Source organism: Triticum dicoccoides, chromosome 7A (assembly GCF_002162155.2).
Source record: "Triticum dicoccoides isolate Atlit2015 ecotype Zavitan chromosome 7A, WEW_v2.0, whole genome shotgun sequence".
Lineage (NCBI taxonomy): Eukaryota > Viridiplantae > Streptophyta > Magnoliopsida > Poales > Poaceae > Triticum > Triticum dicoccoides.
In genome coordinates this window covers 675,173,359-675,245,447 of record NC_041392.1, presented here as the reverse complement: position 1 = coordinate 675,245,447, position 72,089 = coordinate 675,173,359, and the positions used below count along the sequence as shown (strand labels likewise).

Here is a 72,089-nt window from a genome sequence, read left to right as displayed (position 1 = left end):
GAGGCAAATGGCAAATAATGTAATGAGGGAGATAAGGGTATGTGATGGGTACTTGGTATGTTGACTTTTGCGTAGACCTCCCCGACAACGGCACCAGAAATCCTTCTTGCTACCTCTTGAGCACTGCATTGGTTTTCCCCGAAGAGGAAGGGATGATGTAGCAAAGTAGCGTAAGTATTTCCCTCAGTTTTTGAGAACCAAGGTATCAATCCAGTAGGAGGCTATGCGCGAGTCCCTCATACCTACACAAAACAAATAAATCCTCGCAACCAACGCAAATAGGGGTTGTCAATCCCTATAAGGCCACTTACGAGAGTGAGATCTGATAGATATGATAAGAAAATATTTTTGGTATTTTTATGATAAAGATGCAAAGTAAAATAAAGGCAAAGTAAAAGCAAAAGGAAATAACTAAGTAGTAAGAGATTAATATGATAAAGATAGACCCGGGGGCCATAGGTTTCACTAGTGGCTTCTCTCGAGAGCATAAGTATTCTACGGTGGGTGAAAAAATTACTGTTGAGCAATTGACAGAATTGAGCATAGTTATGAGAATATCTAGGTATGATCATGTATATAGGCATCACGTCCGAGACAAGTAGACCGACTCTAGCCTGTATATACTACTATTACTCCACTCATCGACTGCTATCCAGCATGCATCTCGAGTATTAAGTTGAAAACAGAGTAACGCCTTAAGCAAGATGACATGATGTAGAGGGATAGACTCATGCAATATGAAGAAAACCCCATCTTGTTATCCTCGATGGCAACAATACAATACGTGCCTTGCTGCCCCTACTGTCACTGGGAAAGGACACCGCAAGATTGAACCCAAAGCTAAGCACTTCTCCCATTGCAAGAAAGATCAATCTAGTAGGCCAAACCAAACTGATAATTCGAAGAGACTTGCAAAGTTAACCAATCATACATAAAAGAATCCAGAGAAGATCCAAATATTGTTCATAGATAAACTTGATCATAAACCCACAATTCATCGGTCTCAACAAACACACCGCAAAAAGAAGATTACATCGAATAGATCTCCACAAGAGAGGGGGAGAACATTGTATTGAGATCCAAAAAGAGAGAAGAAGCCATCTAGCTACTAACTATGGACCCGTAGGTCTGAGGTAAACTACCCACACTTCATCGGAGGGGCCATGGTGTTGATGTAGAAGCCCTCCGTGATCGATGCCCCCTCCGGCGGAGCTCCGGAACAGGCCCCAAGATGGGATCTCGTGGATACAGAAAGTTGCGGTGGTGGAATTAGGTTTTTGGCTCTGTATCTGATCGTTTGGGGGTATGTAGGTATATATAGGTGGAAGGAGTACATCGGTGGAGCAACAGGGGGCCCATGAGGGTGGAGGGCGCGCCTGGGTGGGGTAGGCGCGCCCCCCTACCTCGTGGCCTCCTGTTTCTTTTCTTGACGTAGGGTCCAAGTCTCCCGGTTCTTGTTCGTTGAGAAAATCACGTTCCCGAAGGTTTCATTCCGTTTGGACTCCGTTTGATATTCCTTTTCTTTGAAACCCTAAAACAGGCAAAAAACATCATTTCTGGGCTGGGCCTCCGGTTAATAGGTTAGTCCCAAAAATAATATAAAAGTGGATAATAAAGCCCAATAATGTCCAAAACAGTAGATAATATAGCATGGAGCAATCAAAAATTATAGATACGTTGGAGACGTATCAGTCTCCGCTTCCCCACGCTGCCTCGGCAACTGCATGACTTGACAAGTCCCTGCGACATGCAAGGGAAACCAGCATTACATGCGATCGTGGGAGGTGCCGGTTGGCCTTCTTCCACTATAAATGGAGAGGGGGGCGGAGCCCCCGTCGCCCATCTCTTCCTCACTTGCTTGCTTCTTCCTGCTTGCTCCACTACTTGCTCCAATGGCGCCTATCAGAAGGTTCTCCGCCAACAAGAAGGGGAAAGCCCCCCGGGATGTCCCGGAGCGACTCCCGCCGAAGAAGAGGATGATCCATCACCGTGACGAAGCGGCGATGCAAGTGATGACGAGGCCTTGGTGCGAGCGGCCTCCACCGGGGTACCCGCTACCCCTATACGCCTAAGCCGAGGGCTCGGGAGGACAAAGTGACGAGCAGCGCCGCCCACGCTGCAACCGGGGTCGCCGCGCCATGGCGACGCGTGCCATCCATGCTGCGGGCTCCTCGCGCGAGTTGGTGCTGTGGGCGCTGATGCCTCCGAGCTCCTGGATCCGCTTCCCGCGGTTCTTCCCCGACGTGATGCCGCCGAGGGGGCCTCTCGAGCTCTGGTGTAGCATGCCGACTGCAGTGCTCCGGCGACCGGAGCACAGATCGAAGCGGTCCCCACCGGCAAGATCTTCATGACCCGTGGCTGGGGGGAGATCGCTTGAGTCTGTCGTGCGAGGGGCGCCCTCGCGGTCTACTTCGAGTACGACGGCGCCTCCATGCTCTTCTTCAAGGTCTTCGACGCCGAGGGCCGTCGCCTGGAGTGCTGCTCCGGAGAAGAGCGCGAGGCTAATGCGCGATCCGCTCACGACCACTCCAGCAGCAGCAGCCCTTGGGAGTACAACAGTTCTCCTGAGCTCTACGAGACTCCAGAGACGAGCGACGACAGCTATGTCCCCCCGAGCTCTCGCCCTGCTCGGAGCAGGGCTGCGGTGTCCGGCCGCCGCCGCCGCTGATCTGGGTGGGGTTGGCGCCGGCCTCCCGTGGCCCACTGTTGATGATGGCGTCTGCCACGGAAGGATGTAGGTAGGATCCCCCTTAGCATCAGCTTTTGTTTCCTACGAAGAATCATGAATCACCCCGTGGGGGCATGTAAGGATCTGCAATGCCTTTGTACTTATCTTCCTTGTTATGAAGATTTGATGAATGCGTGTCTCGTTAAGGCTCGGTCCCCCCTTTCTTTCCTCGCGATAGCTTGTTGCTTTACGCTGACGGGTCCCGGTCCCAAGGCGGCTACAGTCGTCGCTAGAATGCCAGGTTGCGATGCCGTGGTCAAGGCCAGGAGGTGCACGGCCCGAGGTCCAGTAAGAGCCCCTAAGGCGTGATGCTCAGGAGGTCCCCCTTAGCGCCCAAGCGGCCATGGTAAGGAAAGAAAGGAAGATAACTTGGCCGCAACGGGGTTGCGGCATGGTGTGAGCGACTACTAGGCCCAAATATTTAACCGATCCGAGGGCGAGACTTATCTTGCTGACTTCGCGGTGATTCCTGATGTTGCGCTAGGGCTGCGCGCCAACTTATGCGACATAGCTAGGCCAGTCCATACGAGTTTTCCTTCTCCTGAGCTCTTCTTAGTGCTCTACGTCCTCAGGTCCCGGCCCTGGAGCGAGCTCAGCCGCCACTGGTATGCCAGGTCGAGATGCTGTGGTTAAGGCCAGGGGGTGAGGGCTAGAGAGCCAGTAAGAGCTCCTGAGTCACGATGCTCAGGAGCCCCCCCTTTTAATGCGCAAGCGAATCGCACGAGAGAAAAGGAGACTCGCAGTGCCGCCTGGTATCCTTCGCGCGGGGTCCCTGTGGTCAGGCACAAGAAGAAACATGGTTTGCCGTTACTGCCGCCTGCCTGCCGCTGGTTGGTCCAGATGAAGTGAAGGCATCGAGGGCCTGGTGAGGTGACGTGCACGGCGCATGCCGCGAGCCGGAGCTCGACCACTCAGATTTGTCGGTCGTGGTAGGGACGGACCCATGCACCAGCGACGTGCCTGTGTAGAGGCCCGAGGGAGGCGATGATCGAGCAGGTGATAGAAGTTGGTAGGTTAAGTATGAAGAGCAGATTGACTTGGATAAATGCAGGAAGATACATGCCACTGGGTCTGGCCCGAGCAGCGTGGGGATGATGCAGCCCGAGGGGCGCCCCCAACAAGGTAAGCTAAAGACATAGCAAAAGGGATACATGCCATAGGGACAGACCCATGTGGCCTGGGAATAATGCAGCCCGAGGGGTGCTCCCAGCTTAAATGAACTTGGAAGATGTCACCTGGTCCTGTAGATGAAGTAGAGTTGGTGCAGCTGAAGCCACGTTGTCGTGGTTTTGTCACGATATATGTCCTAGAGAAAGGACTTAGTCGTGGAGCCATCGCGACGGGTTAGCTTGAAGGGGTTAAAGCGGACACAGGGACGCAAGAGAGTTTATACTAGTTCGGCCCCTTCGATGAAGGTAAAGCCTACGTCTAGTTGTGATGGAATTGATGGGGTTTCGAGGACTAGGGAGCAAACAAGCTTTGCCTATGTCTCGAGTTGTTGTCTGTTGTCCTTGAACCGCCGCCGGGTCGTCCCCTTATATACACGGGTGACGCCCGTCGGTTCACAGAGTCCCAATAACGGCTCATAGATGTGTCCGGTTTGGTCTCTACTTATTCCTAACTTATAATACAAGTTAAATACCAACGCCGGTTTATGGCTACAGGCCTTGAATCGACTATGGGCCTTGAGCCCTCATCTGCCTTCTTGGGCTTTAACATACTTAACTACTAACGAAGTTAACCCGGCCCAGATAGGCCGGTTTACGCCCAGTAGTGATATCCCCAACATTAGGCCCCAGATTGATTCGAACATGTTCATGTCAATCCTTTAGAAAAAATCTTCATCTTCAATATCTTCTTGTAGTTTGTTGAACCGCCGTGATGTCATCTTCTCTGGTCGTTGTAAACCGGCGTGACGTCACCTGTTATAAAGGACCTTAATAGGTCTGCGACAATTAAGGCGACATCTTCGTTTCCAAACCCACGGTCCCTTAATTTTCGCGCCTGACTCCTGTCCCTTGCCTTATAAATAGGACCGAAGGGTCATTTCTTTTTCCCCTCCGTGCCCTTGTGCTTCGTCTTCCTCGCGTCGCCCAGCTTCGGAGCTCCGCCGCCACCGTCAACCTCTGCATCAACCTTGGCTGCTGCATCAACCTGGGCGCACCAGAGCACCGCGGCAACCTTCTGCGTCTTTCTCATCTCCAGTAAGTCTTCTGTTCTTTTCAACACAGATCTGCTCTAGGGTTTCATGTTCTTCTAGTGTTCATCGCCTGTTTCGTGTTCATACGATAACTCCTAGATGCATTTGTCAATCCTTACTCTGTGTAGCGGTAGTTTTTAGCATCCGCCTTCAGTTTCATGCCTCAAGACCATAGATCTATATGTATCTCTGCCCATTGATTTAGTACTGTTCTTTTTTGAACCTTGAATATTTTCCTTATTTCTGAACTTGCTTCAGATCCGTTGCTGTAGAGAAGTCTTATGAAATCTTTTCTGTAAACTTACTCATCTGCTTCAATGTTTAGACCAGGCGGTTTAACTTTGTAGAAAAAATTTCCAAACTGGTATATACCATTAGTCCCCTTGTTGAACCGCCAAATGTTGTTGCTTCATAAAACTCCGGTTTAGATAGATCTGTCTCCGGTTTAACATTGCACATACCAATGTACCTTAATCAATGCATTTTTGAACCGGGATCATCTACCTTGTAGATTTCATCATGGCCAAGCAAGTATATGAGTGCAACTGGGTTCCTTCTCGCGTCACAGAGGCTCAACAGGACGATTTAGTCCTGATCGGCGCCTTAGGCAGCAAAGATACCATCCATTGGAGAGCTCCTGGCAAAGAATGCCCTCCCACACCTCAAGAAGGAGAGGTCGTTGTTTTCATAGATCACTTAGCCCGGGGCTTTAAGCCGCCCGGTTCTAAATTTTACCGGGACGTTTTAGCCGATTTTCAACTCCACCCACAAGACACTGGTCCCAACTCTGTTACAAACATGTGTCACTTCCAAGTGCTCTGTGAGGCGTTCTTTCAAGAGGAGCCCACAGTGGAGTTGTTTAGAGACTGTTTCCATCTAAACCGCCGTACTGAGTTTTCTGATGGTTCCAATACAGAATTGGGCGGTGTGGCGATTCAGAAAAGGAAAGAGGTCACATACCCTCATGCCAAGCTGCATAGCCACCCCAAAGAGTGGAATCAAACATGGTTCTATTGCAAAGACAGCTCCCCTGCTGGTGAAAATCCTTTTCCTGGCTTTCGTCCGGAGCATCTTAGAAATACACACCCCTTTCCGCAAAGGTTGACTGCCAAAGAGAGAAGCAAATACGCTCCTCAACTGTCCAAGCTCAGAGCCTTTATGGCCAACGGTTTAACAGGGGTTGATCTCGCTCGCTGTTGGATATCATGGAGCATACTACCCCTTAGTCAGCGCTCCGGTTTGATGTGCGAGTATACTGGCAGTGTTGATGACCCACTGCGACATGCTAACATCCAGCTCACCGACGAAGAAATCACCGAGGCTGTGAACAAGATGCTGAATGAACCAGAACACATCTGTGCTAAAACCGGCCCGCTTCCCTTCTGTGCCGCCAACAAACCGCCAGCTGTAAGAGTTTGATTTATTTATTTTTGCTGAATCTGTTATTGATATATCTGGTCATTGTTTAATATCAGTGTCTGTGTAACCAGGGCAATGATCCGTTTTGGAGCAAGAAACTGCCGCAGGAGAAACCAGAAAAACCAGACAAATCGGAACGAGCAACCCGGCAAAAGACTAAAGCTGTGAAGAAGACTGCCCACAGGAAAAGAACCACTGCATCCGCTAATCCGGCCCCTGATGATGATGTGGATAATCCGGACCTTGAGGTAGGGCTTGACTCACTTGGCTTATTTTTCATGCGTCTTATTGATGATGATATTTGTCAGGATGATGCCAAAGCCAGCCATGCTGATGCTGCAGAGGTAATTATTCTCTCTTCCAATTCAGAACCTTTGCCTTCATTAAAAATCTGTCAGGCAAACCGGAAAGTTAAATTTTCTCATCCTCTTGCTTATTTGGATCCCAAATTTCTTATGAAGACCCAATAGCACGAAGCTCGTCGCACAACCCGGCACAGCGGCCAGGTAGTTACCTCCGCTGGTTTACCGAACAGTCCAGTTCGGAAACGCCGTTCAGAGGTCTCTAATTTGCTTGTCAGTGCTTGTCCTAAAGCGGGCTGTTTTCGTCAACCTCTTAATCCATCTGACTCCGATTATCAGGTTACTTCCCACTCATCCTCTGGCGAGTCATCGGCTACTCAGCTGCCACCACTCAAAACGGTGCTTGAGTAAGCTATACTTATCATAATATTTGCAGTACATCACCTTGGAACATATGATGTATTTGATTTTGTTATTCCTTTCAGGGCCAAGCCTAGGCCAAGCAAGAAGGCTCGCCTGGACAAAGCGGCCAAAGAGGATGTCGTCCTTGAACCGGGCAAAACACCAGATCTTGAAGCGGCTATTCCTGAGGATATACCCAATGATCCACCGCAGCAAGACGACGATCTTATTGCTGAAGAGAGACCTATTGATACCTCAAGTCCTGTCAATCAGCCCACCAGCTCCATCCGGATTGAGAAATCCACCGGTCCAACAAAGCCTACTGACAAGCCAACAGCCCCAGTGCAAACAGGCGATGCCAAGGATGATGAGGTTGTCATTACTGGCATTGGCCATACAGAGCCAAGCAATCATGTCGCTTTGTCCAAACATACTGCCAAGGAAGAATTTGCTGCCTTTGGCAAAGGCAAGTGGAATGCTAATCTGGCGACTTACGCTGCTTTGAACACTCAAGATATCCATTCCGGCTACCTGAACCGGCTGTATACCAGTCGTGACTATGAAGCCGGTCTGGTTAACATGATGAAAGATAAATATGAGGTAACTTCCATATGCTCTTTCCTGCTTGTATATTTCCATTCTTGTTGACGCTCCTAGCCCCCGAGGGCCGGTTTGTAATCTTCTTTCAAACTGGGACTTACTAATATAAATCTTAATGCTTAGAAATTCGCTGATGTAGTCCCCAAGGGCCGGTTCAACTTAGCGTAGTTAAACCGGGACTTTAAGTAAATGAGATCGCCACATCAGAATATATACGAGCAAATAGCCATTAGCCCCCAAGTGCCAAGTTGAATACTTGTATTGATCTTGGGACTTTGTAAGCAATTGAAAGATGAAGATTGAATATGCATTAGCCCCCAAGTGCCAAGTGCATAACTTGTTATGTGGTTGGTACTTCAATCCTTGTACCGTTTTGCTGAATCATATAACTGTCTGCATGCAGGCTGAGCTGAAGACGGAAGAAAGCCAAGTCGCCAATCTCCAAGAAAATCTGAAATCCCAACAAGCTGAAACCTCCAAAGCAAAAGAGGAACTAACCAGCGCTTTAAGCGCCATGGAACAACTTAAGGAGAGCTTCAAGAAGAAGCGGGCGGATTGGGCCACTGAAAAATCCGCTTTAATCAAACGAGCAGAAGATGCCGAGGCTGTACTAAAACCGGTGGCGGATGAATTGACCAGCATAAAGCGGCACGTGCATGCCATGACCACTACTATCTTTGGTAAGCCGGTTTGACTTCTGAATTGATTGTGCCGTCTTACAAAGCTACCGGTTTGTTAACCCTTGGTGATATTTCAGGGACACGCATTGGTCACTTGGAGTCAGATGTGCGGAAGAAATTGAAAGCCGCCTACACGTTGATCGAACAACTGTACACTGGTGCACAACGGATCATCTGTACTGCATCCCACAACAAGCCGGCGCCCACTTTGATTCAGGACACTCTGATGAAACTGTCGGTGCTTCCTACCCGGGTTGAAGAGCTGAAGAAATCTGCTGCTCGAACCGGTGCGATCAATGCCTTAATCCGGGCAAAAGCTTGGGTGCCGGATTTTGACCCTATTGAAGCGTCTCAGGGCTATCCTAGCTTGAAGGAAGACGGGTCAGAGTTTAGTGAAGCGGATATGCGAGCAATAAATCGGGAGGTGCGTCCGTTAGCTTGTCAATTGGCTGAAGAAGCAGACTTGTCTCATTATCAAGCCCGATATGACAATCAAAACAAGCGAGTAGCTGCACCAATTCATGAAGCGGAAAATCTTATCCCTCCAATCCGTAAGCATACTTACACTCCCGATATTGACCCGTCGTTGCTGATCCATGATGAAGCTGTCTTTCAAGCATTAATGGGAATCGACTGGACAACTGTTGATTTCCAGCCGCTGGGTAGAGAAACTGAAGCTGAAGCGGCGCGGGATGACCCACAACCATCAGGCCGGGCTGGTGACCAAGCTTGAACCGGAAGCCGGTTTAAAACTGCTTCTCCCTTGTGAAAAACAATGATCTTATTGTGGGCACCGTGTTGCCTTGTAATAGGCTAGCTGATACTTTTGATGCTGATATGCCTTCGTGCATAATTACTGCAACTTGCTCTTCCTTTGGGTGATGAACTTTCCAAAATACTTTCTGCAATAAAAATCTTAAAGTGCCACCGCGGTTGTACCGTCAGGCGGAATATGATGTCTGCATACATGAAATCAAAACATCCGAAATTTTTAAGTATATGACCAAATTTTGAGATACATAATACCTGCCATCGTTGGACGTGAAGTTGGCTTGGCCAATCTTGAAGCGGAGGTTTATAAACCCACACTGTTGGAGGAGATAGCAGCTCCTGTATATATATGATGCCGGTTTACCATGTAAACCGTGCCGGGTTATAATAAACACCGTGTTACTCCGTAATAGGATGTTAACAAAAAATCAAACTGAGCAAATAGTCTCCGAATTAAAATGGACCGTGTTCCATCAATTGACAGTTTGAACCGGCTTAAAACTTTGTCAGTTTAAAAAATGCAATAAAAAGAAAGAAATATCTTTCAAAGAAAAGTGTGAAGCAAAGGCAATGACAAAACCGTTTGCAAAAAGAGGCTTATTTGAGCTGATCAGATGGCATTACCATGGTCGAACACGACCAAGCTCCCGATAGGTGTAGCTATGGTTCAAGTCAGCCAGGTCCCCAAATGAAACCGTGGCATTTATGTCGATCAAGTGGCATGGCAATGGTTCGGGTTCGACCAAGCCCCCAAGTGATTCTGTGGCCTTAGGCCGATCAAGAGGCATGACTGGTTCAGACGTGACCAAATCCCCAAGTGATCTAGTGGCTCTCGCCTATCAAGAGGTATTGCATTGGTTCGGACACGACCAAGCCCCCAAGTGATATAACATGATGCTTTTGAAAAGCTAACTCAAGGGGTAAACCGGAGGCCGCTTTAGAACAACTCCGTGTAACCACACATGATGTAAAAGAACAGATACCCCGCTTTAGCTGAGGTTCCGGTTTATTATATTTAATCATAATATATACATCGTCGTAATATGTACATAAGTAGAGCCAATGGCTCAGGTATAGTAAGGCCGAAGATGAGCTATGTTCCACGGCATGTTGGTCTCCTCCTCTGATGTACGTGAGTCTTTATGCTCTCGAATATCGATCAGATAGTATGACCCGTTGTGCAGATTCTTGCTGACCACGAAAGGCCCCTCCCAAGGTGGGGATAGCTTATGCATATCAGTCTGATCTTGGATGAGCCGAAGCACCAAATCTCCTTCCTGAAAGGTTCTGGTTCTGACTCGGCGACTGTGATAACAACGAAGATCCTGTTGGTAAATCGCCGATCGGGCGGCTGCTATGTCACGCTCTTCATCCAACCGGTCCAAAGCATCTTGTCGTGTTGTCTCGTTGTCCGCTTCAACATAAGCCGTCACACGAGGTGAATCATGACGGATATCACTGGGGAGAACCGCCTCCGCTCCGTAAACCATGAAGAACGGTGTGTATCCTGTTGATCTGTTGGGTGTGGTATTGATGCTCCATAACACAGATGGTAATTCTTCTACCCAACAACCCGGCGTTCTCTGCAAAGGAACCATGAGCCGGGGCTTGATGCCTCTCAAGATCTCTTGATTAGCCCTTTCTGCTTGACCATTGGACTGTGGGTGTGCCACTGATGAAACGTCAAGCCGAATATGCCCCCGTTCGCCGAACTCCTTCATGGCACCCTTGGACAAATTGGTACCATTATTTGTGATGATACTGTGTGGAAAGCCGAACCGGAAAATCACTTTTTTGATGAACTGAACCGCCGTGGCTGCGTCACACTTGCTAACAGGTTCTGCCTCCACCCACTTTGTAAACTTGTCAACCGCCACCAAGAGGTGAGTCTTCTTATCTTTGGACCTTTTGAAAGGCCCAACCATATCCAGCCCCCAAGTCGCAAACGGCCAAGTAATTGGAATCATTCTCAATTCTTGGGCCGGCACATGAGCACGTCTTGAAAACTTTTGGCAACCGTCACATCGTCTGACTAGATCCTCCGCATCAGCATGGGCAGTTAACCAATAGAAGCCATGGCGAAAGGCTTTAGCTACCAAAGATTTTGAACTGGCGTGGTGACCACAATCTCCTTCGTGGATCTCACGCAAAATTTCACAGCCTTCTTCAGGAGACACACAACATTGAAACGCCCCTGATACACTGCAATGATGCAACTCGCCATTGACAATAGTCATGGACTTGGACCGCCGGATTATCTGTCGGGCCAGAGTCTCATCCTCTGGTAACTCGCCCCGGTTCATGTACGCCAGATAAGGAAGCGTCCAATCCGGAACGACATGAAGAGCTGCCACCAATTGAGCCTCCGGATCAGGAATAGCCAAATCTGCTTCACCAGGGAGCTTGACCGACGGGTTGTGCAGCACATCCAAAAAAACATTGGGCGGAACCGGTTTGCGCCGAGAGCCCAGCCGGCTTAGAGCGTCTACCGCTTCATTCTTCCGCCGGTTCACGTGGTCCACCTGATAGCCTTTAAATTGACCTGCAACAATATCCACCTCACGATGATATGCTGCCATGAGTGGGTCCTTGGAGTCCCAAGTGCCAGACACTTGTTGAGCCATGAGGTCCGAGTCACCGAAGCACTTAACTCGACTTAGATTCATCTCCTTAGCCATCCGGAGACCATGGAGCAAGGCTTCATACTCAGCTGCATTGTTAGTACAAGGGAACATTAAGTGGAGAACGTAACAAAACTTATCACCTCGTGGGGAAGTTAATACGACTCCAGCCCCCGAGCCTTCCAATTGCCTGGATCCATCAAAATGGATGGTCCAATATGTGTGATCCGGCTTTTCTTCAGGTGCTTGCAGTTCCGTCCAATCATTGATGAAATCAACAAGTGCTTGAGACTTAACCGCCGTCCGAGGCACATACTTCAATCCGTGTGGCCCAAGCTCTATAGCCCACATGGCAATCCGGCCAGTCGCTTCCCGGTCCTGGATGATATCCCCAAAGGAGCAGAACTGACCACCGTAATTGGGTGCCCTTGGAAGTATTGCTTAAGCTTCTGGCTTGCCATAAAAACTCCGTACACCAGCTTCTGCCAATGCGGATACCTTTGCTTGGACTCAATGAGTACCTCACTGATATAATAGACCGGACGTTGAACTGGATGCTCCTTACCTGCCTCCTTTCGCTCCACCACAATAGCCACGCTGACCGCACGAGCATTAGCAGCAACATATAGCAGCAACGACTCCTTGTCAATAGGAGCGGCGAGCATAGGCGGATTGGCCAATTGCCGCTTTAAGTCCTCAAATGCTTCATCAGCAGCGGAACTCCAGACGAACTGATCCGTCTTCTTCAACATCTGATACAAAGGGATTGCCTTCTCCCCAAGGCGGCTGATAAACCGGCTTAACGTGGCAATCCGGCCTGCCAGGCGTTGAACATCATTGATACACTTCGGTTTAGCCAGGGAGGTGATGGCTGTGATCTTCTCCGGATTAGCCTCAGTTCCCCTGTTGGACACCAGAAAACCCAATAACTTGCCTGCCGGTACACCAAAGACACACTTGGCCGGATTAAGCATCATCTTGTACGTCCTCAGGTTAACAAAGGTTTCCTTCAAATCGTCAACCAGAGTCTCCTTTTCCCTAGACTTAACCACGATATCATCCACGTAAGCATGTACATTACGGCCAATCTGCTTGTGAAGACAATTTTTGTACACACCGTTGATAAGTTGCCTGGGCACTCTTGAGCCCAAAGGGCATAGATACATAATAGAAGGCTCCAAAGGGAGTTATGAATGCCGTCTTCTCCTGGTCCTTAACTGCCATTTTGATCTGATGATAGCCAGAATATGCATCCAAAAAACTTAAACGCTCACAACCCGCTGTAGCATCAATAATTTGATCAATACGGGGGAGGGCAAAAGGATCTGCTGGACAAGCCTTATTAAGATCTGTGTAATCCACACACATGCGCCAGGTGTCGTTTTTCTTAAGGACCAGCACCGGATTGGCAAGCCACTCAGGGTGAAAAACTTCAATAATAAAGCCAGCTGCTAAGAGCCTTACTACCTCTTCTCCAATCACCTTGCGTCTTTCTTTGTTAAACCAGCGGAGGAACTGTTTCACCAGTTTGTATTTAGGATCCACATTAAGGGTGTGCTCAGCGAGTTGCCTCGATACACCTGGCGTGTCAGAGGGCTTCCATGCAAAAATGTCCCGATTCTCACGGATGAACTCGATGAGCGCACTTTCCTATTTCGGATCCAAGTTGGCACTGATGCTGAACTGCTTGGACGAATCGCCAGGTACGAAGTCAACAAGCTTAGTTTCTGCTGCCGATTTGAACTTCAGGGCCGGATCATGCTCCATAGTTGGCTTCTTTAATGGAGTCATGTCCGCCGGATCAACATTGTCCTTATAATACTTCAGCTCCTTGGTGGCACAAACCGACTATGCGTAGGCTGCATATCCTTCCTCACACTCCAAAGCAATTTTACGGATTCCGTGAACCGTTATTGTCCCCTTGTGACCCGGCATCTTGAGCTGCAAATACACATAACAGGGCCGTGCCATAAACTTGGCATAGGCCGGTCGCCCAAACAGGGCGTGATACGGACTTTGGATTTTCACCACTTCAAACGTCAATGTTTCCGACCTGGAATCATGATCATCTCCAAAGGCCACTTCCAGAACTATCTTACCAACAGGATATGCTGACTTGCCAGGTACCACACCGTGGAACACCGTATTAGATGGTTTGAGATTTTTATCTTTTAGTCCCATACGATGGAAGGTCTCATAGTACAAGATATTAATGCTGCTCCCTCCATCCATGAGCACTTTGGTGAACTTGTAACCTCCCACCTGAGGCGCCACCACCAGAGCCAACTGACCTGGATTATCAACCTGGGGAGGGTGATCCTCTCTGCTCCATATGATTGGCTGTTCAGACCAGCGTAGATAACGGGGCACGGCCAGTTCAACAAAGTTGATTGCCCGCCTCTGAACCTTCCGGTCTCGCTTGTCCAAGCTAGTGGTAAAGACATGGTACTGCCCACTATTCAATTGCTTTGGGTTGCTCTGGTAACCTGACTGTTGCTGTTGCTGGTTGTAACCACCCTAGTTGTTCTGATTATTTTGACTGTTATGTCCGCCCGGATTACCGTTAAATCCTGAACTGGAATTTCCTCCACCGTAACTCGGCTCGGATCCTGAGCCACCGCCGGAGCCGTGATCATACCAGAAAGCATTAGAATTCTTGAACTCCTGCATAATGAAGCAATCCTTCCAAAGGTGGTTTGCTGGCACCTCCTTCGTCCCATGTCTTGGACAGGGCTGGCTCAGTAGATAATTTAGGTGGTCCGGGTTAGGGTTGGGTGCCCCGCTACGATTTTTTGGTTTACCCTTGCGTCGCTGGCCATTGTCCTGCGCGTTGGTATTAGCCACAAAGTCCATGTTACCATCCGCTTTACGCTTGCCTCCACCACCATTGCCTGCCCAGTGATGTTGCTGACCTTTGGAGTTGCTGTTCCTCTTTCCCTTCCCTGCCTTGTCATCATCAGATTCGGGATCCTTGGTACTATCAGAATCAGCATACTTTACCAAGGCAGCCATGAGGGTCCCCATGTCAGTGCAATGGCGCTTCATCCGTCCCAACTTCAGCTTTAGGGGCCCAAACCGGCAATTGCCTTCTAGGGTTAAGACTGCGGTGTCAGCATTGATGCGGTCTGATGAATGCAACACTTGTGTCGATTCTCCTTCCTCCTGGACACAGGCAGCTAAGTCTACTATCGACATGGGCTGCTTACATGTATCCTTGAAATTATTGATAAACCGGGTTCGCAATTGGGCCCATGAACTGATAGAATTGGCCGATAAGCTTTTTAACCAAGTGCGCGCCGTTCCTTCAAGCATCATGGTGAAGTATTTCGCACATGCCGCATCATCCACATCCAACATCTCCATGGCCATCTCATAGCTCTCCACCCATGTCTCTGGGGGTTGATCCGCCGTGTAATTTGGTACCTTGCGCGGGCCCTTGAAATCCTTGGGCACGCGCACATTGCGTAAAGCGGGGACAAGGCAAGGCACCCCCAAAGAGCTAGAAGTAACACCGGGTTCAACCGAAATAGTTGGACGAACCGGCGTAAGCTGCCGAGCCTGATATTGTGCGGGTAACTCGGCCTCTCTGCGTGCTCGGGCCCGGTCCACCACTTCCTGAGCGTTATCAGCACCACCCGTCAGGTTGTTGCCGTGGGGTGCTCCACGTCGTTCATTACTTGACACTGTCGGTTCCTCCATACACCTGCTATAGCTCCGGCTTGGGCGAGGGGTCGAGTGGATCCGGTCGCGGCTGTACGAGTATGCTTCCTGTTGGTCCAAAGCTGTCCTAAGAAGCTCCTTGACCCGTCGCGTCTCTATCGCCTGCGGTGAGTCACCTTCAATTGGAATGGCCTCCAGCCGTGCGGCAGAGGCGACGAGATTGTCCATTGGGTTGGAGTAGTGACCCGGAGGTGTTGAAACAGCCTGAGGTATAACGGTGTTTTGACGAGGCGGATCCATCTGACGAGGCTGAACCGGCGCACCGGTCCCAGGAGCTTCCGCCTGGTTTCCCTCCAGCGGATTACTGGTTCCTGCTCCCGGGGTGTTGAAAACGTCTCTGGCCTCGAATACCGGAGGCAAACGGGATTGGTACTTCCTCCTCATGACTTCATGCGACGCGTTCTGGTCCAACATGAGCCTGTACGCTTGTGCGTCTAGAGTGGCCCGCTCTGTGGCCATCCTGGTATCCTCAGCTGCCAAGTCCGCCTTGGCCTGGGTGATCTGTTCCCTTACCTTTGTAATCTCCGTGTTGTGGACGTCCTGATCCGCTGGATTAGCTTCCGCCATAAGCACATCCAATGTATCAAATAGCTCTGATAGAACTTGAGCCGGCGGGCGCACAGGGCCTCCTGCCCCGGCAGCCGTCGCCGCTGCTGAACCGGAGGTTGTTGCCGCAGCGGTCGAAGAATGAAGCGCTGCTTGTGTGCCAGCCATGAATATTCCAACTCGGTTGGGCAGATCAGAGGGGTCCGGAATACTGTCGCCGTCGGAACAGCCCCCAATCCGGCCATCTTGTAGCTGGTATAGAGATTCGGTTTCTCCGGTTGATGACTCATCGCCGGAGTAAATGACGATCTCGCCGCCACATCCCGATCCATACTCATGACCTCCTCCATGGATGACTCCCACAAAGGCACGCTTCATGGCCGGTTTAACCCGGGCAGATCGCGCACGCTGAGCCGTTTCGACGAGGTCGGTGCAGATATCCGGCTCAGGGCCCGGTTCTCTAATCTTGCCGATGAAAACGTGTATGCCACCAAAGGGGACCCGGTACCCGTACTCAACTGAGCCGGCCTCGGGGCCCTAGCCTGCATCGTCGATGTAAAGCTTGCTGCGATGACTCTTAGTCATCCGGCCTATGGTGTAGCCCTCGAGTCCTTCAAAGCGGCCCTCCAAGAACTTGAAACCATCATGCGATAGCCCCACGGTGGGCACCAACTGTCGTGGTTTTGTCACGGCAGATGTCCTAGAGAAAGGACTTAGTTGTGGAGCCACTGCGACGGGTTAGCTTGAAGGGGTTAAAGCGGACACAGGGACGCAAGAGAGTTTATACTAGTTCGGCCCCTTCGATGAAGGTAAAGCCTACGTCTAGTTGTGATGGAATTGATGGGGTTTCGAGGACTAGGGAGCAAACAAGCTTCACCTATGTCTCGAGTTGTTGTCTGTTGTCCTTGAACCGCCGCCGGGTCGTCCCCTTATATACACGGGTGACGCCCGTCGGTTCACAGAGTCCCAATACCGGCTCATAGATGTGTCCGGTTTGGTGTCTACTTATTCCTAACTTATAATACAAGTTAAATACCAACACCGGTTTATGGCTACAGGCCTTGAATCGACTATGGGCCTTGAGCCCTCATCTGCCTTCTTGGGATTTAACATACTTAACTACTGACGAAGTTAACCCGGCCCAGATAGGTCGGTTTACGCCCAGTAGTGATATCCCCAACACATGTCTTGAAGGAATGGCTCCTCATGAGCCACCGGGACCCCGAGCCTCGGGAGGCCCTGGGAGCTCGGGAGGTTCCATGAAGACCGTCCCCATCTCCCCCAGAACGGCGTGGAACCTGGCCTCCTGAGCCGCCAGGACTTGCCGCACATTGTGCTGATAGGCCGACGCCACGCTCGGCAAGCTGAAAGGCATGCAAACGTAGCTGTGTGGCGGACCCTCACAGCGGCCCACACGTGATGACCAGAAGCGTTCCTGAGATGCGGCCCTGTTGAGCCCTGGGATGTTGATGCAGACGCGTAGTTCAGCACCCTCGACTGGATGGTGAGCTGCGCTCGGTGAGCGGTTGTCGCCGCGCATGGCTCTTGCGTCTTGTAGCTCTTGGGTGGCCTTGGTGATGAACTCCTGGGTGGTGGGCACTCCTTGCCCTGTGCTCTCCTGAGGAAAGCGTGCCGTGAAGCACGCTTCCAAGTGGTGCCCAAGCGCCTCCCCCGTGAGGTTGACAAGGTCCGAGGCCTTCCAGAAGAGAGCCCCCGAGCCCTGCCCGAGGAGGGCACTGAGTGCGCTTTCCTATGCAGTGGAGGGAGGCGCCCCTGGAGCGGGCGCTGACCCTAATGAGGCTCCTGATGCAACGCCATCTTCTTGGGGTCCTGCACGGCATGGCAACTTCTTCTTGGGGATGGTCTCCGGAGGGCCTTCACTTCTGCTGTCAGGGTTGTCGATTGCTGCGGCTTGGAAGGCGCGCTCAAGGGAGCATACCGCATCCCTTTCTTCACATGGGACCATGATGATTCCCCTGCTTCCTGGCATCTTGAGGACGTTGTAGCCATGGTGAGTGACTGCCATGAACTTGGCCAGGGCTAGATACCCGAGGATGGCATTGTACGACAGGCGGATGTGCACGACGTCGAAGTCGATGAGCTCGGTGCGGTAGTTCTTGCGCTCCCCGAAGGTGACAGGCCGGCGGACTTTCCCTATCGGTGTGGTGGAACTGTCGGTCACTCCTGAGAAAGGCTTGGTTGGCTGGAGCTGCTCGTAGGGCACTTGGAGGTTGTCGAACATGTCGACGGATATGACGTTGAGCCCAGCGCCGCCGTCGATGAGAGTCTTGGTGACCTGCACATTGCTGATGACTGGGGAGCACAACATAGGGAGTACGCCAGCGGTGGCTGCGCACTTGAACTGGTCGGCCGAGTCGAAGGTGATGGCGCATTGGGACCACCTGAGCAGGCGCGTGGCCTCGAGCTTAGGGAGCACCACGTTCACCTCGCGAGCGAACTGTTTGAAGATGCACTGAGAGGCTGGGGCCTGAGCACCGCCCAAGATGCAAGCGATCGCACGCGGCTCCTGGAAGCCCCCAGCCTCCTCGTCCTGGTGGTGGTCGTCGTTCCTTCTCGGTGGCGGCAAGGGGGAAGACCGGCGTTGCCCTGGGGGCGATCCTCACGAGGCGGGTCCCTCTAGGCACCCTCGCGAGGTTGGTCCTGCCAGCGGTCCTCACGAGGCCGGTGCGCCACTCCTAGCGCGGGCCACGGTCGTCCCAGCGTCCTCCTCCACGTCCTCCTCCGCGGCCGTAGCCCCGGTCGTTGCGCTCGGGGCGTCGACCGAAGCGTCCTTCCCGTACGGCTTTGAGCTCTTGACAGTCGCTAGTGTTGTGGGTGTTCAGGTTGTGGAAGGCGCAGAACGGATGGCCGTTCTTGGATGACTCGGGCTAATCTTTGCCTTGCTTGGTGTCGGGCTCCGCTGCGAGCACTACTGCCTCTTTGCGCTTCACGTCCTTGGCCTTGGCCTTCTTCTCCTCCACTCCTGCAGCTGGCAGCTCAAGGAGAGAGAGGCGCCCCTCCTTAGCTCTTGCGCACTTGGTCGCTGGGTTGAACAGCTCCTGAGATGTGCAGAGCTCCTCGTGGATAGCAAACTCTTCCTTCATCTTGACGTCACGGACGCCGTCTGAGAACGCGGAGATGATGGCTTCGTCCGTGACCTTGGGGATCTTGAGGCGGGTGTTGTTGAAGTGCTGGATGTACTTCTGGAGGGTCTCTCCTGGCTGTTGCTTGATGCGGCGTAGATCGCCCGCAGCCGGTGGGTGGTCGTGAGTGCCCTGGAAGTTGGCGACGAAGCGGTCGCGCATCTCGTCCCAGGAGGAGATCGAGCCGTGCTGCAGGTTTAGGAGCCAGGAGCGGGCCCCATCCTTGAGAGCCATGGGAAACCAGTTCGCCATGACTTTTTCGTTGCCGTTGGCCGCTTCGATGCTCAGCTCATAGAGCTGCAGGAACTCCGTGGGGTCAGTGGTGCCGTCGTATCAAGGAGGTAGATCTAGCTTGAACTTGCCTGGCCAAGCGATGCTACGCAGCTTGATAACCCACAAGTATAGGGGATCGCAACAGTTTTCGAGGGTAGAGTATACAACCCAAATTTATTGATTCGACACAAGGGGAGCCAAAGAATATTCTCAAGTATTAGCAGCTGAGTTGTCAATTCAACCACACCTGGAAACTTAATATCTGCAGCAAAATGTTTAGTAGAAAAGTAATATGATAGTAGTGGTAATGGTAACAAAAGGTAACAGTAGTAAAAGCAATGTTTTTGGTATTTTGTAGTGATGATAGCAATAGCAACAGAAAAGTAAATAAGCTAAGAACAATATATGGAAAGCTCGTAGGCAATGGATCAGTGATGGAGAAGTATGCGGATGCGGTTCATCATGTAACAGTCATAATCTAGGGTGACACAGAACTAGCTCTAGTTCATTGATATAATGTAGGCATGTATTCCGAATATAGTCATACATGCTTATGGAAAAGAACTTGCATGACATCTTTTGTCCTACCCTCCCGTGGCAGCGGGGTCCTTGCGGAAACTAAGGGATATTAAGGCCTCCTTTTAATAGAGAACCAGAACAAAGCATTAACACATAGTGAATACATGAACTCCTCAAACTACGGTCATCACCGGTAAGTATCCTGATTATTGTCACTTCGGGGTTAACGGATCATAACACATAATAGGTGACTATAGACTTGCAAGATAGGATCAATAACACTCATATATTGATGAAAACATAATAGGTTCAGATCTGAAATCATGGCACTCAGGCCCTAGTGACAAGCATTAAGCATAGCAAAGTCATAGCAACATCAATCTCAAAACATAGTGGACACTAGGGATCAAACCCTAACAAAACTAACTCGATTACATGATAGATCCCATCCAACCCATCACCGTCCAGCAAGCCTACAATGGAATTACTCACGCACGGCGGTGAGCATCATGAAATTGGTGATGGAGGATGGTTAGTGATGATGATGGCGACGGATTCCCATCTCCGGAGCCCCGAACGGACTCCAGATCAGCCCTCCCGAGAAGTTTTAGGGCTTGGAGGCGGCTCCGTATCATAAAACACGATGATTTCTTCTCTCTGATTTTTTATCATTGAAACTCAATATATGGAGGTGGAGTTGGAGTCGGAGAGGCAACAGGGGCCCCACGAGGTAGGGGGCGCGCCCTAGGGGGGCAGGCGCACCCCCCACCCTTGTGGCAAGATGGTGGGCCCCCTGGCCTTCATCTTTGGCAGGTATTTTTCTTATTTTCTGAAAAGTGGCTCCGTGAAGTTTTAGGTCATTCCGAGAACGTTTGCTCCTGCACATAAATAACACCATGGTAATTCTACTGAAAACAGCGTCAGTCCGGGTTAGTTCCATTCAAATCATGCAAGTTAGAGTCCAAAACAAGGGCAAAAGTGTTTGGAAAAGTAGATACGTTGGAGACGTATCAACTCCCCCAAGCTTAAACATTTGCTTGTCCTCAAGCAATTCAGTTGACAAACTGAAAGTGATAAAGAAAAACTTTTACAAACTATGTTTGCTCTTATTGTTGTAAATATGTAAAGCCAGCATTCAAGTTTTCAGCAAAGATTATAACTAACCACATTTGCAATAACGCATAGGTCTCAAGTATACTCATATCAATAGCATAATCAACTAGCGGGCCATAATAATAAAACTCGGATGACAACACTTTCTCAAAACAATCATAATATGATATAACAAGGTGGTATCTCGCTAGCCCTTTCTGAAACCGCAAAACATAAATGCAGAGCACCTTTAAAGACCAAGGACTGACTAGACATTGTAATTCATGATAAAAGAGATCCAGTCAATTCATACTCAATGTAAACTAACAATAATGAATGCAAATGACAGCAATGCTCTCCAACTGGTGCTTTTTAATAAGAGGATGATGACTCAACATAAAAGTAAATAGATAGGCCCTTCGTAGAAGGAAGCAGGGATTTGTAGAGGTGCCAGAGCTCGGTTTTGAAACAGAGGTGAATAATATTTTGAGTGGTATACTTTCATTGTCAACATAACAACCAAGAGATGGCGATATCTTCCATGCTACACACATTATAGGCGGTTCCCAAACAGAATGGTAAAGTTTATACTCCCCCTTCCACCACAAGCATCAATCCATGGCTTGCTCGAAACAACGAGTGCCTCCAACTAACAGGAGTCCCAGGGGGGTTTTGTTTGCAATTATTTTGATTTAGTTTGCATAAAGCATGGGACTAGGCATCCCGGTGACTAGCCATTTATCTCATGAGTGAGGAGCGGAGTCCACTCCTCTTGAGAATAACCCGCCTAACATGGAAGATACAGACAACCCTAGTTGATACATGAGCTATTCAAGCATACAAAACAGGATATTTATTTGAAGGTTTAGAGTTTGGCACATACAAATTTACTTGGAACGGCAGGTAGATACCGTATATAGGTAGGTATAGTGGACTCATGTGGAATAACTTTGGGGTTTAAGGGATTGGATGCACAAGCAGTATTCCCGCTTAGTACAGGTGAAGGCTAGCAAAAGACTGGGAAGCGACCAGCTAGAGAGCGACAATAGTCATGAACATGCATTAAAATTAATCAACATCGAATGCAAGCATGAGTAGGATATAATCCACCATGAACATAAATATCGTGAAGGCTATGTTGATTTTGTTTCAACTACATGCGTGAACATGTGCCAAGTCAAGTCACTTAAATCATTCAGAGGAGGATACCGCCCTATCATACCACATCATAACCATCTCAATAGCATGTTGGCATGCAAGGTAAACCATTATAACTCATAGCTAATCAAGCATGGCACAAGAAACTATGATCTCTAGTTGTCATTGCAAACATGTTCATTCATAATAGGCCGAATCAGGAACGATGAACTAATCATATTTACAAAAACAAAAGAAGTCGAGTTCATACCAGCTTTTCTCATCTCAGTCAGTCCATCATATATCATCATAATTGCCCTTCACTTGCATGACTGAACGATGTGAATAATAATAATAGTGCACGTGCATTGGACTAAGATGGAATCTGCAAGCATTCAATAAACAAGAGAAGACAAGGCAATATGGGCTCTTTTGTCAGATCAACAATAATGCATATAAGAGCCTCTTCAACAATTTAATTATGGTCTTCTCCTATCGACCCCCAAAGAAAAGAAAAGAAATAAAACTATTTACACGGGAAAGCCTCCTTTTGGGTTTTCTTTTTAATTATTACTACAAGCATGGAAAGTAAACTAATTAAAAGCTACAACTAATTTTTTTGGGTTTTTCCTAAGGTTTATTAAACACACAAGAAGAAAGAATAAAAAGGAAATTAAACTAGCATGGATGATACAATGAAAAAGTATGAGCACCGACATCTAGCAATGAGTGTGTGAACATGAATATAGTGTCGGTGGGAAATACGTACTCCCCCAAGCTTAGGCTTTTGGCCTAAGTTGGTCTATGGCCACGGCTGGCCTGGCGAATATCCATAATAATAGTTGTTGGGGTCGTACTGCGATGCAGCAGCTATCGCCTGCTGAGCTGCAGCGTGGCGACGAGAGCCTCCTCTCTCCTCTCGTACTCATCTGCCTCCTCTCTGGTAATAGTATATCCTCCTCTTTCCTGATAATCAAAGAAAGCAGGAGCAGGGAGAGTAATACGAATAGCACGGCGTCTGTCAAAGATTAGTCGATACTGGAGAGGTGATTCGTTCCTCTCGACAAACTGGTGGTGAACCATAGCATTAAAATCTAGATAGGCGGGAGGTAATTCAATATCATCTTCGCGCACATCTATACCAAGAAAATTAGCTACGCGGGTTGCATAAATTCCAACAAAGAAATCTCCATTAAGTCTATTCAGATGCAACCTACGTGCAACAATGGCTCCTAACACAGCACTCCTAAGAATACTGAGGTCAGGGACACACACGTGACATGCCTCATCTTTACCATTTATGCATCTACCTATGAAGAGAGCAAAATAATGTATAGCAGGAAAGTGAATGCTCCTTATAGTAGCTTGTGTAATATCTCTAGATTCTCCCATAGTTATATTAGCAAGAAAATCTCTAAATTCAGATTTGTGAGGATCTCTTATACTACCCCATTGTGGAAGTTTGCATGTAGTGGTAAAATCCTCTAAGTCCATGGTATAAGATTTATCATAAAGATCAAACAGGACAGTTGGAGAATTACGTGAAGTTGAAAATTCAAACCTCCTCACAAAGGAGCTAGTGAGCGCATGATACTGACTGCACTTCTCTTCCTCGAAGCTCACGAGATTAGCGTTACGCAAATATGCGTTGAATTCTTCTTTTATTCCTGCTCAATCCATAAAATTTTCAGAAAGGCCACTCACAAGGACACACTGGAGCATCTCTTGGTGGCTCTTCGTCAGCATCACGCATTGCAATCCTGGGTCCTTGCTTCTTGGAAGAACCACCTTGGAACATTTTCCTAAGCATTTTTCTACCTCTAAAAAATTCTGAATTTTTTAGTAACTTCAAAATAAAAGTAAACCAAAACTCAATAATATTGATAGCAACTACTCCTCCAAGTGCCTAGGGCCTATATCATGCATCAAAACTACTTTTGACCATATAAATTTGACATGCAAGCTCAAGAACAGGGTCACCTAAGCAGCAAAAATTTGCAATGAATAGAGCACTAGAACAAAAACTAATTGGACCAATGGAGGAGTCACATACCAAGGAACAATCTCCCCAAGCAGTTTTGTGAGAGGTGCTTTGAGCAAGGAGATCGAAAATGGAAGCAAGATGAGCTAGAACTCGTGCTTGAGCTGGTTATTCGTGTTTGGGGAAGGAAGATGAAGTGTGTGGGTGCAGGAATAAGTGGAGGAGGGCCACCATGGGCCCACGAGGTAGGGGGGCATGCCCTAAGGGGGTGGGCGCGCCCTCCACCCTCATGGGCAGGTGGTTGACCCCCTGGTGTGTTCTCAGTTCCATAAATCCTCAAATATTCTAGAAACAATCATATTTAATTTTCAAGGTATTTGGAGAACTTTTATTTTCGAGGTATTTTTATATTGCACGGATAATCAGATAACAGACAGAAAAATATTTATTTTTATTTTATTTAATATAAATAACAGAAAGTAAAAGTGGGGTACAGAAGGTTGTGCCTTCTAGTTTCATCCATCTCATGATCATCAAAAGGAATCCACTAACAAGGTTCATCAAGTCTTGTTAACGAACTCATTCCGAATAACATGGAACCGGAGAAATTTCGAATAACACTATGTTACCTCAACGGGGATATGCACATCCCCAATAATAAGAATATCATATTTCTTCTTGACATTAGGAAGAGGAAATTCAAAACCTCCAAATATAATCGATGGAATTTTTCCGATAGAGTTGATACTATAAACTTGAGGTTGTTTCCTCGGAAAGTGTACCGTGTGCTCATTACCATTAACGTGAAAAGTGACATTGCATTCAGTGCAATCAATAACAGCCCCTGCAGTATTCAAAAAGGGTCTTCCAAGAATAATAGACATACTATCGTCCTTGGGAATATCAAGAATAACAAAGTCCATTAAAATAGTAACGTTTGCAACTACAACAGGCACATCCTGACAAATGCCGATAGGTATAGCAGTTGATTTATCAGCCATTTGCAAAGATATTTCAGTAGGTGTCAACTTATTCAAATCAATTCTACGATATAAAGAGAGAGGCATAACACTAACACCGGCTCCAAGATCACATAAAGCAGTTTTAACATAATTTCTTTTAATAGAGCATGGTATAGTGGGTACTCCTGGATCTCCAAGTTTCTTTGGTATTCCGCCCTTAAAAGTATAATTAGCAAGCATGGTGGAAATTTCAGCTTTCGGTATCTTTCTTTTATTTGTAATAATATCTTTCATATATTTAGCATAAGGATTGGTTTTGAGCATATCAGTTAATCACATACGCAAAAAGATAGGTCTAATCATTTCAGCAAAGCGCTCAAAATCCTCATCATCCTTTTTCTTGGATGGTTTAGGAGGAAAAGGCATGGGTTTCTGAACCCAAGGCTCTCTTTCTTTACCATGTTTCCTAGCAACAAAGTCTTTCTTATCATAACGTTGATTCTTTGATTGTGGGTTATCAAGATCAACAGCAGGTTCAATTTCTACATCATTATCATTACTAGGTTGAGCATCATCATGAACATTCTCATTAGCATTACCACTAGTTTCAGGTTCATTACCAGATTGTGTTTCAGCATCAGAAATAGAAATATCATTTGGATTCTCAGGTGTTTCAACAATAGGATCACTAGAAGCATGCAAAGTCCTATCATTTTTCTTTTTCTTCTTTTTAGAAGAACTAGGTACATCTAAATTATTTCTCTGAGAATCTTGCTCAATTCTCTTAGGGTGGCCTTCAGGATACAAAGGTTCCTGAGTCATTCTACCAGTTCTAGTAGCCACTCTAACAACATTATCATTATCTTTACTATTTAGTTCATTGAGAAAATCATTTTGAGCTTTAAGTACTTGTTCTACTTGAGTGGTAACCATAGAAGCATGTTTACTAATAAGTTTAAGTTCACCTTTAACATTAGCCATATAATCACCCAAGTATTCAAGCATATTTGAATTGTATTTCAATTGTCTACCAAAATAAGCATTAAAGTCTTCTTGCTTAGCCATAAATTTATCAAACTCATCTAAGCATGGGCTAGCAATTTTAGTAAATGGGATTACAGCTTTATCATATCTATAGAGAGAATTTACCTTTAGTACCTGTGTGGGTTATCAAGATCATGAGTTTCTTTAATAGGTAAAGGATTTGGATTATATGTTTCTTCAATAGGCGGTAAATTAAGACCATGTATTTCTTCAATAGGAGGTAAATTCTTAACATCTTCAGTTTTAATACCTTTTTCTTTCATAGATTTCTTTGCCTCTTGCATATCTTCAGGACTGAGAAATAGAATACCCCTCTTCTTCGGAGTTGGTTTAGGAATAGGCTTAGGAATTGGCTCCGGAGGTGTCCAATTATTTTCATTTGTCAACATATTATTCAATAGAATTTTAGCTTCATCCGGTGTTCTTTCCCTGAAAACAGAACCAGCACAACTATCCAGGTAATCTATGGAGGCATCGGTTAGTCCATTATAAAAGATATCAAGTATTTCATTTTTCTTAAGAGGATGATCAGGCAAAGCATTAAGTAATTGGAGAAGCCTCCCCCAAGCTTGTGGGAGACTCTCTTCTTCAATTTGAACAAAATTATATATATCCCTTAAAGCAGCTTGTTTCTTATGAGCAGGAAAATATTTAGCAGAGAAGTAATAAATAATATCCTGGGGACTACACACACAACCAGGATGAAGAGAATTAAACCATATCTTAGCATCACCCTTTAATGAGAACGGAAATATTTTAAGGATATAAAAGTAGTGAGTCCTCTCATCTTTAGTGAACAGGGTAGCTATATCATTCAGTTTAGTAAGATGTGCCACAACAGTTTCAGATTCATAAGCATGAAAAGGATCAGATTCAACCAAAGTAATTATATCAGGATCAACAGAGAATTCATAATCCTTATCAGTAACAAAGATAGGTGAAGTAGCAAAAGCAGGGTTAGGTTTCATTCTAGCATTTAGAGATTGCTTACTCCATTTAGCTAATAATTTTTTAAGTTCAGTTCTATTTCTGCAAGCTAAAATGGCTAAAGAAGCATCTTCATCAAATACATAACCCTTAGGAATAGCAAGTGGTTCTTCATCATCACTTTCATCAGTATCATCAGATTCAATATTTTCAATTTCTCTAGCCCTAGCAAGTTGTTCATCAAGAAAATCACTAAGTGGCATAGTAGTATCAGGCATAGAGGTAGTTTCATCATAAGTATCATGCATAGCAGAAGTGGCATCATCAATAACATGCGACATATCAGAATGAATAGTAGAAGCAGGTGTAGGTGTCACAAACTTACTCATAACAGAAGGTGAATCAAGTGCAGAGCTAAATGGTAGTTCCTTACCTCCCCTCGTAGTTGAGGGATATATCTTGGTTTTTGGATCTCTCAAGTTCTTCATAATGATAAGCAGATATATATCCCAAGTGACTCAAAGAAAAGAGCTATGCTCCCCGGCAACGGCGCCAGAAAATGGTCTTGATAACTTACAAGTATAGGGGATCGCAATAGTTTTCGAGGGTAGAGTATTCAACCCAAATTTAATGATTCGACACAAGGGGAGCCAAAGAATATTTTCAAGTATTAGCAGCTGAGTTGTCAATTCAACCACACCTGGAAACTTAATATCTGCAGCAAAGTGTTTAGTAGCAAAGTAATATGATAGTAGTGGTAACGGTAGCAAAAGGTAATGATAGTAAAAGTAATGTTTTTGGTATTTTGTAGTGATGATAGCAATAGCAACGGAAAAGTAAATAAGCGAAGAACAATATATGGAAAGCTCGTAGGCAATGGATCAGTGATGAAGAATTATGTCGGATGTGGTTCATCATGTAACAGTCATAACCTAGGGTGACACAGAACTAGCTCTAGTTCATTGATATAATGTAGGCATGTATTCCGAATATAGTCATACGTGCTTATGGAAAAGAACTTGCATGACATCTTTTGTCCTACCCTCCCGTAGCAGCGGGGTCCTTACGGAAACTAAGGGATATTAAGGCCTCCTTTTAATAGAGAACCGGAACAAAGCATTAACACATAGTGAATACATGAACTCCTCAAACTACGGTCATCACTGGTAAGTATCCCGATTATTGTCACTTCGGGGTTAACGGATCATAACACATAATAGGTGACTATAGACTTGCAAGATAGGATCAAGAACACTCATATATTGATGAAAACATAATAGGTTCAGATCTGAAATCATGGCACTCGGGCCCTAGTGACAAGCATTAAGCATAGCAAAGTCATAGCAACATCAATCTCAAAACATAGTGGACACTAGGGATCAAACCCTAACAAAACTAACTCGATTACATGATAGATCCCATCCAACCCATCACCGTCCAGCAAGCCTACGATGGAATTACTCACGCACGGCGGTGAACATCATGAAATTGGTGATGGAGGATGGTTGGTGATGACGATGGCGACGGATTCCCGTCTCCGGAGCCGCGAACGGACTCCAGATCAGCCCTCCCGAGAGGTTTTAGGGCTTGGCGGCGGCTCCATATTGTAAAACGCGATGATTTCTTCTCTCTAATTTTTTTCTCATCAAAACTCAATATATGGAGGTGGAGTTGGAGTCGGAGAGGCAATAGGGGGCCCATGAGGTAGGGGGCGCGCCCCCACCCTCGTGGCAAGACGGTGGGCCCCCTGGCCTTCATCTTTGGTAGGTATTTTTCTTATTTTCTGAAAAGTAGCTCCATGAAGTTTCAGGTCATTCCGAGAATGTTTGCTCCTGCACATAAATAACGCCTTGGTAATTCTGCTGAAAACAACGTCAGTCCGGGTTAGTTCCGTTCAAATCATGCAAGTTAGAGTCCAAAACAAGGGCAAAAGTGTTTGGAAAAGTAGATACGTTGGAGACATATCACAGCTCAGGGGTGAAGGCGCGACAACCGGCCGTGGTTGCCGGGGTCCGCTTCGGAGGTGGAGCTAGGTCTTGACGAGGTCCGCGCTGCGCCACTGCAGGCGGTACACGGTCTTGACGAGGTGGCGCGGGAAGCGCCGGTGCAGCTTCTCGCGGCCGCGGGATTTCTTGGCAGCTTCTTTCTTAACGCGCGGGCGCCGGACGCGGTATATCACGCCGCGGAGGCGCGCGCCTTGGTGCCAAGGCACCATCTTGGGGTCGAGGCGGTGGAGGCACGCCATGAGCCCCGTCGCCCGCGGCTGGTTGAGGGGGAGGCAGAGAGTGGGACGGCGTCGGAGAGCCCCCTGTGGCACGGACGAGCTCGGCGACGCGGTCGAGCCACTCCTCATAGAGGTCGTCGACGGGGCGGTAATGCAGGAGCTCGTTCGCCGCGATGAGCGCGGCCCGTGCCTCCATGGGAGCACGGTGCACGTGAGACGAAGAACCAACAGGGGTGAGTGATGGAGTAGCGGTGCGACCATCCTGCCGCACTGAAGGATGCAGCGAGGACGCCTGCTGCTCGTTCCCCACCGAGCCTGTGGCAGCATTAGCGGCGGGGGACGGAGAACGACGAGGTGGCCCGCCGACGGGAGCCGTCTGAGCGACGCGCGCGGCGAGGGCAGCCCGACGCTCAGCTCGAGCACGGCGAGCGTCCGACATGGAGACGACGGAGCAACGGACTGACGGAAAGGAAGCTATGGCGCACCCCTACCTGGCGCGCCAAATGTCAGATGTGGGGTTCCGACAAACCCTTAAGGTTCGAACACTGGGGTGCGCGCGAAGTCTTTCCCTCCTACCGATCTACACTCTAGCTCGCTAAGATCTTGCGGACGAACTCGGCGAACTCACAACACGGAAAGACACGGGGTTTATACTGGTTCGGGCCACCATCGTGGTGTAATACCCTACTCCAGTGTGGTGGTGGTGGTGGATTGCCTCACGGGCTGATGATGAACAGTACAAAGGAAGAATAGAATCCTGAGGTTGAGGTGTTCTTGTGCTTTCGGACTTGTGTGTGTCTCTGGGTCTGATCCCCTCTCTGGGTCTGATCCCCTCTCTCGTGGTGGCTAGTCCTATTTATAGAGGCCCTGGTCCTCCTCCCAAATATCGAGCGGGAAGGGAGCTAACAATGGCGGGCTAATTTGAAGGGGGGCAGCTACTACAAGCTATCCTGACAAAAGCGGTCTTCGCCTGCGAAAAGCTCTGGGGTGACGCCGTCTTGGGCTCCACGACGACCTCTATCTTGCAGTCATCCTGGTCTTGGTCTTGTTGCACCGAAATGGCAACCTTTGCCTGAGGCCTCGGTACTCCGCGGCTGCGCTTGCCTCCTTTGCACCAAAGAGGAAACAAGGACGCTGTGCGTGCTGGCGCCTGCCTGGTGTCGATCGTCATGGCTCACGTCACGAGAGCCTCATGAGGTTCGCCTCGCCTTGATATCTCCGCGCCTCGCGAGCCTGCCTGACTAGGCCGCTCGGGAGGAGGTCTTGCATCGTCCGCCTCGTGAGGCTTGGACCCTCGCGAGGGTCTTGGATGCTTTGTTGATGAAGATGGGCCGTACGGCCTGCTGCTTGGCCACGTCGCGGGCCGCAGGCAGGCAAGTCTGGGGACCCCCGTTTCCAGAACGCCGACAGATATAGGTCATGTTTGGATATGCATTTGTAAAAATTGAGATTATTCACACCAATCCTTTCCCTTTCACCATTGGTTTGCATATTGTTTTTATAGAGCAATCACAATAGCCACAATATGCTCAGATAACAATAGAATATCCAATGACTTTGGTAAAATTGTACTTTCTCTGATCCATGTTAATTGTCGTTGTTACTAAAGTTGTATTAGATCAACGACAATTAATATGGATCGGAGGGAGTAGTATATAAACATTAAATAATAAGTATAACATATCACTTTTATTTTATGTTAAAACATGTTATTATAACTTATAGATGTTCCCTGCGCACACAAAAAAAATCAGCAACTTCGGGCAACTATTTAGTAACAGAGGACTCTAGCAGATGCTTGTCCAACTGGGCCGTTTCCCAGACGAGATTAGTTAACTTATCCATCACATGTGTCGACTAGTGTGTATGCTTGCACAATGTTGGATATCAAGCTAAGGCTTTAGCTCTTTCATCATTTATGATGGAAAAGCAGATGCCAAATTATCGTTTCGAGAAAGAAAAGAAAAGGAAAGGGGAGATAAAGAAAATAAATAAAGGAAAAAAGGAAAAATGTGTCTACAAATACAGTGCAGCCTGGAGGAACATCAATAAAGCATTTGCTGGTTGTAGAAGCAAGGAACAAATCCACCTTAGCTTTGGTTTAAAGACTAAAGCAGCAATAAGATATGGCCAGAATCCAGTTGTTAAGTACCCCCAACTGCACGCGGCGTACTAAGCTTAGCTCCAGACTATTTTGTACTCACTAGCGCTCACGCAGACTTAAGTTCGGAAGAAAACGTTGCAGCCGGGAGGTGCGTGCAAATCTTGGCTTATTCGGCTGCCACCTTCAGGTAAACAAACCCCGGCCTTAGCTGTTGTTCTTTTAGGCCTCCTTTGGTTTATAGGATAGCAATTTTATAGAAATAGAAAAAATCATAGGAAGTGAGATGGCATGCACGCATCTCAATCCTATAGAGAAAAGGATGTTATTTGATGCATAGGGTAGGAATTTTTTTCATTAAATGTAGGCTAATGTTTTTTTCCTTCAAAATGTGAAGGAACTAAAAGGCTTCAAGGAAATTTTTTTCTTTGCAAATCCTATCCTATAGAGTTTCTATAAAATCCTACAAACCAAAGGAGGCCTTAGAAAGAAAGAGGAAAACCGACTAGAGTTTTTTTTTGAAGTAAGAAACAGAGTTCATAAGCATTTTTTATTTGTCAGTAAAGCCTTATTAACCTGATCTACCTATATACTTACTATATGCATTGTAGTGGCAAGTATAATGGTGTTATTTTAGCGGTACCACATAGAATGTTGTCAAGAGAAAAAAAATTAGCCAAGAAATGGCCTCTTAGAATGAAAATAAGAAAATTGTCCCCATTTTAAATCTACTACATCGTAGACTAGTACTATATTTCCATGTGCATACGAGCATTAGTGGCAACAGATGACACCAAAAGATATTGTATTGTATAACATTCTTTTGTCTTCTCTACGAGCAAATTTTAATTGGTACATACCCTAATGCTGATCTTGTTAATTTTCTTCTTGTGTGTACTCATGTTCAGGCAAATCATGTCTGGTTGCGACGAACATGAAATAGCAGACTTCTCTAGGGTCGTTGGAGGACAGACGTTGCAAGTGAATGCTCTCCTGATAGGGAATACCATCCTAATGGGGGTCATGGTCGGGATAGGCGCTTACGGCCATCACTACCGCCACCATCCATTGACTCGCTTCCTCTTCCTTGGTGCCACCATATTATTCTTACCCATCGTCTCCTACATTGTATCCATCACTAATAATCAGAATATTGTGACTGTTCTCTCCAGTAGAAATAGAATGGTGACAGGGTTGTGTCGAAGCAATCACAGATTTATGGTCTTATTATGTGCTACCGTTGTTCAGATTGTTGGTATCAATACCACCGCAATCGTTGCCGCTGATGTTAGAGAAGGTCGAAGCATTCCTCCCCCTACAGTACTACTTGTGCAAGCAATATGGACTACCTACCTTGGATTCAACATCATAAAAGGTCCAAATGCAATGTCCCTACAAAATGCCATCAAATATATAACATTGCTTGCCATTTTTTCACCATTTCCACTTATCTTTGCCAAAATAGTCTTGAAGTATTATGCCTGGTACCATGCCAAACAATCATTTGCATTTGGACACAATCCTCGTCTTATTGTTGGATACATGGAGCAGCTACCAGATAGAAGTTATCATGCTGAGGTGGCCGGTGAGTATACACCTCCCCTACTTATTGTTTCAAGGGAGGACACTATGTTGGTAGAGAAGCAGCCCCATGGTTACCGGATGTGCAATACAGCTGATAGGACAAGGATAAACAACAACGCGGACTTAGTGACCATTGACAAAGTTTGGGAGTTGGATGGCATTCTTCTCAAGTCAAAAACTCAGTTCAAAGATCTATGTTTTTCATTTGCATTGTTCAAGATGTTACGGTGTCGTTTTGCAAAATATACCGTCACTGAAGCTGGATTCATGAAGGCTCAAAACTTCTTATGGCATGTGCTGCTCGAGGATAGTGATGATACGCAGATACTGGGGGTGATTGCATCTGAGCTTTCTTTTCTTCACGATTATTATTATTCATCCCTTCCAGTCTCATACTCCAAGAGCTGGATACCAATCTGGAGCATATCCATTTCCATCTTAAGCATTGGTTACTGCTTATTTATCACAATGATTTTGATGGCATATCTCGTGGCAAGTGGAGTGGCGAGTGGAGTTGAATGGCAGGTTCTTTGTCAAGTAAATTGCATGGGAAGTCCCTATGGAACTGGTGATACCAAACATTTTGGAAGTGTGTGGTTTGATGTATTGCCATTGCTTTCACTTGGTGCATTAGTCATGCTTTCTGAAGCGAGGGAAATTGCGTCCTACATCTGCTCTGACTGGACTAAAGTAGCCTTATTGTGCCACTATATTTCTTCGCGTGAATATCCTACATTGCCAAAATGGATTGGCTTATTGTTGCAGTGTAGATGCAAGCTAGTGGAGCCTTGGCAGGATAAAATGAGCCAATGCTCAATCCTAGTGCTCCGCCGAAGAAAAACTCCATTGGCTATCCTCAGGCGTCTCATTCCTCTGCCTGAGCAAAAGAAGAACGTTAAGGTACCCAGAGAAGTGAAGGCTGCCATTGTCAACACACTGAGAAGTATCAGGGGAGATCTGAGAAACGGCATGATGTCTCTGCAGCAGTTGGGCATTCAAGTTGGTGGCAACTTCCTCCAAGCATGCAATGCCAAAGGTACATCCGACGCCTTCTTTCTTGGCACATCGCCACAAGCATCTTTGAGGTGAGGTACCCACACTCAACAACTTCTGGCCATGCAAGTGTCGCCACCCACTTGTCACGCTATTGCGCCTACCTGGTGTCATATTCTCCGGAGCTACTTCCTAATGACGATGCATGGAGCAATAGCATGTACAAGGCCACCAAGAAAGACGCCGAGCGCGTCCTCTCAGGCCGCATCGCCAAGCCAACACCGGAGCTGCAATATCGACACTTGGTGGAGCTGCTGACTGCGAGATCCAAGCATGAGGTGCTCAAGGACGGTGCAAAGCTCGGCGAGCAACTGGTGGAGTTCATGGAAGGGGAGGAGGCGAGGTGGAAGGCTCTGGCTGAATTTTGGTGCAAGTTGTTGTTGTACATCGCTCCATCGGATAACCTCGATGGGCACGCGGAGGCGATCGCCCGGGGTGGCGAGCTGGTAACACTCCTGTGAGCACTGCTCACCCATTTGGGGGTTGTCAGTAGGCCTAAGGCCACCTCCACTACCAATACTACTACTACTACCACCGCCACGGGTGCTTCTGATGTCGTTTAAGCACTTACGGCAGTGTGTATTATACTATTATGAGTGAAGTGCATCAAAGGTCCTCGAACTATTTTAGAGGTGTTACGTAGGTCCTCGAATTATGAAAAGGGTCATTCAGGTCCTCAAAGTGCAATATGCGTTCATCCAAGTCATCGAACTATTTTAGAGGTGTCATGTAGGTCCTTGAACTATTTTAGAGGTGTCACATACGTACACACTTATTGCACTTCAAGGATTTTTAAGGACCTGGATGACACTTTTCATAGTTCGAGGACCTATGTGACACCTTCAAAATAGTTCAAGGACCTAGGGTGCACTTCACTCTACTATTATTTCAAGTTTAGCTAGCAGCTGGCTGTTATGCTGCATTAATTAGTTCCTTCAATGTTGTCCTACGGTTTGCTGAATTTGTTGTAATGATGAACGTTTTGTTTAGACTGGGTGAACCACGAGCTTGCATTTACATTTCTGTATTATAAATTATTTTGCACAATCTCTTTCGCTTTTGCCTAGTTTTGCTGATTCATGGTGTTGAGTTCTAACTTGTAAACCAGCGTCAGGTCTAGCTTTTACTGATCTCCCGACTCCTGACTGACAAAGCCAAGAAGAACTGTTGGTTGTTCTTCTTGGGTGGCTCCGACTTCCGAGGAGCTTCTCCGCGCTGCCGGTCATCAAATCCAGGTTGGGCAGTGCTTAGCAGACAGGAGTTTGACGGAGAACAGACATAAAAACACGACGAACATGGCCTGAGTTGTAAATGTCAATGTTTTTTGCATGGGAAGGCACACGGAACTGCGCGACTCTTGGCTCCATGAGACTTTAAGGAAGCAGTTTTCCTTTATGGTAAGTGTCCTTTTGTTCGCGAGCTCAAATTCCACCTATGAGGGACTTTATTTTTATTTTTTTGAAGTTTAAAAAATTCAGAACTTTTTGGCAACAAACATTGAGGGATTGTCTACATAAATACATGCAGAATTTTGTGAAGACAAATTATTCTTAATGTTTTAAAAAAGTTCCAAAATGCTTTAACATCGTCTTTTTCTTGGCCCAGAGCGTTTATGAATAGGTTTTCTAAATGAAAATTTGTACATATGTAGACAATTTGTCCATGTTTGTTGAAAAACAGTTTTTCTTTTACTATTTATACATTGTACTGTTTACGAGGGAGAATTTGAACTTGAGCAGAAACTTCAAGCACCTTTGCAGTGTTTACAACTTAGTTTCCTTTGCACATTGTGAGTTTGTGACAATACACAATAGTAGACTTCACACATTTGATGGAACTGTGAGATAACATGGAGCAACAAATCTTTGAGCATTTGTGCTTTTCAAATTAGCAGTTAATTTTTTTCATTACAGTAGATAATACTCCAGCCACACATGTTGGCTTTCGGACTCCAAGGCAGTACCGAATTTGGCTAACTCTAATTAGAAATTTCTTATTTTACGGCCACTGCGATAGATTGTTGCTGTAACGCTCAGGGGTCTGCGTAATCGGTCAGCCCAACTATTTTTTTTCTAGTTTTCTTCCGTGAACATCTTTTTGGTATATGATTTGTATTCTAATTAATGAACAATGCTTTAAATTCATGAATGAGTTATTTATTAAGTATATGATTTCTAAAAGGCTTGTATTTTTAAAATTTCATGAACATTTTTGTTTCATGTATTTTTTATTTTTAAACATAATGAACATTTCTTACAATTTGTAAATATTTTATAAATTCTGAACACTATTTAAAATCTATGAATGTTTTGAAAATAAATGGTGAACAACTGTTAATTCATAAAATTAAAATTTCAATAATTTTTGTCCTATAATAAATGATTTATCTTTTTGAGCTAGTAGTTGCTAGTTTTCCCATCATCTTTTTTTACTTAGGATTGAATATCACCAATTTTCTCCATGAGCCGCACCAAGCACACTGGTTGGGACAGCCCACTGCATGTTTTAGCGACCATCTCTGGCTGAATGCGTAGAATAACAGCCTCCCGTATTGTATGTGGTAGTTCACTCTTAGCACTTTGGGCCGTTTAGATTCTTTCATTTTTTTATGATAAAATATTAAGTGATATTATTTATATGTCCATTGATAACTCAATTAAGTGATGTTATTTTAATACAAAGTATAAAACATACACATGTTGTCAAGTTATTAATAGACAGACCAGAATTTGCAAGCTATATTTGACAATGAAAACACCGGTCAGGAATCAATGCTAATGGTTCAACTTAATACTCTAGTAGATTCTACAATTATGAATACATCATCATACTAAAATTTGCTATTAAGATTTGTTTGACCGTAGTTTTAGATATCTCTACCATGGCATTAAAAGATATAAAAATATACATAAACACTCACACACACACACACAACACATAATTCACATTATAGTTTATGCAGTAATAAAAAATAATGGATGGGGTTATCTTTATTAAAATTACTGCAATGCAACAATTGTGTAACACTATAGCTAATAAACATGTTAACTACGTAAACTATACTCATTAAGATTGTAACATCGTAAAATAATTATACAAAATTACAAATGTTTAATATAAAATAAATTTATTATCATTTGTCGTTTTCCATGTCGAAGCACACCACTACACCTCATACAGTTGCACATTAATTAAGTGAATGTGGGCCGCCTGCTGCCTTAAAACAAAAAGTTGAACGGGCCAAGCTAAACAAAAGCACACAATTTTATGTATTAGTCAAAATTTTAGGCAAAGATCATATGTCAACTTTAGCGATGTCCTTTATTCGAAGGCCGCTGGAGAAAACCTTTCGCTATTCGTCATCTCATGTCTCTTGGTCTCTCGGTGTATTAATTAGGCAAAGATAAAAACGGAGGCGTGAATCATATGGAAACTATCAGCCAGAGCATGTGCGGGGGTAATTCCTTTCCACGTGCGCGAGGCGTGGCTTAAGAAGCATTTGTTAGGCAGATAGTTTCGGGATAATTTTAATTTTGTTAGTCAACATGATATATTAATTGTAAAGCGACCATAGGTAAAAAAAACACGACAATCATGGGCATGCCACGGCCCAGTTTAGCCCTAACTAAGCTCTGTTCCCTATCTGCTGCCATACCCCGCAAGAGGGCGGCATTGATAGAGTAGGGACACCACTTATCCAGACGCAGCAACTAGGGATGGTGCATGCACATGCACCAACTGCAAATGGTCACGAGGCAACAAACAGCAATTATATTTTATTATTTTATTGATTTAGCCCGTGTCTAATTAATTTTTTGGTTAAAACAATTTATTTTAGTATCAAACTAAATGTTGTAGGACATTTCAGTACTTAATCTAATTGATTTGGTAATCGGGTATGCAGAACCAAATTTAAGAGTATACACAACTAAAAGAAGTAGAGATTAAATGAAAAGAGTGAAATCGTTGGGAGGCCTAGGTCATTTGACTGGTCATAATTTGTCCGCACTAAATTTGGGAATGGTTGGCGAAATTTGAAAGAATCCGCTTGTTATGTTGTGATTCAAATTCAAGTATAAACTATAAAGGCTAACTTCCAACGAGAGGACCAGAGTGGAGGCCCGTCATCAAGAGGCTTGGAACGTAGCGGAGCATAGAACCAGATTCAGGACACACCATCTTTCATAGGCCTCCCGACAATATGAAGAAACATCACTCGAACGAGGGCGAGGTTAGGAGATAATATTCCAGGTCGAACACGATACCATCGCCTCGCCATCGTCGAATAAACACAAACCTTAAATTTATTTTAACCCTAGCACCATCGGACCAAAAGCCCTGGGGTCCTCGCCCTTCCATCGTCGGGGCAACAAACAGAGGGAGAAGGGGCCCTCAGACTCATAGTAGGGTAGGGCAGATCCATCGACGCCGCCTGTCGCCTAGGTCGGGGAGCAGGAGTGGAAAAATCTAGTAGCTGGATTTATACAAACAGTAGTTGCTATGAGTGCTTCCGTCATCCTGACTGTTATCATCAAAGTGATCGTGGCCATTCGAGATGAACTCGAATCCTGGTCATCTACTAAAGCCCCCGGACTCACTGCACTGCTGCCAGAGGCGTAGTAAAGTGATCGTGTGCGAGTTTTCTGCATCCTTTTTTTACCTAATCGATGAAATGATACATAGTTCTCTTACAGAAAAAAAGATAGCGGGCGAGCTTGGCAGTAGGTGGTCTTGGTAGTACGTCGCTACAGCTTAGGACTGTAGCGACAGTGCAGCACCATGGGTGGTTGAGCTCGTGCCGCCTCCCCCTCGTGGCTCCTCTTCCTCGACAGCTCCGAGATGTGGCAGATCATGTATGGCAGGTCGGAGTAGGACGAACCGCCTTCCTCCATTGCCGCTCGCGCCTCCGCGGCGATCTCCCTCGCCCTGGACCTCCGTTCCGCCGCCCCCTCCATCAGCTCGGTGATGGCCCTCTCCACGTCGCTGCGCGTCACCTGCACCCCCTCGGCCTCCTCGGGGAGGTACATGGCGGGGACCTTGGCGCCGGACCTGACGCCGACGCCGAGCTCGTCCACCAGCAGCTTCTCGTTGCAGAACTGGTCGGTGAAGCACGGCCATGTTAGCGTCTGCAGGCCGTGGGTGACGTCCTCCAGCGCCGCGTTCCAGTCGCAGTGCGTCAGGAAACCGCCCACCGCCGGCTGCGACAAGATGGCCACCTGCGGCGCCCACCCTCGCACCAGGAGGCCCCTCTCTTCGTCGTTGAGCAGCGCCCTCACGGCGGCCTCGTCATTGGCCCCCTTGATGGCCCGCTTCCAAAATAAGTCACTTGACAATGACTTGGTTAAATCTCAATTGACTGAGACCTAGCCATACCCATTATTGAAAAACAGTATAACGGAATGAGCTAGGAGCCTCCACGGCGCTTTGCCATCGCTAACCATCCGATCAGGTCGATCACTTTCTAATTGGATGTCCTGATGTTTCTCTTGGGCCGCTGCTCTGTGGAGCTATCTAGGCCAGCTGTCATTGTTTGGGCCAAGAGTACTTGTTGGGCTGGCAGGTGCGTGCGTTTAAAATGTGATCCTAGCCCAAAAGGTAGGTGCGCGGTTCATCCCAGCGGTCATTGCTCGTGCTTTACTATATTTTGTTTTGTTTTGATACAACTCTCTCAACTTCTTTTTTTCAGCCTAAAAAAAGTCTCTGAACTTTTTGTTTTGTTTTGATACAAGTACTTATTTGTCCCGCCCGTTGAGCTAAATTGTGAGATTCTTGATCTCTACTTTTATATCTACCCGCTGGGCTAAATTGTGGGAGTCTTGATCACTATATTTTGCGGTTAATTACCATAAAAAATATTTGGGGGTTAATGTGTGATGCAGATGCGGACATTCCTAGCCTTTTGGGGTTAAATCAGGCATGCTAAGAAGTATCCGTATATATATTAGCCGCAAATCAACTGTGGATGATTCGTTGGTCTTGTCCGTATGCTTCTTTGATGGTGGCGTTAACCTATTCAATTTCTTCGTTTTCGTGTCTCTCAGTTGGTGAGGTTAGGATTCCTATCTCATGTATATATAAATTAAGAAACAATATAACGGACAGAAAGTCTCTCATTATGTGAATATAATGAAGTTATCCTTTATGTAACTTTATTTTCTTGACGTTTTTTAAATATTTACACAATATTCTAAATTTTTAAAATATATACGGGCGCAGCAACGCGCGCCATCATGATCTAGTAATACTTGGAACACATTGAGAGTCCGTGCAACATAGTTACTAAGCAAGATTTTCTTCATAAAGAATTGAAGATTTAAAACGTCCAAAAACATGAATGCCCAAAAGGTGCAAACTTGCGACCAAAATTATCCATTAAATTTTTTGTTGTACCTAACAATGAAATGAGTGCAAATTTGGGGTACAAAATTTCCCATCAATATAATGTACATATCTTCGACTAATTGTATAGTTCTAAAACCAATGTGAATGAACTACAAACTACTCTGTTTTGGGGGTCCCAATCTACGTAGATAAGTAAAAAGGCTCATTAAGAAACAAATTACAAATTTCTAACTAATATGATAAAGACAATTCAGCTCGTTGAGCAAAGTGAACAAAAGGAAAATGTTGCCACTCGTCGTCGCATGTCGCCCCCATACGAATTTGTTACTTGATTTTACAATTGCCATCTACCCAGCTCAATTAAACCCTAAACTACCGGATACCTTTTTGCAATGTTGTGTAGCGATCAGACCTCAAACAGTCCGATCTCTGTGCTTTAGTGTCATCCTGGATCAGTAATGCTGAAACGCACAGTACTTGAAGGATTTATAACAGAGTAGCAATCACACACTTAGTACATCGAATGTCTCAAAAGAGAACTTATTACAATAAATATGGCATAAGGCCATCTAATAACGATAATAATAGAAGGCTTGGAAGATAAGTGAGTCCATCAACTCCAACGGCATCACTGAGTATAGAACCACGGCCTAAAGGCTCCTTACTCGTCGTCTGAAAAGTCTGCAACATGAACGTTGCAGCCCAAAAACGGGTCAGCACATGGAATATGCTGGCAATGTAACACATAGAGGATAATGAAAGAATAAATCTATACTACATGCATATATGGCTGGTGGAAAGCTCTATGGTTATAGTTTTTCCATAGAGCCAATTTTTTCCTACTGCAAAGGAATAAATTTTATTTAACTATCATGGTGGTTGTTAAACATTGAGAAGATAGATATCCTCTCAATCCCAATTAAGTATCATCATTAAAACCCAACAGTATTAATTAAAGTAACATGATGAGATTCACATGATAATCCAAGTACTAGATACTCAAGACGTCCATAACCGGGGACACAGCTAACCATGATTAGTTTACACACTCTGCAGAGGTCTGCGCACTTTTCCCTACAAGACTCGATCTCCTCCGTTGGGATTCTCGCACTGCATGATGTTTGAGAAACGGATGTCCGAGACATACTCTTTCAGAAGTGCTAGCACCTTACGATCGGGTAGACAGTACCAACCTACATCCCCTACATCTGCTAGTCTACCACTGTAAGAGTTCGCACGACTTAGTCAACTATGTTAGAGCCCATAGTAGCTTGTGGCTGCACATGGAAGTTTCTAGTATGAATAATCTCATGATCCCTTTGAGTCTGGGTGACGGTCCATAAAGAAAAATGGGCAATCACTGGAATATTCAGGTGCCTCAATCCACCCAGATGTGTCTTTAAGTTGCCACCTTAAATAATCCATTAATTTATCAATCTCACATCTGTCATGGATAAACTCACCCAATCCACATCTACTAGCATAGCATGGCATAATAAACAAATATAGAAGTAACTTCCAAGTGTTTGATAATAAAACAGGTAATAGGTACTACCTCATCTATTTCCCAAAACCCACAATTTAATTAGATCCTAATCATGCAATTGTTTGAGGATTGATCTAATGCGTAAAACTCAGTATGGAAGGGATATGATCAAAGTGTTACTTGCCTTGCTGATGATCCGCAAAACCTAGAGATTCAAAATAGCAAGCCGCGCACTCCGGGTACTCTATCGCAAACAAACAAGCATACAATAAGTACTCATCTAATGCACGGGTAAAACTCAAATAAGAAATCTAACCAGAAAGTTTAACTTAAGAACTCTGGTTTGCAAAAAGAATCAAATCGAACGAAACAACGAAAGTCAAACAGCGAAAGAAACAAACTTTGTTTACTAATCTGGACCTAAGTCAAATTTTATAGATGCAAAAACTTTTTTGAGTTGGTTAAACGGAAAGAGGGTTTCGAGACGAAACTCCAGGCGCTTGAATCGTCTGATTCCGATAAACAAGCGAAAAGATAAACTAAAACAAAAATCGGATCAGAAATCGCGATCGGAAATAATCATGGAAAATCCGAGAAAAAGAAAAATTGACGAACAGATTAACGAACGAACGTTCGTTATCTGAAACTAAACAGTGAACGCGTTCGTTAAAATGAACAAACGAGCGAACGCTCGCTAAATAAAAGAACCGATAAAACCGATCAAAAAATAATAAACCTAGGGTGTCTAAAAAACGGATCGGTTTTTCTTAGAAAACCGGGGTGGCGGGCGGCTACCTTGGCTCGGGCTCCGGCGGGGCTCCGGTGGCGGTGGGCGTCTTAGGGTGGCGGCTCCTAGCGGCGGGGCGACAGTGGCTTGCGGCGGCGGCGGCGGCTCCGGCTGTGGGGCTCCAGGGGGGCCCCAAGTTGAGGGGGAGGCAGAGAGTGGGACAGCGTCGGAGAGCCCCCTGTGGCACGGACGAGCTCGGCGACGCGGTCGAGCCACTCCTCATAGAGGTCGTCGACGGGGCGGTAACGCAGGAGCTCGTTCGCCGCGATGAGCGCGGCCCGTGCCTCCATGGGAGCACGGTGCACGTGAGACGAAGAACCAATAGGGGTGAGTGATGGAGTAGCGGTGCGACCATCCTGCCGCACTGAAGGATGCAGCGAGGACGCCTGCTGCTCGTTCCCCACCGGGCCTGTGGCAGCATTAGCGGTGGGGGACGGAGAACGACGAGGTGGCCCGCCGACGGGAGCCGTCTGAGCGACGCGCGCGGCGAGGGCAGCCCGACGCTCAGCTCGAGCACGGCGAGCGTCCGACATGGAGACGACGGAGCAACGGACTGACGGAAAGGAAGCTATGGCGCACCCCTACCTGGCGCGCCAAATATCAGATGTGGGGTTCCGACAAACCCTTAAGGTTCGAACACTAGGGTGCGCGCGAAATCTTTCCCTCCTACCGATCTACACTCTAGCTCGCTAAGATCTTGCGGACGAACTTGGCGAACTCACAACACGGAAAGACACGGGGTTTATACTGGTTCGGGCCACCATCGTGGTGTAATACCCTACTCCAGTGTGGTGGTGGTGGTGGATTGCCTCACGGGCTGATGATGAACAGTACAAAGGAAGAATAGAATCCTGAGGTTGAGGTGTTCTTGTGCTTTCGGACTTGTGTGTGTCTCTGGGTCTGATCCCCTCTCTGGGTCTGATCCCCTCTCTCGTGGTGGCTAGTCCTATTTATAGAGGCCCTGGTCCTCCTTCCAAATATCGAGCGGGAAGGGAGCTAACAATGGCGGGCTAATTTGAAGGGGGGCAGCTACTACAAGCTATCCTGACAAAAGCGGTCTTCGCCTGCGAAAAGCTCTGGGGTGACGCCATCTTGGGCTCCACGACGACCTCTGTCTTGCAGTCATCCTGGTCTTGGTCTTGTTGCACTGAAATGGCAACCTTTGCCTGAGGCCTCGGTACTCCGCGGCTGCGCTTGCCTCCTTTGCACCAAAGAGGAAACAAGGACGCTGTGCGTGCTGGCGCCTGCCTGGTGTCGATCGTCATGGCTCACGTCACGAGAGCCTCATGAGGTTCGCCTCGCCTTGATATCTCCGCGCCTCGCGAGCCTGCCTGACTAGGCCGCTCGGGAGGAGGTCTTGCGTCGTCCGCCTCGTGAGGCTTGGACCCTCGCGAGGGTCTTGGATGCTTTGTTGATGAAGATGGGCCGTACGGCCTGCTGCTTGGCCACGCCGCGGGCCGCAGGCAGGCAAGTCTGGGGACCCCCGTTTCCAGAACGCCGACAGATATAGGTCATGTTTGGATATGCATTTGTAAAAATTGAGATTATTCACACCAATCCTTTCCCTTTCACCATTGGTTTGCATATTGTTTTTATAGAGCAATCACAATAGCCACAATATGCTCAGATAACAATAGAATATCCAATGACTTTGGTAAAATTGTACTTTCTCTGATCCATGTTAATTGTCGTTGTTACTAAAGTTGTATTAGATCAACGACAATTAATATGGATCGGAGGGAGTAGTATATAAACATTAAATAATAAGTATAACATATCATTTTTATTTTATGTTAAAACATGTTATTATAACTTATAGATGTTCCCTGCGCACACAAAAAAAATCAGCAACTTCGGGCAACTATTTAGTAACAGAGGACTCTAGCAGATGCTTGTCCAACTGGGCCGTTTCCCAGACGAGATTAGTTAACTTATCCATCACATGTGTCGACTAGTGTGTATGCTTGCACAATGTTGGATATCAAGCTAAGGCTTTAGCTCTTTCATCATTTATGATGGAAAAGCAGATGCCAAATTATCGTTTCGAGAAAGAAAAGAAAAGGAAAGGGGAGATAAAGAAAATAAATAAAGGAAAAAAGGAAAAATGTGTCTACAAATACAGTGCAGCCTGGAGGAACATCAATAAAGCATTTGCTGGTTGTAGAAGCAAGGAACAAATCCACCTTAGCTTTGGTTTAAAGACTAAAGCAGCAATAAGATATGGCCAGAATCCAGTTGTTAAGTACCCCCAACTGCACGCGGCGTACTAAGCTTAGCTCCAGACTATTTTGTACTCACTAGCGCTCACGCAGACTTAAGTTCGGAAGAAAACGTTGCAGCCGGGAGGTGCGTGCAAATCTTGGCTTATTCGGCTGCCACCTTCAGGTAAACAAACCCCGGCCTTAGCTGTTGTTCTTTTAGGCCTCCTTTGGTTTATAGGATAGCAATTTTATAGAAATAGAAAAAATCATAGGAAGTGAGATGGCATGCACGCATCTCAATCCTATAGAGAAAAGGATGTTATTTGATGCATAGGGTAGGAATTTTTTTCATTAAATGTAGGCTAATGTTTTTTTCCTTCAAAATGTGAAGGAACTAAAAGGCTTCAAGGAAATTTTTTTCTTTGCAAATCCTATCCTATAGAGTTTCTATAAAATCCTACAAACCAAAGGAGGCCTTAGAAAGAAAGAGGAAAACCGACTAGAGTTTTTTTTTGAAGTAAGAAACAGAGTTCATAAGCATTTTTTATTTGTCAGTAAAGCCTTATTAACCTGATCTACCTATATACTTACTATATGCATTGTAGTGGCAAGTATAATGGTGTTATTTTAGCGGTACCACATAGAATGTTGTCAAGAGAAAAAAAATTAGCCAAGAAATGGCCTCTTAGAATGAAAATAAGAAAATTGTCCCCATTTTAAATCTACTACATCGTAGACTAGTACTATATTTCCATGTGCATACGAGCATTAGTGGCAACAGATGACACCAAAAGATATTGTATTGTATAACATTCTTTTGTCTTCTCTACGAGCAAATTTTAATTGGTACATACCCTAATGCTGATCTTGTTAATTTTCTTCTTGTGTGTACTCATGTTCAGGCAAATCATGTCTGGTTGCGACGAACATGAAATAGCAGACTTCTCTAGGGTCGTTGGAGGACAGACGTTGCAAGTGAATGCTCTCCTGATAGGGAATACCATCCTAATGGGGGTCATGGTCGGGATAGGCGCTTACGGCCATCACTACCGCCACCATCCATTGACTCGCTTCCTCTTCCTTGGTGCCACCATATTATTCTTACCCATCGTCTCCTACATTGTATCCATCACTAATAATCAGAATATTGTGACTGTTCTCTCCAGTAGAAATAGAATGGTGACAGGGTTGTGTCGAAGCAATCACAGATTTATGGTCTTATTATGTGCTACCGTTGTTCAGATTGTTGGTATCAATACCACCGCAATCGTTGCCGCTGATGTTAGAGAAGGTCGAAGCATTCCTCCCCCTACAGTACTACTTGTGCAAGCAATATGGACTACCTACCTTGGATTCAACATCATAAAAGGTCCAAATGCAATGTCCCTACAAAATGCCATCAAATATATAACATTGCTTGCCATTTTTTCACCATTTCCACTTATCTTTGCCAAAATAGTCTTGAAGTATTATGCCTGGTACCATGCCAAACAATCATTTGCATTTGGACACAATCCTCGTCTTATTGTTGGATACATGGAGCAGCTACCAGATAGAAGTTATCATGCTGAGGTGGCCGGTGAGTATACACCTCCCCTACTTATTGTTTCAAGGGAGGACACTATGTTGGTAGAGAAGCAGCCCCATGGTTACCGGATGTGCAATACAGCTGATAGGACAAGGATAAACAACAACGCGGACTTAGTGACCATTGACAAAGTTTGGGAGTTGGATGGCATTCTTCTCAAGTCAAAAACTCAGTTCAAAGATCTATGTTTTTCATTTGCATTGTTCAAGATGTTACGGTGTCGTTTTGCAAAATATACCGTCACTGAAGCTGGATTCATGAAGGCTCAAAACTTCTTATGGCATGTGCTGCTCGAGGATAGTGATGATACGCAGATACTGGGGGTGATTGCATCTGAGCTTTCTTTTCTTCACGATTATTATTATTCATCCCTTCCAGTCTCATACTCCAAGAGCTGGATACCAATCTGGAGCATATCCATTTCCATCTTAAGCATTGGTTACTGCTTATTTATCACAATGATTTTGATGGCATATCTCGTGGCAAGTGGAGTGGCGAGTGGAGTTGAATGGCAGGTTCTTTGTCAAGTAAATTGCATGGGAAGTCCCTATGGAACTGGTGATACCAAACATTTTGGAAGTGTGTGGTTTGATGTATTGCCATTGCTTTCACTTGGTGCATTAGTCATGCTTTCTGAAGCGAGGGAAATTGCGTCCTACATCTGCTCTGACTGGACTAAAGTAGCCTTATTGTGCCACTATATTTCTTCGCGTGAATATCCTACATTGCCAAAATGGATTGGCTTATTGTTGCAGTGTAGATGCAAGCTAGTGGAGCCTTGGCAGGATAAAATGAGCCAATGCTCAATCCTAGTGCTCCGCCGAAGAAAAACTCCATTGGCTATCCTCAGGCGTCTCATTCCTCTGCCTGAGCAAAAGAAGAACGTTAAGGTACCCAGAGAAGTGAAGGCTGCCATTGTCAACACACTGAGAAGTATCAGGGGAGATCTGAGAAACGGCATGATGTCTCTGCAGCAGTTGGGCATTCAAGTTGGTGGCAACTTCCTCCAAGCATGCAATGCCAAAGGTACATCCGACGCCTTCTTTCTTGGCACATCGCCACAAGCATCTTTGAGGTGAGGTACCCACACTCAACAACTTCTGGCCATGCAAGTGTCGCCACCCACTTGTCACGCTATTGCGCCTACCTGGTGTCATATTCTCCGGAGCTACTTCCTAATGACGATGCATGGAGCAATAGCATGTACAAGGCCACCAAGAAAGACGCCGAGCGCGTCCTCTCAGGCCGCATCGCCAAGCCAACACCGGAGCTGCAATATCGACACTTGGTGGAGCTGCTGACTGCGAGATCCAAGCATGAGGTGCTCAAGGACGGTGCAAAGCTCGGCGAGCAACTGGTGGAGTTCATGGAAGGGGAGGAGGCGAGGTGGAAGGCTCTGGCTGAATTTTGGTGCAAGTTGTTGTTGTACATCGCTCCATCGGATAACCTCGATGGGCACGCGGAGGCGATCGCCCGGGGTGGCGAGCTGGTAACACTCCTGTGAGCACTGCTCACCCATTTGGGGGTTGTCAGTAGGCCTAAGGCCACCTCCACTACCAATACTACTACTACTACCACCGCCACGGGTGCTTCTGATGTCGTTTAAGCACTTACGGCAGTGTGTATTATACTATTATGAGTGAAGTGCATCAAAGGTCCTCGAACTATTTTAGAGGTGTTACGTAGGTCCTCGAATTATGAAAAGGGTCATTCAGGTCCTCAAAGTGCAATATGCGTTCATCCAAGTCATCGAACTATTTTAGAGGTGTCATGTAGGTCCTTGAACTATTTTAGAGGTGTCACATACGTACACACTTATTGCACTTCAAGGATTTTTAAGGACCTGGATGACACTTTTCATAGTTCGAGGACCTATGTGACACCTTCAAAATAGTTCAAGGACCTAGGGTGCACTTCACTCTACTATTATTTCAAGTTTAGCTAGCAGCTGGCTGTTATGCTGCATTAATTAGTTCCTTCAATGTTGTCCTACGGTTTGCTGAATTTGTTGTAATGATGAACGTTTTGTTTAGACTGGGTGAACCACGAGCTTGCATTTACATTTCTGTATTATAAATTATTTTGCACAATCTCTTTCGCTTTTGCCTAGTTTTGCTGATTCATGGTGTTGAGTTCTAACTTGTAAACCAGCGTCAGGTCTAGCTTTTACTGATCTCCCGACTCCTGACTGACAAAGCCAAGAAGAACTGTTGGTTGTTCTTCTTGGGTGGCTCCGACTTCCGAGGAGCTTCTCCGCGCTGCCGGTCATCAAATCCAGGTTGGGCAGTGCTTAGCAGACAGGAGTTTGACGGAGAACAGACATAAAAACACGACGAACATGGCCTGAGTTGTAAATGTCAATGTTTTTTGCATGGGAAGGCACACGGAACTGCGCGACTCTTGGCTCCATGAGACTTTAAGGAAGCAGTTTTCCTTTATGGTAAGTGTCCTTTTGTTCGCGAGCTCAAATTCCACCTATGAGGGACTTTATTTTTATTTTTTTGAAGTTTAAAAAATTCAGAACTTTTTGGCAACAAACATTGAGGGATTGTCTACATAAATACATGCAGAATTTTGTGAAGACAAATTATTCTTAATGTTTTAAAAAAGTTCCAAAATGCTTTAACATCGTCTTTTTCTTGGCCCAGAGCGTTTATGAATAGGTTTTCTAAATGAAAATTTGTACATATGTAGACAATTTGTCCATGTTTGTTGAAAAACAGTTTTTCTTTTACTATTTATACATTGTACTGTTTACGAGGGAGAATTTGAACTTGAGCAGAAACTTCAAGCACCTTTGCAGTGTTTACAACTTAGTTTCCTTTGCACATTGTGAGTTTGTGACAATACACAATAGTAGACTTCACACATTTGATGGAACTGTGAGATAACATGGAGCAACAAATCTTTGAGCATTTGTGCTTTTCAAATTAGCAGTTAATTTTTTTCATTACAGTAGATAATACTCCAGCCACACATGTTGGCTTTCGGACTCCAAGGCAGTACCGAATTTGGCTAACTCTAATTAGAAATTTCTTATTTTACGGCCACTGCGATAGATTGTTGCTGTAACGCTCAGGGGTCTGCGTAATCGGTCAGCCCAACTATTTTTTTTCTAGTTTTCTTCCGTGAACATCTTTTTGGTATATGATTTGTATTCTAATTAATGAACAATGCTTTAAATTCATGAATGAGTTATTTATTAAGTATATGATTTCTAAAAGGCTTGTATTTTTAAAATTTCATGAACATTTTTGTTTCATGTATTTTTTATTTTTAAACATAATGAACATTTCTTACAATTTGTAAATATTTTATAAATTCTGAACACTATTTAAAATCTATGAATGTTTTGAAAATAAATGGTGAACAACTGTTAATTCATAAAATTAAAATTTCAATAATTTTTGTCCTATAATAAATGATTTATCTTTTTGAGCTAGTAGTTGCTAGTTTTCCCATCATCTTTTTTTACTTAGGATTGAATATCACCAATTTTCTCCATGAGCCGCACCAAGCACACTGGTTGGGACAGCCCACTGCATGTTTTAGCGACCATCTCTGGCTGAATGCGTAGAATAACAGCCTCCCGTATTGTATGTGGTAGTTCACTCTTAGCACTTTGGGCCGTTTAGATTCTTTCATTTTTTTATGATAAAATATTAAGTGATATTATTTATATGTCCATTGATAACTCAATTAAGTGATGTTATTTTAATACAAAGTATAAAACATACACATGTTGTCAAGTTATTAATAGACAGACCAGAATTTGCAAGCTATATTTGACAATGAAAACACCGGTCAGGAATCAATGCTAATGGTTCAACTTAATACTCTAGTAGATTCTACAATTATGAATACATCATCATACTAAAATTTGCTATTAAGATTTGTTTGACCGTAGTTTTAGATATCTCTACCATGGCATTAAAAGATATAAAAATATACATAAACACTCACACACACACACACAACACATAATTCACATTATAGTTTATGCAGTAATAAAAAATAATGGATGGGGTTATCTTTATTAAAATTACTGCAATGCAACAATTGTGTAACACTATAGCTAATAAACATGTTAACTACGTAAACTATACTCATTAAGATTGTAACATCGTAAAATAATTATACAAAATTACAAATGTTTAATATAAAATAAATTTATTATCATTTGTCGTTTTCCATGTCGAAGCACACCACTACACCTCATACAGTTGCACATTAATTAAGTGAATGTGGGCCGCCTGCTGCCTTAAAACAAAAAGTTGAACGGGCCAAGCTAAACAAAAGCACACAATTTTAGGTATTAGTCAAAATTTTAGGCAAAGATCATATGTCAACTTTAGCGATGTCCTTTATTCGAAGGCCGCTGGAGAAAACCTTTCGCTATTCGTCATGTCATGTCTCTTGGTCTCTCGGTGTATTAATTAGGCAAAGATAAAAACGGAGGCGTGAATCATATGGAAACTATCAGCCAGAGCATGTGTGGGGGTAATTCCTTTCCACGTGCGCGAGGCGTGGCTTAAGAAGCATTTGTTAGGCAGATAGTTTCGGGATAATTTTAATTTTGTTAGTCAACATGATATATTAATTGTAAAGCGACCATAGGTAAAAAAAACACGACAATCATGGGCATGCCACGGCCCAGTTTAGCCCTAACTAAGCTCTGTTCCCTATCTGCTGCCACACCCCGCAAGAGGGCGACATTGATAGAGTAGGGACACCACTTATCCAGACGCAGCAACTAGGGATGGTGCATGCACATGCACCAACTGCAAATGGTCACGAGGCAACAAACAACAATTATATTTTATTATTTTATTGATTTAGCCCGTGTCTAATTAATTTTTTGGTTAAAACAATTTATTTTAGTATCAAACTAAATGTTGTAGGACATTTCAGTACTTAATCTAATTGATTTGGTAATCGGGTATGCAGAACCAAATTTAAGAGTATACACAACTAAAAGAAGTAGAGATTAAATGAAAAGAGTGAAATCGTTGGGAGGCCTAGGTCATTTGACTGGTCATAATTTGTCTGCACTAAATTTGGGAATGGTTGGCGAAATTTGAAAGAATCCGCTTGTTATGTTGTGATTCAAATTCAAGTATAAACTATAAAGGCTAACTTCCAACGAGAGGAGCAGAGTGGAGGCCCGTCATCAAGAGGCTTGGAACGTAGCGGAGCATAGAACCAGATTCAGGACACACCATCTTTCATAGGCCTCCCGACAATATGAAGAAACATCACTCGAACGAGGGCAAGGTTAGGAGATAATATTCCAGGTCGAACACGATACCATCGCCTCGCCATCGTCGAATAAACACAAACCTTAAATTTATTTTAACCCTAGCACCATCGGACCAAAAGCCCTGGGGTCCTCGCCCTTCCATCGTCGGGGCAACAAACAGAGGGAGAAGGGGCCCTCAGACTCATAGTAGGGTAGGGCAGATCCATTGACGCCGCCTGTCGCCTAGGTCGGGGAGCAGGAGTGGAAAAATCTAGTAGCTGGATTTATACAAACAGTAGTTGCTATGAGTGCTTCCGTCATCCTGACTGTTATCATCAAAGTGATCGTGGCCATTCGAGATGAACTCGAATCCTGGTCATCTACTAAAGCCCCCGGACTCACTGCACTGCTGCCAGAGGCGTAGTAAAGTGATCGTGTGCGAGTTTTTTGCATCCTTTTTTTACCTAATCGATGAAATGATACATAGTTCTCTTACAGAAAAAAAGATAGCGGGCGAGCTTGGCAGTAGGTGGTCTTGGTAGTACGTCGCTACAGCTTAGGACTGTAGCGACAGTGCAGCACCATGGGTGGTTGAGCTCGTGCCGCCTCCCCCTCGTGGCTCCTCTTCCTCGACAGCTCCGAGATGTGGCAGATCATGTATGGCAGGTCGGAGTAGGACGAACCGCCTTCCTCCATTGCCGTCGCGCCTCCGCGGCGATCTCCCTCGCCCTGGACCTCCGTTCCGCCGCCCCCTCCATCAGCTCGGTGATGGCCCTCTCCACGTCGCTGCGCGTCACCTGCACCCCCTCGGCCTCCTCGGGGAGGTACATGGCGGGGACCTTGGCGCCGGACCTGACGCCGACGCCGAGCTCGTCCACCAGCAGCTTCTCGTTGCAGAACTGGTCGGTGAAGCACGGCCATGTTAGCGTCTGCAGGCCGTGGGTGAGTCCTCCAGCGCCGCGTTCCAGTCGCAGTGCGTCAGGAAACCGCCCACCGCCGGCTGCGACAAGATGGCCACCTGCGGCGCCCACCCTCGCACCAGGAGGCCCCTCCCTTCGTCGTTGAGCAGCGCCCTCACGGCGGCCTCGTCATTGGCCCCCTTGATGGCCCGCTTCCAAAATAAGTCACTTGACAATGACTTGGTTAAATCTCAATTGACTGAGACCTAGCCATACCCATTATTGAAAAACAGTATAACGGAATGAGCTAGGAGCCTCCACGGCGCTTTGCCATCGCTAACCATCCGATCAGGTCGATCACTTTCTAATTGGATGTCCTGATGTTTCTCTTGGGCCGCTGCTCTGTGGAGCTATCTAGGCCAGCTGTCATTGTTTGGGCCAAGAGTACTTGTTGGGCTGGCAGGTGCGTGCGTTTAAAATGTGATCCTAGCCCAAAAGGTAGGTGCGCGGTTCATCCCAGCGGTCATTGCTCGTGCTTTACTATATTTTGTTTTGTTTTGATACAACTCTCTCAACTTCTTTTTTTCAGCCTAAAAAAAGTCTCTGAACTTTTTGTTTTGTTTTGATACAAGTACTTATTTGTCCCGCCCGTTGAGCTAAATTGTGAGATTCTTGATCTCTACTTTTATATCTACCCGCTGGGCTAAATTGTGGGAGTCTTGATCACTATATTTTGCGGTTAATTACCATAAAAAATATTTGGGGGTTAATGTGTGATGCAGATTCGGACATTCCTAGCCTTTTGGGGTTAAATCAGGCATGCTAAGAAGTATCCGTATATATATTAGCCGCAAATCAACTGTGGATGATTCGTTGGTCTTGTCCGTATGCTTCTTTGATGGTGGCGTTAACCTATTCAATTTCTTCGTTTTCGTGTCTCTCAGTTGGTGAGGTTAGGATTCCTATCTCATGTATATATAAATTAAGAAACAATATAACGGGACAGAAAGTCTCTCATTATGTGAATATAATGAAGTTATCCTTTATGTAACTTTATTTTCTTGACGTTTTTTAAATATTTAAACAATATTCTAGATTTTTAAAATATATACGGGCGCAGCAACGCGCGTCATCATGATCTAGTAATACTTGGAACACATTGAGAGTCCGTGCAACATAGTTACTAAGCAAGATTTTCTTCATAAAGAATTGAAGATTTAAAACGTCCAAAAACATGAATGCCCAAAAGGTGCAAACTTGCGACCAAAATTATCCATTAAATTTTTTGTTGTACCTAACAATGAAATGAGTGCAAATTTGGGGTACAAAATTTCCCATCAATATAATGTACATATCTTCGACTAATTGTATAGTTCTAAAACCAATGTGAATGAACTACAAACTACTCTGTTTTGGGGGTCCCAATCTACGTAGATAAGTAAAAAGGCTCATTAAGAAACAAATTACAAATTTCCAACTAATATGATAAAGACAATTCAGCTCGTTGAGCAAAGTGAACAAAAGGAAAATGTTGCCACTCGTCGTCGCATGTCGCCCCCATACGAATTTGTTACTTGATTTTACAAGTGCCATCTACCCAGCTCAATTAAACCCTAAACTACCGGATCCCTTTTTGCAATGTTGTGTAGCGACCAGACCTCAAACAGTCCGATCTCTATGCTTTAGTGTCATCCCTGGATCAGTAATGCTGAAACGCACAGTAGTTGAAGGATTTATAACAGAGTAGCAATCACACACTTAGTACATCGAATGTCTCAAAAGAGAACTTATTACAATAAATATGGCTTAAGGCCATCTAATAACGATAACAATAGAAGGCTTGGAAGATAAGTGAGTCCATCAACTCCAACGGCATCACTGAGTATAGAACCACGGCCTAAAGGCTCCTTACTCGTCGTCTGAAAAGTCTGCAACATTAACGTTGCAGCCCGAAAACGGGTCAGCACATGGAATATGCTGGCAATGTAACACATAGAGGGTGATGAAAGAATAAATCTATACTACATGCATATATGGCTGGTGGAAAGCTCTATGGTTATAGTTTTTTCATAAAACCAATTTTTTCCTACTGCAAAGGAATAAATTTTATTTAACTATCATGGTGGTTGTTAAACATTGAGAAGATAGACATCCTCTCAATCCCAATTAAGTATCATCATTAAAACCCAACAGTATTAATTAAAGTAACATGATGAGATTCACATGATAATCCAAGTACTAGATACTCAAGACGTCCATAACCGGGGACACGGCTAACCATGATTAGTTTACACACTCTGCAGAGGTCTGCGCACTTTTCCCTACAAGACTCGATCTCCTCCGTTGGGATTCTCGCACTGCATGATGTTTGAGAAACGGATGTCCGAGACATAGTTTTTCAGAAGTGCTAGCACCTTACGATCGGGTAGACAGTACCAACCTACATCCCCTACATCTGCTAGTCTACCACTGTAAGAGTTCGCACGACTTAGTCAACTATGTTAGAGCCCATAGTAGCTTGTGGCTGCACATGGAAGTTTCTAGTATGAATAATCTCATGATCCCTTTGAGTCTGGGTGACGGTCCATAAAGAAAAACAGGCAATCACTGGAATATTCAGGTGCCTCAATCCACCCAGATGTGTGTTTAAGTTGCCACCTTAAATAATCCATTAATTTATCAATTTCACATCTGTCATGGATAAACTCACCCAATCCACATCTACTAGCATAGCATGGCATAATAAACAGATGTAGAAGTAACTCCCAAGTGTTTGATAATAAAACAGGTAATAGGTACTACCTCATCTATTTCCCAAAACCCACAATTTAATTAGATCCTAATCATGCAATTGTTTGAGGATTGATCTAATGCGTAAAACTCAGTATGGAAGGGATATGATCAAAGTGTTACTTGTCTTGCTGATGATCCGCAAAACCTAGAGATTCAAAATAGCAAGCCGCGCACTCCGGGTACTCTATCGCAAACAAACAAGCATACAATAAGTACTCATCTAATGCACGGGTAAAACTCAAATAAGAAATCTAACCAGAAAGTTTAACTTAAGAACTCTGGTTTGCAAAAAGAATCAAATCGAACGAAACAACGAAAGTCAAACAGCGAAAGAAACAAACTTTGTTTACTAATCTGGACCTTAGTCAAATTTTATAGATGCAAAAACTTTTTTGAGTTGGTTAAACGGAAAGAGGGTTTCGAGACGAAACTCCAAACGCTTGAATCGTCTGATTCCGATAAACAAGCTAAAAGATAAACTAAAACAAAAATCGGATCAGAAATTGCGATCGGAAATAATCATGGAAAATCCGAGAAAAAGAAAAATTGACGAACAGATTAACGAACGAACGTTCGTTATCTAAAACTAAACAGTGAACGCGTTCGTTAAAATGAACAAACGAGCGAACGCTCGCTAAATAAAAGAACCGATAAAACCGATCAAAAAATAATAAACCTAGGGTGTCTAAAACCGGGGTGGCGGGCGGCTACCTTGGCTCGGGCTCCGGCGAGGTCCGGCGGGGTCCGGCGGGGCTCCGGTGGCGGTGGGCGGCTTGGGGTGGCGGCTCCTGGCGGCGGGGCGACAGTGGCTTGCGGCGGCGGCGGCTCCGGCTGTGGGGCTCGAGGGGGGCCCCAGGTCGGTTTATAAAGGGGGTGGTGGCGGTGGCTTGCGGGAGGGGCTGAGGCGGCATGGCCCTCCCGGACTCTGCGGTGGCGGCGATCGGGTCTCCGGTCCCGATCCGGATGCGGGAGGCGGCGGCGGCTCGGCCGGCTCGGCTGGGCCTTCGGCCCAGTCGGGCGCGCGGGAGTTTTTTTTTAAATAATCCCGCCGAACTAAGAAAAATCCTTGAAAAATAAATAAAATCTAAAAATGCCAAAACAAAATTTCACCGTCTAAATAAAATATTTCGAACAGGATGAACATTTTCTTGGCCCTAAACTGCAGTTTTGAAAACGTGCAATTTTTCCTAAATTCAAATAAAATATTGAGAAAATCCAAATAAAATCTTACTTGATTTTTTTAAAATCTTCAATATTTCTTTATTTTGGGAAAGTCATTTTATTCCCTCTCTCATATTTTTATTATAGAAATAATTGAAGATAAAATAAATAAAATCAATGATCCTGTTTTTCCAAAATTTGAGAACTCAAATATGAAAATAACGAAATCCCCAACTCTCTCCGTGGGTCCTTGAGTTGCGTAGAATTTTTGGATCAGGCCAAAAGCAAATAAAATATGATATGCAGTGATGACTGATAACCCACAAGTATAGGGGATCGCAACAGCTTTCGAGGGTAGAGTAAACTCAAATTTATTGATTCGACACAAGGGGAGCCAAAGAATATTCTTAAGTATTAGCAGCTGAGTTGTCAATTCAACCACACCTGAAAACTTAGTATCTGCAGCAAAGTGTTTAGTAGCACAGTAATATGATAGTGGTGGTAGCAGCAACAAAAGTAAAGACAGCAAAAGTAATGTTTTTGGTATTTTGTAGTGATTGTAACAGTAGCAGCGGGAAAGTAAATAAGCGTAAACCAGTATATGGAAAACTCGTAGGCACCGGATCAGTGATGGATAATTATACCGAATGCGGTTCATCGTGTATCAGTCATAACATAGGGTGACACAGAACTAGCTCCAATTCATCAATATAATGTAGGCATGTATTCCGTATATAGTCATACATGCTTATGGAAAAGAACTTGCATGCCATCTTTTGTCCTATCCTCCCGCGGCAGTGGGGTCCTATTGGAAACTAAGGGATATTAAGGCCTCCTTTTAATAGAGAACCGGAACAAAGCATTAGCACATAGTGAATACATGAACTCCTCAAACTATGGTCATCACCGAGAGTGGTCCCGATTATTGTCACTTTGGGGTTGCCGGATCATAACACATAGTAGGTGACTATAGACTTGCAAGATAGGATCAAGAACTCACATATATTCATGAAAACATAATAGGTTCAGATCTGAAATCATGGCACTCGGGCCCTAGTGACAAGCATTAAGCATAGCAAAGTCATAGCAACATCAATCTCAAAACATAATGGATACTAGGGAACAAACCCTAACAAAACTAACCCGATTACATGATAAATATCATCCAACCCATCACCGTCCAGCAAGCCTACGATGGAATTACTCACGCACGGCGGTGAGCATCATGAAATTGGTGATGGAGGATGGTTGATGATGACAACGGCGACGAATCCCCCTCTCCGGAGCCCCGAACGGACTCCAGATCAGCCCTCTCGAGAGGTTTTAGGGCTTGGCGGCGGCTCCGTATCGTAAAACGCGATGATTTCTTCTCTCTGATTTTTTTCTCTCCGAAAGCAAATATATAGAGTTGGAGTTGGCGTCGGAGGGCATCCAGGGGCCCACGAGGTAGGGAGGCGCGCCCTAGAGGGGGGGCGCCCCCACCCTCATGGACAGGGTGTGGGCCCCCTGGTCTTCATCTTTGGTGAGGATTTTTTATTATTTTTTCTAAGATGTTCCGTGGAGTTTCAGGTCATTCCGAGAATATTGTTTTCTGCACATAAAACAACACCATGGCAATTCTGCTGAAAACAACGTCAGTCCGGTTAGTTCCGTTCAAATCATACAAGTTAGAGTCCAAAAAAGGGCAAAAGTGTTTGGAAAAGTAGATACGACGGAGACGTATCAACTCCCCCAAGCTTAAACCCTTGCTTGTCCTCAAGCAATTCAGTTGACAAACTGAAAGAAAGAAAAACTTTTACAAACTCTGTTTGCTCTTGTTGTTGTAACTATGTCAAGCCAGCATTCAAGTTTTCAGCATAGATCATAACTAACCACATTTGCAATAATTCTCAGGTCTCATAATTACTCATATCAATAGCATAATCAACTAGCAAGTCATAATAATAAATCTCGGATGACAACACTTTCTCAAAACAATCATAATATGATATAACAAGATGGTATCTCGCTAGCCCTTTCTGAGACCACAAAACATAAATGCAGAGCACCTTTAAAAATCAAGGACTGACTAGACATTGTAATTCATGGTAAAAGAGATCCAATCATAGTCACACCCAATATAAATTAATAGTGATGAATGCAAATGACAGCTGTGCTCTCCAGCTAGTGCTTTTTAATAAAAGGGTGATGACTCAACATAAAAGTAAATGGATAGGCCCTTCGCGGAGGGAAGCAGGGATTTGTAGAGGTGCCAAAGCTAGGTTTTGCAATAGAGATAAATTGTATTTTGAGCGGTATACTTTCATTGTCAACGTAGCAACTAAGAGATGGCGATATCTTCCATGCTAAACACATTATAGGCGGTTCCCAAACAGAATGGTAAAGTTTATACTCCCCCTCCACCAACAAGCATCAATCCATGACTTGCTCGAAACAACGAGTGTCTCCAACATACATCAGGTCCCAGGGGGAGTTTTGTTTGCAATTAATTTTGATTTAGTTTGCATAAAGCATGGGACTGGGCATCCCGGTGACCAGTCATTTTCTCGTGAGTGAGGAGCGGAGTCCACTCCTCTTGAGAATAACCCGCCTAACACGGAAGATAAGGACAGCCTTGGTTGATACATGAGCTATTCGAGCATACAAAACAGAATGTTTATTTGAAGGTTTAGAGTTTGGCACATACAAATTTACTTGGAACGGCAGGTAGATACCGCATATAGGAAGGTATGGTGGACTCATCTCGAATAACTTTGGGGTTTAAGGGATTGGATGCACAAGAAGTATTCCCGCTTAGTACAAGTGAAGGCTAGCAAAAGACTAGGAATCGACCACTAGAGAGCAACAACAGCCATGTACATACATTAAAATTAATAAATATTGGATGCAAGCATGAGTAGAATATAATCCATCATGAACATAAATATCGTGAAGGCTATATTGATTTTGTTTCAACTACATGCGTGAACATGTGCCAAGTCAAGTCACTTAAATCATTCAAAGGAGGATACCACCCCATCATACCACATCATAATCATCGCAATAGCATGTTGGCACACAAGGTAAATCATTATAACTCATAGCTAATCAAGCATGGCACAAGCAACTATGATCTCTAATTGTCATTGCAAACATGTTTATTCATAATAAGATGAATCAAGAATGAGGGACTCATCATATTTACAAAAACAAAAGAGGTCGAGTTCATACCAGCTTTTCTCATCTCAGTCGGCCCATCATATATCATCATAATTACCTTTCACTTGCACGACCGAACGGTGTGAATAATGATAAGGGTGCACGTGCATTGGACTAAGCTGGAATCTGCGAGCATTCAATAAACAGGAGAAGACAAGGCAATATGGGCTCTTGGTTAAATCAACAATAATGCATATAAGAGCCACTTCAACAATTTAATTATGGTCTTCTTCTACTGACCCCCAAAGAAAAAAAAAGAAAAAAAACTATTTACACGGGAAAGCTCCCAACAAGCAAAAGAAGAACGGGAAATATTTTTGGGTTTTCTTTTTAATTATTACTACTACAGCAGAAAAATAAACTACTACTATTTTTTTTGTTTTTCTTAAGGTTTAACAAACACACAAGAAGAAAGCAGGAAAAAGAAAATAAACTAGCATGGATATTACAATGAAAGAGTATGAGCACCGACATCTAGTAATGAGTGTGTGTGTGAGCATAAATGTAATATCGGTGAGAAATACGTACTCCCCCAAGTTTAGGCTTTTGGCCTAAGTTGGCTATTGCCAGGGATAGCCTGGCGGATACCCATAGGTGTAGCTGGGGTCGTATTGCGACGAAGAATAGTTGGGATCATACTGATGTGCATCGGTTATCGCCTGCTGAGCTGCAGCCTGGAGTCGAGCTGCCTCCGCTCTCCTTTCATACTCTTCTGCCTCCTCTCTGGTAATAACATATCTTCTTTTTGTCTGTGAATCAAAGAAGGCAGGAGCAGGGAGAGTAATACAAAAAACACGTCGTTTATCAAAAATTAAACGATATAAGAGAGGTGATTCAGGCCTCTCGGCAAACTGGTGCGAAGCCATAGAGTTATAATCTAAATATGTAGGAGGCAACTCCGTATCACCCTCACGAATGTCTATCTCAAGAAAATGAGCTAAGCGGGTTGCATAAATTCCTCCAAAGAAATCTCCATTATGTCTATTATGATGCAACCTACGAGCTACAATGGCTCCCATATGATAAGATTGATCTCCTAACACAGCACTCCTAAGAATGCTAAGATCAGGGACACACATGTGACATGCTTCATCCTTAGCATTTATGCATCTACCGATGAAGAGAGCAAAATAATGTATAGCAGGAAAGTGAATGCTCCCTATGGTAGCCTGCGTTATATCTCTAGATTCCCCCACAGTTATACTAGCAAGAAAGTTTCTAAATTCAGATTTAGAGGGGTCCCTAACACTACCCCATGATGGAAGTTTGCAAGCAGAAGTGAAATCCTCTAAGTCCATGGTATAAGATTTGTCATAGAGATCAAACATGACTGAAGGAGAATTACGCGAAGATGAATACTCAAACCTCCTCACAAATGAACTTGTGAGATCATGATACTGGGGGCATTTGTTAGCCGCAAAATCCTCAAGACCGGCATTGCGCAAATATGCTTTGAATTCTTCTTTAATTCCCGCACGGTCCATAAAATTTTCCGACGGCCATTCGCAAGGCCGTACTGGAGCGTCTCTTGGTGGATCCTCGTCAGCATCGCGCATAGCAATCCTGGGCGCTTGCTTCTTAGAAGAACCACCTTGGAACATCTTCCTAAGCATATTGTTTTTCTCTGAAAAATTCTGAAATTTTTAGTAACTTCAAACAAAAGTGAACCAACTTCAATAAAACTGATAGCAACTACTTCTACAAGTGCCTAGAGCCTAAATCAAGCATTAGAACTACTTGGAACCATATAAATTTGACATGCAAGCTCAAGAACATGGTCACCTATGCAGCACAAATTTGCAAAGAATAAAGCACTAGAACAAAAACTAATTGGACCAATGGAGGAGTCACATACCAAGGAACAATCTCCCCAAGCAGTTTTGCGAGAGGTGCTTTGAGCAAGGAGATCAAAAATCACAACAAAAGTGGCTGGAACTCGTGCTTGAGTTGGTTTTTCGGGTTTGTGCGAGACAAAGGAAGAAGATGGGTGCTGGGATAAATGGAGGAGGGCCACCATGGGCCCACGAGGCAGGGGGGCGCGCCCTAAGGGGGTGGCGCCCACCACCCTCGTGGCCAGGTGGTAGCTCCTCCCACGGTAATTTTTGCACAATAAATCCTCAAATATTCCCGAAAAAATCATATTAAATTGGCACGACATTCTGAGGACTTTTATTTTCGGGATATTTTTATATTATATAGATAAGTCAGGAAACAGACAGAAAAATACTATTTTTACTTTATTTCTACTAATTAACAGAAAGTATAGAGAGGGTACAGAAGTTTGTGCTTCTAGTTTCATCCATCTCATGCTCATAAAAAAGAATCCACTAACAAGGTTGATCAAGTCTTGTTAACAAACTCATTCCGATAATCATGAAACCGGAGACATTTCGAATAACACTAAGTTACCTCAACGGGGATATGCACATCCCCTATAATAAGTATATCATATTTCTTTTTGACAGTAGAGAGAGGAAATTCAAAACCTCCAATTATAATCGATGGAATTTTTCCAATGGAGTTGATACTATGAACTTGAGGTTGTTTCCTCAGAAAGTGTACCGTATGCTCATTACCATTAACATGAAAAGTGACATTGCCTTTATTGCAATCAATAACAGCCCCTACAGTATTAAGAAAAGGTCTTCCAAGAATAATAGACATACAATCATCCTCGGGAATATCAAGTATAACAAAGTCTGTTAAAATAGTAATGTTTGCAACCACAACAGGCACATCCTCACAAATACCGACAGGTATAGCGGTTGATTTATCAGCCATTTGCAAAGATATTTCGGTAGGTGTTAGCTTATTCAAGTCAAGTCTACGATATAAAGAGAGAGGCATAACACTAACACCGGCTCCAAGATCACATAAAGCAGTTTTAATATAATTTCTTTTAATGGAGCAAGGTATAGTAGGTACTCCAGGATCTCCAAGTTTCTTTGGTATTCCACCCTTAAAAGTATAATTAGCAAGCATGGTGGAAATCTCAGCTTCCGGTATCGTTCTTTTATTAGTAATGATATCCTTCATATATTTAGCATAAGGATTTGTTTTGAGCACATCAGTTAATCCCATACGCAAAAAGATAGGCCTAATCATTTCAGCAAAACGCTCAAAATCCTCATCATCCTTTTTCTTGGATGGTTTTGGAGGAAAAGGCATGGGTTTCTGAACCCAAGGTTCCCTTTCTTTACCATGTTTCCTAGCAACAAAGTCTCTTTTATCATAACATTGATTCTTTGATTGTGGGTTATCAAGATCAACAGCAGGTTCAATTTCTACATCATTGTCATTACTAGGTTGAGCATCATCATGAACATCATCATTAATATTTTCACTAGGTTCATGTTCATTACCAAATTGTGTTTCAGCATCAGACATAGATATATCATTTGGATTATCAGGTGGTTCAGCAATAGGTTCACTAGAAGTTTGCACAGTTCTATCATTTTTCGTTTTCTTCTTTTTAGAAGAACTAGGAACATCAATATTATTTCTTTGAGAATCTTGCTCGATTCTCTTAGGGTGGCCTTCAGGATACAAAGGTTCCTGAGTCATTCTACCAGTTCTAGTAGCCACTCTAACAGCATAATCATTTTTCTTACTATTCATTTCATCAAGCACTTCTTTTTGAGCTTTAAGTACTTGTTCTACTTGAGTGGTAACCATAGAAGCATGTTTGCTAACAAGTTTAAGTTCACCTTTAATATTAGCCATATAATCACCCAAGCGTCTAATCATATAAGCATTTTCTTTTAATTGTCTACCAAAATAAGCATTGAAGTCGTCTTGCTTAAACATAAAGTTATCAAACTCATCCAAGAACTGACTAGCAATTTTAGTAGGAGGGACTTCAGCTTTATCAAATCTATAGAGAGAATTTACCTTTACTACCTGTGTCGGGATATCGGGATCAGGAGGTTCTTCAATAAATAAAGAATTAAGATCATATGTTTCTTCAACAGGCGGTATATTAAGACCATGTATTCTTCAATAGGAGGTAAATTCTTAACATCTTCAGCTTTAATACCTTTTTCTTTCATAGATTTCTTTGCCTCTTGCATATCTTCAGGACTGAGGAATAGAAAACCTCTCTTCTTCGGAGTTGGTTTAGTAATAGACTCAGTAATTGGAGCAGGAGCTGGCTCAGGAGGTGCCCAATTATTTTCATTTGTCAACATATTATTTAATAGAATTTCAGCTTCATCTGGTGTTCTTTCCCTGAAAAGAGAACCGACACAACTATCCAGGTAATCTCTGGAAGCATCGGTTAGTCCATTATAAAAGATATCAAGTATTTCGGGTTTCTTAAGAGGATGATCGGGCAAAGCATTAAGTAACTTGAGAAGCCTCCCCCAAGCTTGTGGGAGACTCTCTTCTTTAATTTGCACAAAGTTGTATATTTCCCTCAAAGCATCTTATTTCTTATGAGCAGAGAAATATTTAGCAGAGAAGTAATAAATCATATTCTGGGGACTACGCACACAACCAGGATCAAGAGAATTAAACCATATCTTAGCATCACCCTTTAATGAGAACGGAAATATTTTGAGTATATAGAAGTAACGCGATCTCTCATCATTAGTGAGCAGGGCAGCTATATCATTTAACTTAGTAAGATGTGCCACAACAGTTTCAGATTCATAGCCATAAAACGGATCAGATTCCACCAAAGTAATTATATCAGGATCAACGGAGAATTCATAATCCTTATCAGGAACACAAATAGGTGAAGTAGCAAAAGTAGGGTCGGGTTTCATTTTATTCTAAGTGATTCTTTGTTCCATTTAACTAATAACCTCTTAAGGTCATATCTATCCCCGCAAGCTAAAATAGCGGTAGAAGATTCCATATCAAAAAGATAACCCTGATGGATAACAGGCATATTTTCATCATCACTATCATCATCATATTTAGATTCAATAATTTCTTTATCTCTAGCCCTAGCAATTTGTTCATCAAGAAATTCACCAAGGGGCACAGTAGTATCAGGCATAGAAGCAGTTTCATCATAAGTATCATGCATAGCAGAAGTGGCATCATCAATAACATGCGACATATCGGAACGAATAGCAGAAGCAGATTTAGGTGTCGCTAGCTTACTCATAACAGAAGGTGAATCAAGTGCAGAGCTAGATGGCAGTTCCTTACCTCCCCTCGTAGTTGAGGGATAAATTGTTGTCTTAGCGTCTTTCAAGTTCTTCATAGTGTCCAGCAGATATAAATCCCAAGTGACTCAAAGAATAGAGCTATGCTCCCCGGCAACGGCGCCAGAAATTAGTCTTGATAACTGATGACCCACAAGTATAGGGGATCTATCATAGTCCTTTCGATAAGTAAGAGTGTCGAACCCAACGAGGAGCAGAAGGAAATGATAAGCGGTTTTCAGCAAGGTGTTCTCTGCAAGTACTGAAATAAGTGGTAACAAATAGTTTTGTGATAGGATAAATTATAACGAGTAACAAGTAACAAAAGTAAATAAAGTGCAGCAAGGTGGTCCAATCCTTTTTGTAGCAAAGGACAAGCCGGAACAAACTCTTATAATAGGAAAAGCGCTCCCGAGGACACATGAGAATATCGTCAAGCTAGTTTTCATCATGTTCATATGATTCGCGTTTGATATTTTGATAATTTGATATGTGGGTGGACCGGTGCTTGGGTGCTGTTCTTACTTGAACAAACATCCCACTTATGATTAACCTCTATTGCAAGCATCCGCAACTACAACATAAGTATTAAGGTAAACCTAACCATAGCATGAAACATATGGATCCAAATTAGCCCCTTACGAAGCAACGCATAAACTAGGGTTTAAGCTTCTGTCACTCTAGCAACCCATCATCTACTTATTACTTCTCAATGCCTTCCTCTAGGCCCAAATAATGGTGAAGTGTTATGTAGTCGACGTTCACATAACACCACTAGAGGCTAGACAACATACATCTTATCAAAATATCAAACGAATACCAAATTCACATGACTACTAATAGTAAGACTTCTCCCTTGTCCTCAGGAACAAACGTAATTACTCACAAAGCATATTCATGTTCATAATCAGAGGGGTAATAATATGCATATAGGATCTAAACATATGATCTTCCACCAAATAAACCAACTAGCATCAACTATAAGGAGTAATCAACACTAGTAGCACCAATCCCGGACTTTGAGACAAGAATTGGATACAAGAGATGAACTAGGGTTTGGAGATGAGATGGCGCTGGTGAAGATGTTGATGGAGATTGCCCTCTCCCGATGAGAGGAGCGTTGGTGATGACGATGGTGATGATTTCCCCCTCCCGGAGGGAAGTATCCCTGGCAGAACAGCTCTACTGGAGCTCTAGATTGGATCCGCCAAGGTTCCGCCTCGTGGCGGCGGAGTCTCGTCCCGAAAAGTTCCTTCCTATTTTTTTCTCATCGAAAGACTTCATATAGGAGAAGATGGACGTCGGAGAGCCACCAGGGGGCCCACGAGGTAGGGGGCGCGCCCTAGGGGGAGGGGTGCCCCCACCCTCGTGAGCAGGGTGTGGGCCCCCTGGCCTTCATCTTTGGCGAGGATTTTGATTTATTTATTTTAAGATGTTTCGTGGAGTTTCAGGACTTTTGGAGTTGCACAGAATAGGTCTCTAATATTTGCTCCTTTTCCAGCCCAGAATTCCAGCTGCCGGCATTCTCCCTCCTTATGTAAACCTTGTAAAATAAGAGAGAATAGCTGATACGTCTCCAATGTATCTATAATTTTTTATTGCTCCATGCTATATTATCTACTGTTTTGGGCATTATTGGGCTTTATTATCCACTTTTATATTACTTTCGGGACTAACCTGTTAACCGGAGGCCCAGCCCAGATTTGCTGTTTTATGCCTATTTCAGTGTTTTGAAGAAAAGGAATATCAGACGGAGTTGAAACGGAATGAAATCAACTAGAGAAGTTATTTTTGGAACAAAAGCCACCCGATGGACTTGGACCCCACGTCAAGGAAGGAAGGAGGAGCTCATGAGGGGAGGGGCGTGCCCCCCTGCCTCGTGGGGCCCTCGTGGCTCCCCTGACGTGCTTCTTCTACCTATATAACTCCATATACCCTAAAACTTCCAGAACAGAGATTAGATCGGGAGTTCCGCCGCCAGAAGCCTCCGTAGCCACCAAAAACCAATCTAGACCCGTTTCGGCACCCTGCCGGAGGGGGAAATCCCTCTCCGGTGGCCATCTTCATCATCCTGGTGCTCTCCATAACGAGGAGGGAGTAGTTCTCCCTCGGGGCTGAGGGTATGTACCAGTAGCTATGTGTTTGATCTCTCTCTCTCTCATGTTCTTGAGATGATACGATCTTGATGTATCGCGAGCTTTGCTATTATATTTGGATCCTATGATGTTTCTTCCCCCCCTCTTCTCTCTTGTAATGAATCGAGTTTCCCCTTTGAAGTAATCTTATCGGATTGAGTCTTTAAAGATTTGAGAACACTTTGATGTATGTCTTGCCGTGGATATCTGTGGTGACAATGGGATATCACGTGATTAACTTGATGTATGTTTTGGTGATTAACTTGCGGGTTCCGCCCATGAACCTATGCATAGAGGTTGGCACACATTTTTGTCGTGATTCTCCGGTAGAACTTTGGGGCACTCTTTGAGGTCCTTTGTGTTGGTTGAATAGATGAATCTGAGATTGTGTGACGCATATCTATAATCATGCCCATGGATACTTGAGGTGACATTGGAGTATCTAGGTGACATTAGGGTTTTGGTTGATTTGTGTCTTAAGGTGTTATTCTAGTACGAACTCTAGGGCTGTTTGTAACACCTATAGGAATAGCCCAACGGATTGATTGGAAAGAATAACTTTGAGGTGGTTTCATACCCTACCATAATCTCTTCGTTCGTTCTCCGCTATTAGTGACTTTGGAGTGACTCTTTATTGCATGTTGAGGGATAGTTATGTGATCCAATTATGTTAGTATTGTTGAGGGAACTTGCACTAGCGAAAGTATGAACCCTAGGCCTTGTTTACTATCATTGCAATACCGTTTACGCTCACTTTTACCATTAGTTACCTTGCTGTTTTTATAATTTCAGATTACAAATACCTTTATCTACCATCCATATACCACTTGTTTCACCATCTCTTCGCCGAACTAGTGCACCTATACAATTTACCATTGTATTGGGTGTGTTGGGGACACAAGAGACTCTTTGTTATTTGGTTGCAGGGTTGCTTGAGAGAGACCATCTTCATCATACGCCTCCTACGGATTGATAAACCTTAAGTCATCCACTTGAGGGAAATTTGCTACTATCCTATAAACCTCTGCACTTGGAGGCCCAACAGCGTCTACAAGAAGAAGGTTGTGTAGTAGACATCAAGCTCTTTTCTGGTGCCGTTGCCGGGGAGGTTAGCGCTTGAAGGTAACGAGGAGGAGCCTCCTATTCAACCAATCTCATTAATAAGGAGCTCTGAAAAGAGGATTGAACCCACACATGATATGGTGAAGAAGAAGAAAAGAAAAAGGAAGAGAGGTAAAAAGATATCTCTTCCAAATAATGCTGCTCCTATTACTATTGTGCCTCATGAAAATATAATTGTGGAAGATAATGATACTTCTTATGATCTTGAAAATCTTTTTGGCACTTGCTTGGAAGAATATGATAATTGCTATACCATTGGTGCTATCTATACTATTAATGATGAGAGTGATTATGCTTATGATATGAAAAGGCCCAAGCTTGGGGATGCTATATTTGATGAAGATGATGTTTTTGAGAATATATTTGCTGCAATTAATGTTTGTTCCAAGCTTGGGGAAGCTATGATTAATGAAGATGATATTTTTAGTCTCCCAAGTTTTGATATGCAAATTTATAATAATGATAGCATGCCTCCTACTTATGATGATTATTGTGATGATACATATGCTATAAAAAGTAGTGAGGGTTATATTTATAAAACTTGTCATGATTATGATTACCCCTTCTCTGAACAGTACTCTTTTAATGTGGAAACAATTTATAATACTCAAGTCTCTTATGATACTCCCACCATCCCGAAAGAGAATAAATTTGCTTATGTGGAGAGTAATAAAATTTCTATGCTTATAAATCATGAAAAGAATGCTTTACGTGATGGTTATATTGTTGAATTCATTCATGATGCTACTGAAAATTATTATGAGGGAGGAACATATGCTTGTAGGAATTGCAATAATATCAAGTTTCCTCTCTATCTCTCCCTATAATAATAAAGCACGGATTGAGTCTCCGGATTCACATTTTTACATAAAGGTCCATGTAGTTTTTAGGAATCAACCCGCCGTCCCTATTTAAGTGAATCTGAAAAAACGTTTTGGTTTTTTAAACTAACCCCTGCACGTGGCAGAGGACGAGAAGGTGAGGGACGGCGCTCGCGGCCCGCCTCCACTCCCTTTCCAGCCGTGTCGGAGGACGAGAAGGTGAGGGGTGGCGCCCGCGGCCCTGGTCTAGGACGAGGCGAGCGGCTCGGCTGGAGGTCGTCAGGGCGGGCGCGTTGTCGCTCGAGCGGGCGGACGAACGAGAGGCAGATGGTGGCGGCAGGTCCGGCCGGAACAACAACGTCAGCTAGAGTTGGAGTCCCGCGAGGAGGGGTCTGCTGGTGGCGGAGCCGGCGCATCGGTGTTCGCTCTTGCAGCCGCTCGGCGCCATGGCTGCTCCGGCGACGAGAACGGAGAGAGGTGAAGTGAGGGAGAACAGAGAAGGAGGGAGGAGGCGCGGCGGAGGTCCTGCCGGCGGCGGCTCGGCCTGCAGGCGCGCGGGTGTAAGCAGGTGGCTCTGGATCGAGCCCTTGCTTGCTCCTGAGTATTTTTTTTACCCCGGCGGCACGACCAGCAGGCGCGCAGGCACAGCTGGCTTGGGATCGAGCCCTTGCTTGCTCGGGAGATTTTTCTTTTTTGACCCCTTTCTCAGTGTTTTTGTATATTTGTAGGTTTGAAGCTTTGAGCCCTTGCTCGGTCGTGAGGTGGAGCACGCAAAAGCACATATACGTACTGGGCCACACAAAATTTCTCCCATGGGAAGGCATGCGAGTGCGTCTCTAGGAACAAGCGAAGCTACCTCATGGAGACCATTCGTTTAGTTATTCAGTAGTCCCATATCGCTTATTTATACTTCATCCGACCACGTTACATATGCCTATGATTTCAAGTCAATAAGCACCTTAAGAATCAACAAAAGTCCGAGGTGTTGGATCCGGTTTGCTCCTAGAAAAGAAAAATAAGAAAAGGAGTAAATTCTTGAGCCCAAGAAGGAAACGAGTTAAGAAGGATTGAAGGAAAGGAGTGAATTCTGCTCTTATCTGAGCGCAAGAAAGGGGGGAAATCTGCCCAAGAAGGAAAGGAATTAAAATATGAAATAAATTTCCCCTTGAAGGAAATAAAAAGTTCTGATGTCCTAGCCCAGGAAGAAAAGGAACTAAAATCAAAAGAAGAAATGTTTAGATGGAAAGAAATTATTCGCTGTTATGAATGTGCACGGTGAACCTCTTGCAATAAAGGTTTGATTTTTGGCTCTTGTCTGTATTAAATTTTTTGACAAAGTAAGGAGTACATGAATTACAAGCATGTGCAACGTGGGTCTAAAGTTTTTTTCTCTCGATTTCCCACCTTCTTAAATTTGACTGTGGTAGCTACAACATGGCATGCTAGAATATAATGACCAATCTCACTACCTTGAGAATGGTCATGTTTATCGTAAAATAGATATACATGTCACCACCTTCGACATGATACACACATATACAAAGATAAAAAGTGGCAACACGGATGGCCCACTGGAGATGTGCGAGAGGTTGTTTATCCCGTTGCAACGCACGGGCAATTTTTATATCTATATCTTTCCCTAATAATAAAGCACGGATTGACTCTGTGGGTTCACCGTCACAATACGCTTTTTTCTCATGTCATAATACGCTTTTACGATTTATATGGACAAAATCGCAATATAAACAAGGTGGTACTAATCTTTCAAACACGCAATTAGTCCAGATTTTCGTCCATCATCCGAGATGGACCGCATTATTTTCCACTGGCCCATCTAAGCTGGCAAATGATGCAAAAACAGCGGAGGTACTTGCAGTCGAACTCAGGTTCTCCTGCTCAGCGTATAAAGCTGCAACCAGTTGACGTAGCACATGTTTGTGTGTTGTATGTAAAAGGGTTCATCCAATTATGAATAGTCCCACCTCGGCCCTCTACAGGGTTCGTCCAATTATGAATAGTCCCACCTCAGCCCTCTACATCCAACCATACCAGTTTATATACGTGCAAAACTTACACATATCCAGAAACTGGCTGCTGGATGATTACCACCTAAGTGGTGAGATAACGGATGTGGGATGTAGGCAGAGATTGCCATGGAGTCCACAAGAGACACAAATCGATGCTACATAAAAACCAGGCCAATTAAGACGATGACATGCTGCACGTCGGCTGGAAACAAAAGGCCCTCATGATGATGGGGCTGGTCCTCTGATGACCTGATATTCCAAATATCAATAGTCTTCAGATATCCTCAATGAATTGCTATGCTGGAATAACAAAGAACTAGAAATTTATTTATTTACTTTGCACATGTTGCAAGGTTCTTGGCACATGTTTCTATAAATAGGGTGGAGGCAATTTATACATAGTTCACTTTTCATGTCGAGTAAGGATTTTTGACTGTCGACATGGAGCCAAAATTATGCAGAAGTTGAAAATGTGCATATGGATATAGTTCTCTCGATTGGTTTGCTTGCCGCTGCAATTATTATTCTACATGTTAGATTGCTTGCTGCTATTACTTCATATTTATTGATATTGCCCTTTTTCTCTTTTAGTTTTAAATTTCAAGAATGAACAAATAATGTAAAGAATGAACTAACAATCAAAACTTAATTGTTCAGACAGATCAATTTACTTGAAATCATAACCCTGACAGAATGATCTATCCTTTTTTTCATTATCAGGGACTGTTATTCAACGACATAGTTCCTTGATCAGGCAGATTAATAGAAATAATAAACATTATTTTTCATGTTGCAACACACGGGCATTTGTCTAATCTATATCTATATCTATATCTATACCTACTATTAAAGGGAGGCGATATTCTTGGTTTCGTTCCGCTTAGTTGGTCCTACATTACGTTTTTTCTTTGGTTTTCGTCCGTGACGTGTCATCCGTACATGGTCTCCTGCCTGGTTCCTACGAGGTGGGATTATTCGACACTGTAGCGGCCACTGCACCCTGCCTACTCCAAGATTTGAGAAAAAGTCCAGTCCATCCAAAAGCCCATTAAAGAAAAAGGTTTGCGTTGCTGATCAGTACATAGCTAGCCTCAAGATCGATCAAGCC

General features: G+C 44.5%; 1 protein-coding gene and 1 pseudogene across 1 annotated transcript; both read right to left on the bottom strand.

The window, feature by feature from the left end:
- Positions 1–38,774: 38,774 nt before the first annotated feature.
- LOC119333860 (UDP-glycosyltransferase 73C5-like) lies at positions 38,775–45,864 on the bottom strand. Its single transcript, XM_037606604.1, has 2 exons — positions 45,700–45,864; positions 38,775–39,338 (listed from the first exon to the last, which is right to left on the bottom strand). Exons 1-2 carry the CDS (start codon positions 45,862–45,864, stop codon positions 38,775–38,777), a joined length of 729 nt encoding a protein of 242 aa, XP_037462501.1.
- Positions 45,865–52,221: 6,357 nt separating this feature from the next.
- Positions 52,222–69,370, bottom strand: LOC119333859 (annotated as a pseudogene).
- Between the last annotated feature and the right edge of the window lie 2,719 nt (positions 69,371–72,089).

Bases quoted from the DNA above. Each gene is read 5' to 3' on its own strand.
- LOC119333860 (XM_037606604.1), bottom strand. From the start codon at position 45,864: ATGACCCCCATTAGGATGGTATTCCCTATCAGGAGAGCATTCACTTGC. The intron at 39,339-45,699 runs GTATGTACCAAT...TTATTTTGGAAG, and splicing joins TTAACAAGATCAGCATTAGG to CGGGCCATCAAGGGGGCCAA.